Source organism: Eubalaena glacialis, chromosome X (genome assembly GCF_028564815.1).
Source record: "Eubalaena glacialis isolate mEubGla1 chromosome X, mEubGla1.1.hap2.+ XY, whole genome shotgun sequence".
NCBI lineage: Eukaryota > Metazoa > Chordata > Mammalia > Artiodactyla > Balaenidae > Eubalaena > Eubalaena glacialis.
The window spans coordinates 109,805,924-109,877,477 of NC_083736.1; the positions used below are offsets into that span (position 1 = coordinate 109,805,924).

Here is a 71,554-nt window from a genome sequence, read left to right on the forward strand (position 1 = left end):
GTGTCTCCTTCCCATCCTCCCTATCCCACCCCTCTAGTTGGTCACAAAGCACCGAGCTGATCTCCCTGTGCTATGCAGCTGCTTCCCACTAGCTAGCTATTTTACGTTTGGTAGTGTATATATGTCCATGCCACTCTCTCACTTCGTCCCAGCTTAACCTTCCCTCTCCCTGTGTCCTCAAGTCCCTTCTCTACGTCTGCGTCTTTATTCCTGTCCTGCCCCTAGATTCATCAGAACCATTTTTTTTAAAGATTCCATATATATGTGTTAGCATACGGTATTTGTTTTTCCCGTTCTGACTTACTTCACTCAGTATGACAGACTCTAGGTCCATCCACCTCACTACAAATAAGTCAATTTGTTTCTTTTTATGGCTGAGTAATATTCCATTGTATATATGTGCCACATCTTCTTAATCCATTCATTTGTCGATGGACACTTAGGTTGCTTCCATGTCCTGGCTATTGTAAATAGAGGTGCAATGAACATTGTGGTACATGACTCTTTTTGAATTATGGTTTTCTCAGGTCAACTAATTTTTAATTATATATACATGTATTTATTTATTTATCTATTTATTTATTTAAATTCCATGTCATTGTTACTGGATATATCTTCTGCAAAGTGCCAAAAATTGTTTTGGGGGTGGTACACAGCAATACTAGTTATTGACCGTCCCCCTCCCCTTTTTTCTAGAGTGATGTCTGCTCTGTTCCAGTAAGTTTATATCTTCATTGTCACTAGTTCATTTGGTGTGAAGAAAGTTCTCATATCAATGCTCATGATTCTTTACCAACAAAATTAAATGTTTCGTGTTTTCATGCAAATGAGCTTTAAGAAATGGTAAACTTTTCTTTTCCTTTGTTTTATTTTTTCACAACAGCATCTGTTGACTTCATTTGGCACTCTGTTTAACATTCCGCCTCTGGAGATTGTAAGGGTAGGCAGGTGAGGGGAAGTGGCAAGGGGAAGAAGAAAGAGGAGAGGGTAAGAAAGGTGTTTCATAGTTTATCCAGATGAGGCATCCCAATCAAAATAAGAATAGAAAAATAATAGAGGTAATAATTGCCAGTGTTTATAAATGCTGATTTAGTCACTGGCTGCAGGGAATAGCTGTTGAATATGTTCTTAAAGATAAGTTAAAATTTAGGAAGACTACATATTTTGGACTCAGTGTTGCACGCACCAAGCTTTTCTGACATTCAAAACATTCATTTACAGGTGAAGTAACTTTTATGTGTTCATGATAAGATTTTTCTTAAAGTTTTAAGACAGTTAAAAATTAACTCTTCCCCCTAAATGTCTTTCTTATTTTCCAATCATATTTTAAAGAGCAGAAAGACAATGTTGGGTTCTTAATCACAAACAACCCCTAGGTTGGGGGAGCATGAAATTGTCCCTTGAGAAAAATTGCTGAACCCCATGCAGTGCAAGTTTTTCTTTCATAGAGTCAGGTGGCAGAGTCCGTATGGTACAACCAAGTCTTTCTATGTAAGGATTCTGTTCCCCTTTCAGTCACTGGCTCATTGCAGCAGCATCCTCTTGGAAGCCAATCTTGTTCACTTAGAATCACTCTTTGAAACGCTTCACAATCTCAAAGAGAATCAGTTTTGTTTTTTCTTTAAAAGAGAATCAGCCAGTTTTTTTTAAAAAAAGTAAACTCTGTATTGAAATGTAAGTTACATACAGAAATGTGCCCAAATCGTGAGTTTGTAGTTTGATATATTTTTACAAAGTGAACACACCTGTATAACCAGAAAACAGAGCAAGGAGCAGAGCATCACCTGAACTCCACAAAGCTTCCTCTGTCACTTCTGTCCCTGTCCCCGAAAGGGCAACCACTATGTGGACTTCTAACACCAGGGATTAATTTTGTCTGTTTTTGAACTTTATATAAATGGGATAATATAGTATAAAAACTTTCGTTTCCAGCTTCCTTCAAGTAATATTCTGTTTGTAAGACTCAACCAAGAACAACAGAATTTTGAGGCTAAGTTACATGAGCGGTGATGTCTGGTCTATAATTGTTTTTTTGGGGTGTTTTTTGCCTGATTTTGACAAGTATTTATGAAAAGCCAAAACCAAAACTCTCAGCCTTTATTGGTGGAAGTTTAGCAAACTAGTGCAGATAATCTTGAATGGAATACTTGGAGGAAGTAGAAACCACCACGTCAAATTACTTCAGAAACATTCAAAAGGCCAGGTCCAAGAGAATAACGGAAAGCACTCACACAATTTCAAGTTTGACACAGTGTATTCCTAGTCATGGCAATACAGTGACTCCCTGATTTAAAAACTTTGCAAAATTCTTCTGAGCTTCTTAAATTCCCTGCAACTTAGAGACACTATATAAATATTCACAGGATTTTCCAAAGCAAAAATTGCTGCTTTTCTTGGCTCCCGACAAGCAAACCAGCAAGAGACTCTACTGGAACAAGATGCAAAGCACAATCATATTGAATTTGAACATCAGTTTTAAAACCGATTCTTTATAATTTCTGGAGCTAGTAATCAGAGAGGCAGCATATTAATGAGACTATGCCAGATAGTTTAGCTCTTCCACTTGGAATTTGCTTCTGCTTTTAAAAATAAAAATAACCTGTAATACAAAAAAAAAATTAACTCTTAACTCTTCTTGAGGAGAAAATCCAAAATTGGAACTAAGAAAATTAATTTTAGTCTTTAAAAATAGCTTAGTGGTGATGCACGTATCTAAGATTCAAAGGAAGAGATTAATGTTCAAATCTGTAGATCAATTTAAAACTTGCTTGTCTCTTCTCAGGGGAAGGTCATGAGATTTGACATGTGGTCCAAAAACCAGCCTGTAAGAATAATTTATATAAAAACCAAAAAGTTGTGCCAAACTTTGGGTAAAACTCCAATAAACTAGTTAATGATGCTGTAGCTGAAATTCTGAATGATGAAGTGCTTTTGTCTTTCTTTCCTAATCTCCCATCCTCCCCCTCCCTTTCTCTTACAGGCATGGAGAGTAGAAAACTGATTTCTGCTACAGACATTCAATACTCTGGCAGTCTGCTGAACTCCTTGAATGAGCAACGCGGCCATGGACTCTTCTGTGATGTTACCGTTATTGTGGAAGACCGAAAATTCCGAGCCCACAGGAACATCCTTTCAGCTTCTAGTACTTACTTCCATCAGCTCTTCTCAGTTGCTGGGCAAGTTGTTGAACTGAGCTTTATAAGAGCAGAGATCTTTGCAGAAATTCTCAATTATATCTATAGTTCTAAAATTGTTCGTGTTAGATCAGATTTACTTGATGAGTTAATTAAATCAGGGCAGTTATTAGGAGTTAAATTTATAGCAGAGCTTGGTGTCCCGTTGTCACAGGTTAAAAGCATCTCAGGTACAGCTCAGGATGGTAATGCAGAAACCTTACCTCCTGGTTCTAGTGACAAGAACCTTGAAATACAAAAATCAAAAGATGAAGCCCAAGAAAATGGGGCCACTATAATGCCAATTATAACAGAGTCTTTTTCCTTATCTGCTGAAGATTATGAGATGAAAAAGATCATTGTTACCGATTCAGATGATGACGACGATGACGTCATTTTCTGCTCTGAGATTCTGCCTGCAAAGGAGACTTTGCCGAGTACCAATACAGTGGCAGAGGTCCAGCCTAACCCAGGCTCTGTTGCTATTTCAGATGTTGCACCTTGTGCGAGCAATAGCTCTCCCCCTTTAACAAATATCACACCTACTCAGAAACTTCCTACTTCTGTGAATCAGGCAACTCTGAACCAAACACAAGGAAGTGAAAAATTGTTGGTATCTTCGGCCCCAACACATCTGACTCCCAACATCATTTTGTTAAATCAGGCATCACTTACTACACCACCAAATGTCAGTTCTTCACTTCCAAATCATATGTCTCCTTCAATCAATGTACTTGTGCAGAATCAGCAGCCACCAAACAGTGCTGTTTTAACAGGAAACAAGGCCAATGAAGAGGAGGAGGAGGAAATTATAGATGATGATGATGACACTATTAGCTCCAGTCCAGACTCGGCGGTCAGTAATACATCTTTGGTCCCACAGGCTGAGATCCCCCCAAATACCGCTTTTGATGGATCGTTGATACAGAAGATGCAGATTCCTACACTTCTGCAAGAGCCACTTTCTAATTCTTTAAAAATTTCAGATATAATTACTAGAAACACTAATGATCCAGGTTTAGGATCAAAACATCTAATGGAGGGTCAGAAGATTATTACTTTAGATACAGCTACTGAAATTGAAGGCTTGTCGACGGGTTGCAAGGTTTATGCAAATATTGGTGAAGATACTTATGATATAGTGATCCCTGTCAAAGATGACCCTGACGAAGGGGAGGCCAGACTTGAGAATGAGATACCAAAAACATCTAGCAGTGAGACGGCAAATAAACGTATGAAGGTAAAACATGATGATCACTATGAGTTAATTGTAGATGGAAGGGTCTATTATATCTGTATTGTATGCAAAAGGTCATATGTCTGTCTGACAAGCTTGCGGAGACATTTTAACATTCATTCTTGGGAGAAGAAGTATCCTTGCCGTTACTGTGAGAAGGTATTTCCTCTTGCAGAATATCGCACAAAGCATGAAATTCATCACACAGGGGAGAGAAGGTATCAGTGTTTGGCCTGTGGCAAGTCTTTCATCAACTATCAGTTTATGTCTTCACACATAAAGTCAGTTCATAGTCAAGATCCTTCTGGAGACTCAAAGCTTTATCGTTTACATCCATGCAGGTCTTTACAGATCAGACAATATGCATACCTTTCTGATAAGTCAGGCACCATGCCTGTCATGAAGGATGATGGTATTGGGTATAAGGTTGATGCTGGGAAAGAACCTCCAGTAGGGACCACATCTACTCCTCAGAACAAGCCAATGACCTGGGAAGATATTTTTATTCAGCAGGAAAATGATTCAATTTTTAAACAGAATGTAACAGATGGCAGTACTGAGTTTGAATTTATAATACCAGAATCTTATTGAACTCCTTTGAAATATCAGAAAGTTTTGGTTTGGATTAAGGGTCAGGGCTTTCAGAAGACCTGTAAAACAAAGGTGAAGACAAGTTGATTTGATCTGCCATGTCATCTGAAGGTAGTCTAGTTGGATTATTTGTTGATAATTTTTTAGAAGCAAATTATTCTGAAAGTTTGAATAGAGATTGAGAAGTTTTTCCCCCCAAGTATCCATTTTTATAGTTAGCTTTCAGCACATTTAAAAGAGGCAAAAAGAAAAAAAAAGCTTGGAGAGATAGTTTCCTGAATAGAATTTGAAGCAGTCTGAATGTTCTTTGAAAATAACTGGAGTTATTAGCATACCCTAGTATATCTTGCAACTTTCCCCTTCCGTGTTAGCACTTTACTGATTAATTCTCAATTTTCTTATTATTGAGACTATAAATGTGTCGTGTCTTGTATATGGCATAAAAAGTAAACAAGAACTTCTAAAGTTGTCCTGGAAATTTTCAGAATAAGTCTCTGCTTGGTTGTGTATTCTGCTAACCCAAATGGATAGCAACCTCCTGCCCCTCGTGAAAATGGCCGTGCAGACAAATCTCTCGTTTGAAGAATGAAGTAGTTTTAGCTAATTAGAATTAAACCTTGCTTTTATTGCCATAGTCTGGAAAAGACCTGTGGCTGGACTACTGTATATACCTTTGCAATGTGGTTTCCGTGGGCAAAAATACTAAAGGAAAACAAATCTCTGTAGTGCAGACAGGAAGAGGTGAAATGTTCTATCGCATTTGTTTTGAATTCTGCACTCTTATATGATAGCGACAGAGAATGGAAATAAATGGAGATTTCCTTTTTGCTTGTTATGGTTAAAAATATTCCCATGACATTTTTCAAATTTTGAATCTGAAAGCCACCAAATTAATCTTTATGTATAAATCTTTATAAATGACAAATTTCATAAATGAGACGCCTATATATTTTGGGCGGGAGGCTACTGGCATATATTTTTAAATGTTCATATTACTTAGAATCTCTAATAGGAAGTTTTTATTTGACATAGTTGAATCAGTGATCTAGTATTTTCCTTTCAGCAAGACCTTTTAGGTTTTTACTCCTTCTAAAATAAGTTCCATTCCATCTGCAAATTGCTGCAGTATTATAGCAATCAGAAGGTATACGTGGAAGTTAAATAGGCTTGTTGATTCCCATTTATCTTGAGAACAATAAATACCACCTTTCTCCCTTTTAAAATGACACATATTTAAACACTTAGAAAATAAAGTCAAAACTTATTGAAGTGCTAGTACTAAAAGGGAAGCAGGTTGGAACAAATATATAGCCTAGCATTTATAACAGGATTGACTTGTCGAACTTCTGTAAATGACTTTTTGCAAAGGAAAAGAATTAATAGATACTGAAAATGATTGTTGTGCATAGTTATTAGTCATTTGTAACCTTGCTTAAGTATTTCTTAATTCAACATAGATATTTTCTTTCTCCCTAACCACGTATTTTTGAAAATAGTCTATTTCTTGACTTTGAACTTAAAGCTTTAATCATAATTTCTCATGTATACGTCATTCTTCTGACAGTAATCTAGATTTGAAGATAATGGTTTCATTGTTTCTTAAGATGGTAGCTGAGGGTATCAGGCATCAGTATTTGCAGTAATATGAGAAGAAAGAAAAATAATATACTCCTTTGCTTTACCAAGGATTAGAATGATGTGCATCTTTCTGTTTTCTGTTCTGTGAGTTGAGACCTTAAGACCATTTTGTAAACTAATCCTTGGAAATTTTTAAATTACCTTACAACTTAAGAGTCTGATCTCTGGAATTGCAGTATCTGTTTCCTTTCTGTGTAGGTACTGATAACATTACTCTTTGACTATAGGGTACACTCTGAAATATTTTCAGTGGAAATTTGTTTGTTTCATTAATGCTGTTTTACCAGTTAGACATAATTCTTCTACAAGTGTGAATGATACTGATACCAGCAGAGCTTCCAGTCCTTTCAGACTTAACTGCTAGGTAAATTAGTTTGTCATAATAAAACTTGGTGGTTTCTACAAGGCCATTATGACAAACCAGGAGTTAATTCTATAATGGAAAACTATCCATTCTTAATTATCTGGATATAATTATTTGCTGCTGCTGTGCTCTATGTAAATTCTGAGGGTGAAATTTCAACTTTGCCTACTGAAGGTATCTTCTAGAGTTTTTTGGGAGGAGGAAAACTGGAAAAATCACTTTAAATTGTATTTTTGCCAGAAGACTTTTACTTGCATGTATGTCAGGGTCTTCTGTTTTTCTACAGGTCTCTATATCCAAAGTTCAGAATTCATGCGGAATACTCCTTTGGGATTAAAACCGTTCACCCCCAGTATTTATGGGGTTGGCAATCTGTGGCAAGAGGCTGTTCCAAGCTTGTCATGGGGTGTTCCTATTTTATACTTAGTTTTCTGGCAGTTGAACTTCCTTTTTTTCCTTTCAAGTTGGCTTCAAATTTGCTCCTGTGCTAAATTACCTATAAATATTCTGGATAGGAACTTTGAAATAGCAATTTGTTAAAAGAGATGACAGAAAATGAAAGTGCTCAAACTAAGCAAAGATTTTTAAATGTTGTAGCAATCTTGCAAGATTCACTTTAGAATAAATCTTAAATGATTATCATTTTGGTGGTAATGATCCTCCCCCCACACAACCACTATGAGGAATTGATGCTGGGTTTTTCCCGTTGTACCAAAAAGATAAAACAAATGGTAAAAATGATGAAGGTATTTTGTATTGTCAAGGCGTGCATATTCTAAAGAATTAAATACTAATTCAGCAGCACTGGCTTTCTCATCTCTGTCAATCATATGAAACCTTGTTCATTTCCATCCAATACTGTAATGTTCATACTTGTTCACTCTTCTCTGTCATGACTTTAAGTTCTACTTTTCATTAACCGTTACCTGATATTAGTTCGTAGAGCTTCTTATGGCAAAAATAAAATGTTTTAATTCTGATTTTTGAGTGCATTTTTTACAAGATGATCTTTCAGAAATTATATATCTTATGTTCTGTTGTTTTTCAGTTTTTGTAGCAGGAGACTGGAACTGTATTTCTGATGACAGCATGACAGAATTTCCCATTAGGTTTTTTTTTTTTTTTTAACTTTGGGTTTATTTATTTATTTTATTTTTGGCTGTGTTGGGTCTTCGTTTCTGTGCGAGGGCTTTCTCTAGTTGCGGCAAGTGGGGGCCACTCTTCATTGCGGTGCGCGGGCCTCTCATGTTGCGGAGCACAGGCTCCAGACGCGCAGGCTCAGCAATTGTGGCTCACGGGCCTAGTTGCTCCGCGGCATGTGGGATCCTCCCAGACCAGGGCTCGAACCCGTGTCCCCTGCACTGGCAGGCAGATTCTCAACCACTGCGCCACCAGGGAAGCCCCCATTAGGTTTTATATGTTGGTTAATCACATGCCCATTGTATCTTGAACCATAATAGTCAAAAGTGAGTCAGCTGCTGTCAGTTGCTTTAGAGTGTTTGTGATACTTCTGTTGATTCCATGAAGACACATGTAAGTTGATAAGGAGGAGGATAGTTTTATTAATTTGAAACATCACAAAAGCAGTCTGGGTTTCCAACATGGCAGTGATACAGATTTTAAGCAACATCCAGTTATACAGGTTCTGGATTAATATTTTAATGTTTCATGCCCAGTTCAATACTTTAAAGCAGAATTAGGAATAAAGCGGTAAATATTACAAAATGCAGTCAAGGTATATTTTGGAAATACAAATTCCTTCATTACAGCAAATGTTTTTGCAAAAGAGTAAAGCAGCAAATATTAACTTTTCTAAGGTAACATGCACTTTTTATAGTTCAATGTGATAAAAAAACAAGCTGCTCAAATTAAGTGTTACAAAATCTATACTGTTTGTTTCAAGTTATTTTGTAAAGTAAGAAAAATACATAGAAATGAGTCATAGAATCTTAACACTTTAAGAAATGTGATAAATGTAGGCTATACTATGTAATGGTGCCTTTAAAAAAATTAAATACCCATACACGTTCACTAAAGCAAAATGTAAAGTGTAAACAGCAAGAAATTTCATTCAGTATTACAAGTTGATATTTGTATAGTAAGTCAATTGGTTATTAGTCCCTTTTTGAAATCCAATAGAATTTTAATATGCTCAGAACTGTAGAAAATAATAGTAACTTTATATAACGCAAAAGGATTATAGTTGTTCAGATTTGAAATCCGGATGAGACATCAGTCGTGATGCCGAAAGTTAAACTGAATGTTTTGCAAACATTTACTGTGAACAATGAGCACACTGGTTGTACCTTGGTAACTCTTGATGGCTGGGTGTCTACAAGGTAGATGGGAGCACCAGCATTTGCCTGCTACCTCTAATCCATGAAGTTGGGAGGTAGCGAAATTGGCTGGAAATTTTTCCTGTATGTGTTCTGTGTTTGCAGAACTGTCTAATTAGGTACCCTCCTGTAGCCCTGTATTTTTATGTTGTACAAGTGTAGGATTATCAATCTTCCTTTAAATCAATCGATTCTCAGGTTAACATAAGATCACGATGAAAGTGTTCATTCTGAAGTGAAGGCATGGTGCCGAAGTGTTAAATTCATCAGATTGAGGTTTAAAGCTGTGTATAATTAAAAGAACTGTACAAATACCTACCACAATGTGCCAGATGGATTTTAAATCTACGATAACACTTAAGAATTTGTCAAGTTGGCTACATTTGAGGTATTGCAGACAAAGCGGCATTGTAACACTTTCATAATCTTGAACGCTGTCATGACTGGTCTCAACAGAAAAAAGGACCAATAAGAGCAGTGGCGTTAAAATACAGATGATTCTTTTGGGGTGGGGTGCAGGATACGTGCGGTTTGCTGGGATTGAAGCACAATATTTGAAGATAAACAGTCACAAAGATTAGTAACAATCTTAACACGACCCAAGAACCTAATCTAGCATTTTTGAACTCAATTTTAACCATAAGATTTGTATCTCCTGCAGCAAATGCAACATGTAGTAGAACCGCTGTCTCCTAAGTTACCCGATGCATAACTGAGATCCACTTAAAACATCTCACATGTTGTTCTGTGTATTTCAGTGCTTCTTGAACAATCAATCCTGTTCCCCACTACTCAAAGGACTATTGCACTTTTCCCTTTGGGAGGTACCAATCACAGAAGCTGAGCTGAATGATCACAATAGCCATTTTTACAATACAGAGAAGAAAGGAGTAAGAGACATGGGCAGCTTTTTTCAGCATCCAGACACAAGCAAACAAAATCTTAGAACTCTCTGCATTGGAACTACCGTGTAGCCCCATCATCTGGGAAATTTTCCTTAGGGACTGACTTTAGTGGTAGGGAAAGACAGGGCCTATAAGCCAGGCGCTTCAACCAAGGTGCTAGGGTGGCGATCTGCCAACGGCCGGAGGACAACACTCCATTTACACAAAGTGAAGCAGATGGCAACCACACTTCTGCTGCACACAGAGGCGGGGCCATAGGGTAACGCAGGTCCAAACAAGACAAGCTGCTTGCTGGGATGGCTCTCCAGCCTTGCGTTGCCCTTCTTGGAAGTGCTGGGCTCAGTCTAGCCACCCCTGCTCTGCACTGATAACAAATAAGCTTCTTCCCTATCTTTCCTTAGCCTGGCAGGCCATTGCAAAACTTTATGCATAAGAATCACACTTTAAAGTTTGTACCCTACACACTTCCACTAAAGCAGAAATACAAAAGCCACAATAATCTTAATAGCCAGCAGACATTCCTCTTTAGGGGCTGTAAGGGGGTGGCTTTTCAAAAGGCGGATAGTAGGGTGGAGAGTATCGGGGTGGAGCACTGGAGGACCACATGTAGCTGGGCGAAGGAGAGGCAGACTGGGGCTCGTCAGAAAGTCCAGAGGGAGGGGAGGATGGAAAGACACTGGAATGCTGTGTAATCAAAATAGAACATCAGTTTAGGCAGTGAGGTTGCGATTCTCCAATGTCAGTCATTATTTTAAAATGAATACGGACCCAGTGTGTTTCTGTTTGGAACAACCAAGAGTTCCTAAACCTCGCAGGGTTAATGAGGGGCATGAAACTGAGCTGGTCCCACCTTCTCTCAGTCACTCAGGCTGCAGAGCTCATGCAGAGAGGCCTTGGAATCCTCCCCCACCCCTCCCTTTGGACCCCCTCATTCAGTCAGTTACCGAACCCTGTTGCTCCTACTTCTGTGTCGTCTCTGGAATCCATCACTGCCTTTACCACGTTTATAACTCAAGCCTCCAACAACTACCCCCTGAGCCATGGCAACAGCATCCCAACTAGTCTTCAAAAAGGTAGTTTGGGCCTTAAGGATATTTGAGGTTAAGCCATTAATACCTGGGAAAGTCTTTGCTACAAAAATATATCATCACAGAGCCCATCTCACAGACCAAAACAAAACAAAACAAAAAAACTAAGGTCAGAGAGGTTAAATGGCTTTCTTGGATCTGGGGTCTTCTAACTCAAAGTCCAACAATTTCTATTTCATCTTAACTGTGGCCCACCACCTCAAAGTGCAGGCTATGTTGGAGGGCAAAGAGGAACAAAGGCGTGGAGGTGAGAATCACAAAGATAAGAGTGAGGAGCAATCTACCAAGTCGCAGGGACACTTTGTGTTGTCTAACTTGTAGTCTTTGGGAAGGGAGCGAGATATGGGTTAAAAAAAAATACCCAGTGAATTGGCGTGTTTGTTAGGAGTCATCTGCCACTTCTCTTTCCCTGGCCCGTGTATACCCTCGACCCTAATGATTTTGCTGCTCAAGGAGAGTTGGCCTGTTTTGTTCACTGCTCTCTCTCCCAGAACTCAGAACAGTGCTTGGCAAGTAGGAGGTACTCTAACTTCAGGAGCATAGAAGATGAACTTGGCATGTTTTTTTAAAAAATAAAATCTATTTTCAAAGACTACGGTCACATCTTGTGGGTACTGTTGCCTTGCTCCAGTGGTGGAGCATGGCTGAGGCCTGAAGGCTGGAGGGGTCTATAGGGATGGCAAGAGGCAGGAGGCCAGTTTTAGGCTCTCAGGAAGAGCAAACGTAAGCGAACGAACAGGGTTGCAGAACTGCAATTTTCTGTTGTGCCTTAGCTCTAGGAGGAACTGCTATATTAAAAAAAAAAAAAAAAGACCCACTTACATCAAAAAATTTCTCAAGAGTTCAAGTGCTGTCTGGGGAGGTCAATGCCTTTTCTTTGTTCTGCTGGCCGGAGTCTAAGTAGATCATGTCATTTTCAGGCCTAAAGCAATCTAGAGTCAGCCTTGCCATGAGGTATCTGGAGCCTGAGACCAGTTGGCTGATTCTCCTTATCACCAGTCCTGACCTCTGCACTCCTTAGAAAGGGTTGTCCTGGTTTCTAGGTCTTGCTTGAGACACTGAAATCTCCATCTCCCACCACATAATGTCAGGACTGAGAAGAGGCCGTAGCGGCCAACATCCCCTCCTTCCCCATCACATCCATCCTTTCGATCTGAGAGAAGGAATGACAGGGTCATAGAAAGCCTTTAAAGACAAAAGAACTTGAGGCAGTGGACTCGAGACAAGCCAGATTCCTTTCAAAAATCTCAAAATTTCTCCTCCCTCCAGGAGGAGATATGCTTTCTAAGACACTGGAATCGTGATTTCCTAGTTTTCCACTCCGCACTGCACAACTCTCTCCTCTCTCTCCCTCCTCTTCTGTTGCTTTCCTCAACTAAGAACGCTGTCCTCTTAAACCAGAGAGGAGAGCAAAAACCCACCAGGGACAAGATCTCTGTGGCCGGGGATGCGCCACTCTGCCCTTCTAAATCCTGTTCCAGGATAGTGAGAGCCAGGAGGCCAGTTCTCTGTGGCCCAGCCACAGAAGGGAGGGGCAAGTTTCTGACGGTGGAGCTAAAGGCCGTTCCGTCCTGAGAGGCAGTAAAAGGCTGCCGTGGGCAGCAGCTGCCGTGGGTGGCAGTTGTACACTTTGATAATAAGAGGGGGTGGTACAACGGCCTTGGGTTTTCACTTCTCAGTTTCATGTTTGGGAAAGTATTAAGGGGGAAGGGGGTGGGATGCTTCTCACTTCCCTTTGAGGATGCTGGGAGTCTTAGGGATAAACTCGAAGGGCTCCTGGCAGAGCTAGGGAGCTAACTGGCTGCAGTCCACACGCACCCCTGGGATTTGTTGCGGGTGGGGCGGGGTGGGGGGCGCCCACCGTACCAGTGCGTAGTTTCCTAGCAACAGGCAGGCACCTTGGGAAAGATCTGGCTTTGTTGCAGCTGGGGAGCTGGCCCGGTGCATTTTGGTTCCTGCCTAAGAGTCGACTGGACTAGGGACAGGCAGCTCAGAAGAACAGAGCTTTGAATCCTTTCGCACCACAAAGCATGAAAAGCATGAAAAGCATCTAAATAGCCTACTGCTGGGCCTCGTCAGCTCGAGCGTCCCGAGCTGCTGCTTAGAGGCTGGGGTGGCCTAGGGCGGTGGAGCTACAGAGGCGGGAGCGGGCTCTCTCCCGCCTCAGCCTGCCCCTCCCTGCCCCATGCAGACCCACACTCCGCAAGACCCTTGTGCGTTTCTGTCACGTGTGCTTCTCTCTTCAGAAGCACTGGGAGGCAGTGACTCCAAAAAGAGCCCCGGAACTGGCCGGGTGATAAAGGGTACCAGCAAAAGATGCTGTGTCCCAAGGGTGAAATCCAGGGTCTCTTGGTTCTTTGCATTCCCCCTCTGTTTCTGACCCAGAAAGCAAAGCCAGGGGAGACGGAGAGAAGAGTGGAGAAAAGGAAGAGGAAGAAAAAGGGAGGGATCAGAAACAAGAGAAAGGAGGAGAGGCAAGGAGAACCTCAGCAGGAGAGGGGGAAATAAAAAGTTGAGTGGCGGCAGCAGCGGCAGCCTCCTAAGGCTCTCAGCAACCTGCGCCATCTACCGCCTCCCCCCGGACTAGCGCGACCCTCTCATTCAAGGGGCCCGATTTATAATGGGTCCTGTTCAGTGGCTACGACGAAACCTAGAGTACCTTCACGTGATTTAATAAAGAGCATAAACAGAGGTGCTCGCATTTTGCAGAGGCTTTTGTTTTAAGCTAAACTTGGCGATTCACCAAATGGCTAGAGTGAAATAGGGGGTCTGGCCCAGTAGGCCAGACTGGGGATTATGGCTGGAAGCCTTAAGGGATTTACCCCAAAGCTACACTGGGTTGAATTTCCCAGCAGAAGTAGAAACGGATGCTTTATACCCTACAGGATATGGACTGCTTGGCCATGGGGAAATGAGCGCAAGGTGCAAGAGAAGTGAGCGCTGGGGAGGTGAGCAAGGAGGCACCAGCAGTCTTGGCTTCTAATCTTGGACGCCTTGGAGTCCAACATTTGCAAGAGTCACAACATCCTCAGGGCCAGCTGACCAGACCCACGTCCTCGCTCCCGTCTGACCACAAGAAATGTTTCCCAAGCTTCCTGACTGGACAGCTACCCAATAAGAGCATGACTTTGAGGGGTGAAAACAAAACTCTATAAATCTCCTCTTCCTTCTATCAGCCTTGGGATAAAAAGGAAAGAGAAGTCTTCAAAGGCAAAGTGACATAAATAGTCCTATTTGGAAACGACCAGAATGGGGAAGTCATTCAGGAGAAAGTCTAGAAAGGTCAGTTTTCCTGCTATGATTTGGGCCCTTTTACAATCTGAGATGAGACTAAGGGAGCTCTGGCTTTTGTTTTTTTTTTGGTAGGTCTGTGCTTCTGGTGGTTTTATTGTCAGAGGTGGTGTGCGTTTTGCTGACTGCTTTCTATTTATCTGGGAACATAGCAGATGTTCCTTCATCCTCTTGGCTTTCTTGGGGAAAGACTGGTATTTCCTCCTATGAAACAATAAGGGAATGGAACTTGGTGAACAAAAGAAAGCTCCACGCAAATACTAAAGTGAAATACTTTGTAAGTTCTAGAAGGAAACAAATCACTTAAAAACATACACCTTAAAACCCATAAATTTATAAAGTCTCCAAAAAGGAAATACAAAAGACGGCTTGAACCTACAGAAAGAACCAGGAGAGGTATAAGAAGTGTCCCAGTAGTCCTTGGAGTGGGGAGCAATTTAATAACATAATAAGAGAAAGTAAAGGGAATCCCCTGGCGGTCCAGTGGTTAGGACTCTGCGCTTTCACTGCCAAGGGTGCGGGTTCAATCCCTGGTCAGGGAACTAAGATTCCACAAGCCGCGTGGCACAGCCAAATGGAAAAAAGAGAGAGAGAGAGTAAAGAGACCCTTTCCGAGTCATGATTAGGAAGCCCATAATTTAAACCAGTAGAATGTGTAAATATCCTAAAATTAACTGGGGAAAAGATCAATGCTATACTCAGACTTACAGCTTCTCCAAAGAATCCCTCAAGCCAATCTCTGGCATCAGACAGACCTGAATACATATTCTTGTCCTCCACTTACCAGCTCTGTGACTGTGGAGAGGTTACTTACTTCCTCCATGACTCAGTCATCTCAACTTAAAAATGGCAATGACGAGAGTATTTCCCTCAAACGACAAAAATGAGATGATATCTGTAAAGCACTTAGCACAATGCTTGGTACATAGTAGGTGCTCATTGAATAGGAGCTGTCATTAAAAAGCAGAGGCTTCCACAAATCCCTGAAGTGCCTGCTTTGAGCCCACGGTGTAGGTTTGTGTTAGGTGGCTAGATTTGGATCCCTTCTCTGAGTTAGGTACCCTGTGTCTGGGTTTCCATAGCACTCTGGGTAATAGTCTACTTACTGTTTTGTCCCCACTGCTGTCCCCTGACCAGTCCCCTTCAGGTCCCTAGACTGGTCTCTTAATGCAGGGCCTATGTCTCATTCAATCTCTACATCCATAGCTCCTGGCCCAGTTCCTGGCACATGGGAACACAGAGTCAACATTGACTGAACTGAAACCAACAGCCTGGGCCACCACTGGCATTGGCAATCTTGTTTTCATGCCTGGGGTAGTGTTTGAATGAGGAATGATGGACAGAGAGATGGCTCCATCCCCTAAACAGGGGCTTCCTATCTTATAGTTTGCAGCAGCCATCACCAAGGAGGTTATTGTTACTACTTCAGGGGTTCGTTATAAAGTGAAAAGTCCTAAAATCAATATAGTCAATATAATTTACTTCGATATAAAAAAAATGGAAGCAGCCTCTTGGGAGCCATGCATGGCCCCTCTGTCCCAGGATGACTTTTTATTATGGGCGTCCCCAAAGAATGGTGACCCTCCTGTGCTAGGTTCAACATCCCTGCATTCTTTTAAAGGATTCCTTTGCCTCTGTCACTACTGCAATTATCTATGCCCTTTTAGAACATATTTGTGTTTTCCAGTCTATATTACCTATTTGGGGAGCAAGTTCCCTGAGTTGTCTACCTGTGAACACAGTAGGCTTTAAAACAAGTTCTAACATCTTTTCCCAAGCTTTAATGGATGCCTCCTTGTGCTGGTGCTGTATTTTATGACAGCAAACAAATCCATCTTCACACTATAGATACGTATTCCTATTGCCATATAGAGTCCTAGACCTCCCCGTACAGTATGTAAACCAAACCAAAGTACACTTTATTCAACTAAATAGGGGGGTTTTCAGTTTCAATTATTTTGTTAATCTGAAGTGGAAATTAGGTTGCCCAAGGGCTCTGTTTTTCTAAACTGGCTGGTTAATTGGAACCACCCCCAAACAGTCATGCTTTTATGTCCCCTTGGAGCATTCAGGGCTCTTGGTCAATAGAAGTAAATTCATTATGAGCTTCCCTCCTTTCAAAGGCATTTCCTTGGTCCCCAAACTTTGAATTAACCAGATTCGAGTGTAGTAATCCCATCCTTCTGTGGTCCAGGGTTTAGGGTCACTGTAAATGCCTAAAAGACTGTTCCGTTTGTTTTCCTGAAGTGTCTAGTTCAGTGCTCTGCATACAATGAATTCCTTTCAATTAAGTGCCTTTTGGGTTCTGTTCTTCTGTGCTTAGTCTTAGCTCAAAAGGAAAATGGGAAAGGGCAAATTTGGTAACACTTATTTCTGACCCATGTGATAACAAGGCAAAAAAGGGGAGGAGGGTGTATAAAAAATATTTTCTCTGTAGAGTCCCAGTTAGGAAGTCTGGAGGAAAAGAAGGGACTTCTTTCTCATTACAGATTTGATTCAAACCCTGTGTGGCTCAGAATGCCCTTGTGCTAAGGAGCAGGACTAGGCAGCCCTCTCCCGGTGGCAGAGAAATGGAAAAGGCCCCTGTTGGACAGGGGTCCGTGGTGACATACTCATGAGTACCTCGGTGTAGGTCAAGGCAACTTGGGACACCTGGATCCTATCTCCTCTCCCCTTTTCTTCCCTCATTCTGTTTCTTCTCCTCTTGTGTCTTTCCCACCCTCCCCATCTCTCCCATCATTGCCTGCCTATGCAGTCCTTAAGCTAGTCACTGGTACCCACAGGCTGCTAAAGGCCCTCAGGTATAGAGAGCCTGGCTACGTCATATATATTAGGAAGCGTCCATCATTAGGGAGAGAACGAGACAGCATGAGCGAGAGCAAGGGTAATGGAGAGTTCTTTTTCTCTCAAAACATACCTGAAAGTCATAAGCAGAATAAGGTGGCAGGTGAGGAGGGCTATGGTAGTAGGTATTATAGGATGCCACTTGAGGACGAGCGTAGTAAGAAACAGTCGGATGGGCATTTTCAACAGAACAGTTCAGTGCTGGGAGAGTTGGGTTCTGCAGAAAAACATAAATTAGAAACAACATAAACGTTCATCACTAGGAGAATGGTTAAATAAACCATGGTACATTCGTACTACAGAATACTATGGAGCTATTGATAAACAATGATGTGCACCTATATTTAGTGACAGGGAAGTTGTCCAGGATATATTGTTAAATTAAAAAAACAAAAACAAGCCATTGGCAAAACTATGGAGACAATAAAAAGATTAGTGGTTGCTAGGGGTTGCGGTTGGGGAGAGGGATGAATAGGCAGAGCCCAGAGTATTTTTAGGACAGTGAAAATACTGTTTGCCACCATAATGATGGATACATGTCATTATACATTTGTCCAAACCCATAGAATTACAACAGCAAGAGTGAACCCTGGGGCTTCCCTGGTGGCGTAGTGGTTAAGAATCCGCCTGTCAATGCAGGGGACACGGGTTCGAGCCCTGGTCCGGGAAGATCCTGCATGCCGCGGAGCAACTAAGCCCATGCGCCACAGCTACTGAGCCTGTGCTCTAGAGCCCGCGTGCCACAAGTACTGAAGCCCATGCGCCACAACTACTGAAGCCCGCGCGCCTAGAGCCCGTGCTCCACAGCAAGAGAAGCCACCGCAATGAGAAGCCCGCGCACTGCAATGAAGAGTAGCCCCCGCTCGCCACAACTAGAGAAAGCCCGCGCGCAGCAACGAAGACCCAACGCAGCCAAAAATAAATAAATAAATAAATTTATAAAAAAAAAAAGAGTGGGGCTTCCCTGGTGGCGCAGTGGTTGAGAATCTGCCTGCCAGTGCAGGGGACGCGGGTTCGAGCCCTGGTCTGGGAGGATCCCACATGCCGTGGAGCACACAATTACTAGGCCCGTGAGCCACAATTACTGAGCCTGCGCGTCTGGAGCCTGTGCTCCGCAACAAGAGAGGCCGCGATAGTGAGAGGCCCGCGCACCGCGATGAAGAGTGGCCCCCACTTGCCGCAACTAGAGAAAGCCCTCGCACAGAAACGAAGACCCAGCACAGCCATAAATAAATAAATAATTAAAAAAAAAAAAGTGAACCCTAAGGTAGACTATGAACTTTGGGTGATTCTGATGTGGTGATATAGCTTCATCCTTGGTAACAAATGCACCCCTCTGGTGGGGGCTGTGGGTAACGGGGGAGGCCGTGCACGTGTGGGGAAGGGGTACGTGGGAAATCTATCTTCCTCTCAATTTTGCTGTGAACCTAAAACTGCTCTAAAAAAATAAAATCTTTTTAAAAAGCCACCATGTTACATTAATGTAGCATAATCCCAGTTTATGTAAAAAATAAAGACTCAAACAATTATACACATATGTGTGTTTGTCAATGAAATTAATCTGGAAAGATTCACAACAGACTGTTAACTATGGTTATCTCTGGGGAGGGCAGCGGTACTAGGAAGTAAATGGGGACTCCTCACTTTCAATTATATAGCCAAGGTTTTCACAACTAATATGTATTACTTGTGTCATTTCCCCGCAACTTATTATTTTGAAAAATTCAAACCTATAAAAAAGTTGAAATCATTTGTATGATTTTCAAAAGCAAAAAAGAAAAAGAAGAAATTGAGACCCCAAATACAAAATGTCAAACGGACAAGGCTATTGCTATTGCTGTGACAGAAATGTGATCGATCACAAAGGGTTTGTAAAAGTTGTAAGGATTCTTGCAGATTCCACCCTCACTTTTTGGGAAAACGAAGCAATGCAGAAAGAATTTAATACCATTTTTATAACATGGTGACGTGTGTAGCCCTTCAAGGGTTAAAGCTAATCTTATCCAGGATGGGGTTGCAGATTTCAACAAGGCCAAAACACTGCTCAAGGAAGCCACCACCGCTCATTAGTTCCCAAGCAGGACTGTGCTCTGTACCTTATGAGTGCCACATGGGTCAAGGTGTGGGTAAATGTTCTTTCCATCATCCATGTCATTGACACCCCCTCCATTCATGTGGATAATCAACAGCTGTCTGTAAAATCAATGTGTCTTGTTTCTGGTACGTATCTACTTGGCATTAACGGAGAGCAGAAGCTTCCTCTCAAGTGATGAAAATGTGTGGGCAGGCTTTGGCAATGTCACAGGCAACCATGGTGGGATGTTGGCAGAGGAAACTCCCTTATAGCAAGTTTCAACACAGTCTGTTGCTCTCTTCCTTGGAGTGGGTTACTGTTTACATCTCTAGGAGGTTTGAAGAGCTACAAGCCTCAGTCATTATGATGCTGCTCACAGACAACCAGAGAAATGTTTCTCAGCCTCTCTCTTGTGTGGGAGAGAACTTAGATCTTGACCATTCCAAGGGCTGGCTCGCGTTACAGAAGAGTGCTCAGAAATGCCCTTACCTCTCCACAAGGATTCCAAAAAGAAATGTCATCCCTGAGGAAGTCCCAGAAACCATGTTCCGTTGGCCTTGTGTCAGTTAAAAACACACCCTCCAGCTCTTGCAAAACGAAACCAGTTCTTCTATGCAAATAAACTAAGCCTAACCATAGAGAAGCAATCATGCAATGTAAACTCTATCTAGAAAAGGTTTTGTGTGTGCAGCGAGGCTGGGGGTCCAGGACAATCTTTGAAAGGAAGTTGACTATTATAGAGAAAGAAACACAGGAGGAAGATTAAATAAGCACAAGAAAGCCACAGAAGAGAAGTGTAGAGGACGTAGAGAAAATGGACAGGGCACCAAGAGAGGTTGAGGGAGTGAAGGGGGGTGAAGTCAGGAGTCAGGCAGGGGAGAAGCAAAAGGGATGGCCCCAAATAATGGTCTGCTTATGATTGTTGTTTTTTTTTAAATATTTATTTATTTTGGCTGCTCCTGGTCTTAGTTGCGGCATGCAGGATCCTTTGTTGTGGCATGCGGGATCTTTACTTGTGGCAAGTGGGCTTCTTAGTTGCAGCATGCATGTGGGATCTAGTTCCCTGACCAGGGATCGAACCCGGGCTCCCTGTATTGGGAGCATGGAGTCTTACCCACTAGACCACCAGGGAAGTCCCATGGTCGGTTATGTTTTAAATCAGTAATTCTGATTTTCCAATAAATCTGGGCTCCATCTCTACTTGTGTGTGCATATAGGAGTGTGTGTATTTCTGTACCAATAATTCTGGGGCTTAAGTTATGAGACCCCCATTTTTGACCAGTTGCATTCTGAGCTCCAGTGAAACAAACAGTTACTAGGTAGCACGGGAAATGGTCAAAGCCGTCTCTCCTGGACAACACTGAGTCTCTTCTGAGACAACAATTGCGGACTTTGGAAAGAAGGCCGCTTTGACTTCTCCCCACTTTACTCTAAACCAGAGACACCAAGTAGGAGAAAATGGCAAGATATCATCACCTTTTAAAGATTCACCTCAAATTCTTATATCTTTGGGCAGCAAACACTTTGGTCATCAAACATTTGTTCAACACCCTTTTCACCAAGCCCCTCTGGTCAGGGAAAGAAGACGTCTTTTTTCCTTTCGGGTTCCCACAACTCTGGAAACGATGCTCCGAGCTGATCTCTTTGAAGGCTGCCAGCTCACAGCTATTGGCTCCTGGCCTCACTCCTCAGGAATGCCTTTCATCAGCCAGCACCCCTGGGCCTCCCTGCAGCCCCCAAGGCATCCTACTCAAGGCGGAGGCATGCCAAGAGTCACCAAGCACATCTGGACCCGGGCCGAGGATTTTATGTAGGCCTACCTGGTTGATGCTCCAGGATTTTCCACACCATGTGCCTCATTTTAATAAAGTGATGGAAACAATGGTTCCTCCTTGGTGCCCCCGTCTTATAACCCCCCTTGTTCTCTCCCGTCACGAATCAGATCTTCTGCCCCTGCTCTTTGCCTTCATCTTTCGTTTTCCCCACTGGCCCTTGATTGGGTTCCCAGGCCCGGCATTTGATGACGCTCAGGTCTTCCCTCGCCCTCCTCCTTTCCTCTCAGAGAAGCTCCCAACAGTTGGAAACAACTTGCTTTTAATTTTTTTAATGAAAGCAACTAAACAAAGGAGGTCATGTCTGTTAAAACACTTGTAGAACCAGAAAGGGCCAGCCGAATGCTCGATAGGGGCAGCTGGGATGAAGCAAAAGGAGCAAAGGCTCTGGCATCTAACACACCTGGGCTCCACTCCCAGCTCTGCTATTTAGCCCTGGGCAGGTAACTTGACCTCTGTTGGCCTGTTTCCTCATCTGTTAATGGGGGGAGTAATATTTACTTCACGAGGTACTAGTGGTGGTGAGAAGCGGAGAAAGAAATTGTACAAAAGCCCTTTACGGAGAGTAAAGGGGCCATTACTGGCACCTCTCAGGACAGACTGTCAACAAGCCCCTACTCCCCTAGAGATCAAGGTCACAGTGAAATTAACAGTGCAGACTGTACACCTGAAACTAATATGCTATTGTAAGTCAACTATACTTCAACAATTAAAAAGAGTTCAGAAATAAACCTAAACATCAATGGTCAACTGAGTTTTGACAAGGGTCCTTGCAGGAGCCCCACAGAGCCTACCAAGTGGCCGCCAGCCACTCCATTTGTACATCAGGGCGCTCGGCTGTCCATGTCCGAGAGCTCGAGGGATAATTCAGAGAAGCCTTAACACTCATCCTGATGTCCCATCTCAACTCGCCAGCCCCAACCAGAAGCTTCTCTTCCAGCCAGAGCGGCTCAGATTCTACACAAGGCCTCTGCTTTCACCTGCCCCCTGGGGAAAGTCTCCAAGAACAAAGGGCATTCTTTTCTCCAAAGAAGCTCCAACCCAGAAACAGCTTTTCTGAAGCTTTCTCACCCCAATGCTCCGTCAGGCCCGAACTTACAGGACAGCCTTCTCCCTCCAAGGGGCCCCCCTACCTTGATGCTTCCCCCGAGCTTGGGCTTTCCCGAGCGGGAGGAGGGGCCCGGGAATGAGAAATGCGTGTATGAGAGAGGGAGGGGAAAAAAGAGAAGGACAGTCGGGCTGGGCAGCAGGGTCACCAGCAGGAACACTCAATACTTCCAGTTAGCCCGGTTCTACTGGGGACTTGTTGCCCAAAACTGCAGAGTTTTTTCTCTTCCCTGGTCCTACCGCACCTTTCACTTTCCATTACTCATCCTTTTGACGGTCCAGGGCCAAACTACAGGCTGCCTTTCAGCTTCCTGTTCCTCAGTGACTCCCCAAATGGGACAGCAACAGCCAAAGGCCTAGGGGTTATCTGCCTCATTTCTGGGGTCAAAGGAAAACCCTTTTTAGGCACACAATAATTCCCTAGACATGGGTGGGACATTTCTTTAAAGCAGCCATACTCAACCATGGCCACAGTTGGAGTCACCTGGGGGGCTTTTAAAAAAGTATTGATGCCTGGGCTTCAATTTAGACCAATCAAATTGGCATCTCTGGAGGAGCAGTCCGGGCAGCCGGATTTTTTAGAGCACCTCAGGTGATTCCATTCTAATCTGAAGCCAGGTTGAGAACCATAGCTCTAAAGCTATTATTATCTCCATAATTAGAGATCAAGGTTTATTACATAAGCAAATAAATGCTTTGAAATGCTTTAAAAGCAAAAGAAGGAAGGACCCCACTATTATGGAGCACCTACTGGGCGCTGAGCCCTGGGGTGCCTTTGCAGACATACACACGAACATGGAAAAGAGTTGAAAGGGAGCACAGGGGACGCAGGGAGACTGAGAGTGAGGTTAAGGTTGAGGACAAGACCTGACCAGCAGTTTAGCCTAGGGCTAGGCCTTCACATGCAGAAAGAGTCCTGAGGCTCTTTCTGGAGAAACTCCAGGAGGAAATTCCTGGGGAGGGGGAGACGAGCAGTACTCTTACCTGTAGCTAAAAACGTCTTTGCTTCCAGCTCTCCCAAAGTCTGTTAATGGAAATACCACCCAAAAAGGTTTCTACTAAAAGTGTGTGTGTGTGGAGGGAGTGGGGGGCGGTAATTAAAGGCTATGTTTACATAGCTAGCATGAACCCCACCCGCCCCCAGAATGTGCCTCAAAAACACAGGCAACTCATGTTAACAAGAAATGTCTGCAGGCTGATGGCATCACCTGGCTCCTTCGACTTGAGATGTTTGAAACCAGCTACATTTTTTTTTTTTTGGCCCCACTGCATGGCATGTGGGACCTTAGTTCCCCGACCAGGGATCGAACCCGCGCCCCCTGCAGTGGAAACACGGAGTCCTAACCACTGGACCGCCAGGGAAGTCCCAAAGGCAGCTACATTCTTGAACCAATGGTTTCTGTTCCTCCCTTCAAAGCGTGGGTCCCCATTGCCCCCAACCGCCTAGCCTCGCCCCAGCCCTGACAGGAGGAGGGGCCTCTGTGGGATGGGAAGTCACTTCCTTCCTTACCATGTCCTTAAAGCCCCCCAGGACAGCGGCAGTGATGATGCCCAGGAAGAGGCCGACGATGTTGAGGATGGTGGCGGACCAGAGCAGGTGGTAGAGGTGGATGATATCCTGGCAGCTGCTGACGTCAATGTACTCATAGTAGCCACCGGTGATCTCCACCCGGCTGGACGGGGAGAAGCACATCCAGTCAGTCTCCAGGGGGCAGGCTGTCCCTCTAGGGCTTTGGCTACCATGCGGCTCAGTGAAAAGACAGGTGGGCAGGTGGGGAGCTATCGTAAGGGACATCGTAGCCAACAGTGCACTTGGGGAGCAAGATACGATAATCAATCAAAGTGTGATTACCGTTTATCCCCCAAAACCCTCCTACCTGCCAGAGAAACACTTGTTACCATCAGCTAACGCTAATCCTAGATGGCAATTATTGACACCTGCTATGTGCCCAGCACGGGGCTAAGCATTTTACAGACGTGAATTCGTTACATCTGTGCTAATATGGCGGCTTCTAGTCAACAGGTGACTATTAAAATTAAGTAAAAAATTCAGTTCTTCAGTCTCACCAGGCACATGTTAAGTGCTCAGCAGCCACACTTTTAAGGGCCACACTAGTGGCTGGTTACTGTACTGGACAGAGCAGATTACAGCATTTCCATCATCGCAGAAAGTTCTATTAGGCTGTGCTGCAAATCCTTACAATATTGTATGAGGTAAGTACTACCACCATTCCCGTTTCACAGATGAAGAAACTGAAGCACAGAGAGGTTAGGAATTTCCTCAAGTCGTAAGTGGTAGAGCTGGGATCTGAATTCAGGCTTCGAAGATTTCAGTGTTTCCTCTCTCAAAACAAAACGAAACACCAACAAACGAAAAACAACATCCCAATAAAGTACTAAAGCTGAGTTCCTGCACAAAATCTGAATATCACCTCCTCAGAGAGGCCTTCCCTGACCACTCTGTCCAAAGACATCCCCACCCCTACCCAGCCTGGTCACTCTCTAGCCCACTACTTGCCATGAACTGAATTGTGTTCCCTTCCAAAATTCATATATTGAAGCCCTAACTCCCAAGGTGACTGCATTTGGAGAAGGGCTCTTAGGAGGTAATTAAGGTTAGATGAGATCATAAGGGTGGGGCCCTAATCTGATAGGATTGGTGGCTTTACAAAAAGAGGAAGAGAGAACTCTCTGCATGCATGCACACACTGAGGAAAGACCACGTGAGGACACAACAAGAAGGTGGCCATCAGCAAGCCAGAAAGAGAGCCCTCACCAGAACCTGACAATGCTGGTGCCTGATCTCAGACTTCCAGCCTCCAGAATTATGAGAAAATAAAGATTTGTTGTTTAAGCCAACCAGTCTATGGTATTTTGTTATGGCAGCCCAAGCTAATTTCCCTTCCCTAAATCCTCTGCAGCACTTACTCCTTACTAATGTGTGTGCTTCATTACTGTCTGTCTCCCTAAGTTGAATGTGAGCTCCATGAGGTTAGGGACTTGGTTTGTTTTGTTCACTGCTGTGCTGGACACATAGTTGGTGCTACATGAATACTGGTTAAATTAATTAAATGGAAGCTCCTGTCTTCCTAGATGTTGCAAACTAGTTTACAACTTGGCCACTGGAATCAATAATGAATCTTAAACACTGTGATTCTTACAATTAAACTTAGAACCAACCCCCCTGGCATCAGGATAGTTATGTGTGACTCCCCTGCTACAAGAATACAGAAAATGAAAAAGAAAAAAAAATTAAATGTTAACCTCCAAAATGAATCAGGGAGAGATTATTCACAGAAGACTTTTAAACTTTACAGATGAATTATCTTAGAATTCTTTAAAACCAGTGCTTCTTTAAGGAATTGAAATCAGTGTGGTTACAGGACAGCCTGCGTCAAAATCTGTTTGTGTGTCTATGTGCCTGCCTGTGTCAGTGTGTTATTTGTGTGTGCCTGTGGGAGTCTCTGTGTGTCTGTGTGTGTGTGCATGCATCTTTGAGAAAGAGATGGTTAAACATGCAGATTCTGAGGCCCAGCCACAGTCCTACTAAATCTGGCAGAATCTCTTGGGGTGAGGCTCTGGAATCTGTGTTAACGAGCTCATTGATATTTGAGACCCGCTGTTTTCAATAGTAAGCTTTCATAGTGGAATTTTAACAGTGTGTCAATTCATCAGAATTTGAGCTGGATTTCAGGTTTTTCAGGAACATAGCTGGACAACACCTGGAAGCATACATTGAGTGTCTCCTATTAGCTGGCATGGTACTCGAGCCTGGGGATGGGGCAGGGAGGATACACAGATTACTTACTGCTCAAAAAGGCACCGCTGTACAAAGACTCTCCCCTGAAAAAGGCAGGCCTGTGTATAAGGGCGAGTGTGGGGTTGTAGGGGTGCAGGGGAGGCTTGAGAATCAGCTTCTGACTTCTCCCCAGGTATCTTTGCTAATGTCCTAAAACACCGAGGGTGGGCTGGTAGCACATACAGATGGGTGGTACAGCAGAGCAGACTCTGGAATCAGACTGCATTTGAACCCTGGCTCTGTCATTTATTTGCTGTCTGACCTTGAGCAACTTTCTTAACTTCTCTGAGCCCGGGGGATTTCATGAGCAAATGCACCAAAGCAGTACTCTAGCACATTGTAAGGGGCCCCCCCAAAACATGTAGCTGTGTTTTTTCCCTTTTAAGAGCCAGCCTCTGGCAAAATGATTCAAACCTTTGAATCGTGTTCTTAAAGGCAGTGACACTTAAAAAGCACAGACCACAACATGGGGCTAGGTTAGTAGTTCATTTAAAAGTATTCACTAATTGTAGAGAATGTATGTTTGGTTTCAGTTTGAGCAGGTTCAGCAGCTACTAAAATGTTTTTTTACTGAACCATGAAGCAAAAGAACATTAATACTAGATCTGGTTCAGGGTTTAGCGAATTAATGTGGTTTGTTTCTGTTTGAGATTCACGATTCCATTTGGTTCAGTCTCTGGGCAGAGCTTCGTCTGATATTCCATCTTTTGGATTCTCACTGCTCACACCCTCAAGCCTCCGTGACTGCAGGGTCCTCCTGCCAGACCCCATCACTGCCTGGTTCAGCTTCCTAACACATTTGTAAAACTAAGTCATTCATTTACTCAAAACCCTTCCCTGGCTACCCATTACCTTCAGGAAAAAGTATCCCAATTCCTCAGTCTGCCATAATCCAACTCCAAAGTGGAATCCACATTCCAGCCAGGCTGGAATCCTCAGAAGCACCAAACTGGCCATGCTGGGTACTTATTCCAGACCTTTGCTCAGATTTCTGCCCCCGCGTGGGAGGTACTGCCTTCTGTTCTCTGCCTGTCCTGATCTCTCCCGCTGTGCAAAGCTTCAACACACACTCCTCATTCTTCAAGGACTCCAGCGCCCATTCATTAGCTTTGTACCTGGACTCCCACAGCCTCAGTCTGTTCTTCTTAGTTTGGCACGTTGCATATGTCAATAATTCAGCTATTCATTTCATCTGATATTTACTGAGAGCCTACCCAGTGCTGAGTACCGTGCCGGGTGCTAAAGCTACAACCAAGGCCAAGGTGGACACGATGGCTCCGTCTAAATTCTAACCTCTGGAGGGCAAGGTCATCTCTTACACTTCTTTTGTGTCTCCCTCACTGCCTCCTAGCTGGGTGGTAGAAACGTTATGGGTCATCAATAGATACTTGGTGAATGAGTAACTGAGTTCAAAGACGGATCATTGCATTGATCATAAGATTGATTACCCAGTGCGGGCTTTTACCCCCTTGCTCCCAACTTGCTGGGTGTGCCTGGAGAAATAGATAACCTCTCTGTGTTTCAGTCCGCATTCGACAGAGTAGGAGGCAACAGATCTTGGATACAGCCAAAGGGCACCCTTCTGCTCTTCGATAAGGGCCTGGAACTATTCACCAACTCTTGGTGGGCAGCCTCTGTGCATCTTTCTCTCACTGCGTGTATTCTGTGTATCGGTCTAAACCCCCCTCCCCATAATCTCCCTGGTAAATTGGGTTCCTTAAGGGCAAAATGTTATTTTAAGGATATCTATTCTTCTAGAACAGTCCCTGGCACACAGTAGGAGCTCAATAAAAGCTTGGCAAAGGGAGGAATGGATGAAAGTGAGCTATCATCTTTCATTTTATTCATCACCAGCTGCAGCAGTTCACAAACCACCCCCATTTCCTTTCGCTTCCTTTAGGTTACACACCGAAAACCAGTGATATTGACTTGACCTCTCCAAAGCTGAGTGAAGGCTGAAAGGCAGCTGCTGCAGAGCTGCGTCCTAGAGAAACCACCTTCCTGCACAGGGTGAAATGGAATCATCTATGTTTGGTATTAAAACCTCGCTGCCCCTGACGTCAAAGAAGGTCTGTGGCTTCGAGGGGACAGCAGAAACTCTGTTTCCGTAGCGCTGTACAAATGACTGCCTGATGTTTTTGTTCCCACTTTTTTTTTTCTTGGCCTCCTTTCCAGGAAATGGACTAGAGGAGCTGGCAATTGATTAAAAATAGGCTTCGTGTGAGGAAAAAAAATACGCATTCGGCAAAATTAAAGTCTCCGAGCCTCAGAATGCTTGCAGCTAGCTATATTTAGGCCTGGAGATTAGGTCTCCTTCGAGCTGGCTGGAGAAAGTCTCGGGTCAAGGAAACTCTTTTCCTTCTATTGTAGGATCATCACCTCTTAAGTCTCGCGGCCTTGCTTTCTGACCGCATGGGACTGTTTCCTGATGAAAAGCTCAGTAAGTGCTTTTCTAGTGGCTTTGCCCTTGGAATCTCAACGCTACAGACCTGGGCAAGGCCTCGATCGCCGCCTGAGGCTGGTCCCCAGGCATCAGGTAGGTGAACAGCGTTTCCAGCTCAAAGGTCGTTAGGGGCAGTGTCCCCATGAACCCTCTTAGTTGTCTGGTCCAATAGTTTATTTTCCTGGGGAAAAGGGTGTTCCTCTTTTTGATCCTTTTCAACACATGTCACTCCCTTGTCATCAGGTCTTTCATTCAAGCCCGGTCCTGTGCCGGGGCCTGAGGATACAGATAAGATGAAGTTGTGTTCGCTGCCTTTAGGGAGCCCAGAGTTTAGCAGAGCTCCTCATAGAATTCCTTTAGGGCCTTGAAGACAATCCTGGCATGACTTGCTTTAAGAAAGTCAGTTATTATGAAGTTCAGATTGACAGGAAGATAAATTGGGCCTGAGTCTCCACTTAAAAAAAAATTCACCTAAGGGCTCAGCTAAATGGAATTTAAAGTAGGATTTAGTTTATTCAGACCTTTTTCAGAAACATACCTAATTGTGGAGAGAAAGGTGTGCCCATAAGGAATCACTTCTCAGCCCTCTCAGCGGGCCTCCTCTCTCCTCCTGGGATCTCAGAACGGAAAGGGAAAGGAGAGGGGAGAGGAGAGCTGGCCAGAGGACAGGGTGTCAAAAGGAGGGAGGGGGTAAAAACAGAGGGGAGGACTGAGCAGGGGGAGGGGGATGGACACGGGGAGGCAAGAGGAAAGATAGCAAACTAACCCCAATTGCCCTAGGACCTATTTTACATTCCTTTGATCATTTTTGGAAGGATGGGCTCAGGGAGTACAATTATAGCCAGCTCTCCATCACCGCTAAGGAGGGAAGTCCTTTACAAGTGTTAGTTATTATTACAACATGAATAATTGAATCTCCCAGATAATCCCCAAACCTCATTTGAGTCTTTAAGTTTCTCTTCCTCCACCGCCAAACCTTTTAATGAAATGAGACCGAAATGAGACCAGTGCTAGCAAAGAAAGTAAAAGGGCTGGCGTGAGTTCCCCATCTCCTCCCCCCGCCCCACTGCCTCTGGTCTGTCAGGTCTTTAATCCTCAAACCGGAGAAACTGGCCCCCCAAAACCATGAGTAGGGAGTGTGAGTGAGGAGGGGTGCACCCAGCTGACCCCTCTGGACCTAGCTCCATCCGGGCCCCTTCTGCCAACTCCTCCCTCCCTTCCGCCCTCCCCCTCCCCAGCAACCCTGCACTGAGAGCTGAAAGAAAATACGTGCATGGCAGGCACTGGCTGACAGACCCCGCGTACAGGGCCATTCACTTATGCTCTGCATCACCTGCTCACGCATTCCTGTCTATTCCACCTTCTAAATTGCTCTTAAAAGTACTCCTTGCTTTCCACCATCCCCAAACCAACTTAATCTAGGCTCTGTTCCCTTTGGCCTGGACTCTTGCCGTGGCCCCCTAGTAGCCTCCAGTCTCTAACCACTCAAATCCATCTTCCACGCTATACCCTTCAATGGCTCCCAGTTGCTCACAGGGTCAAGTCCAGAGGCATTCCTATGGCCAGTGAGCCCTCCGTGATCTGATCTGTGACCAGCGCTCTGCCCTCACCTCCCCCACAACTTCTGGGAAGACCCTGCCCACCTCCACCCCACTTGGGTTTGTTTCCTAACTCCCTCCTTATCCTTTAAGTCTCAGCTCCCACATCCCCTCCTCCTTGACACGCCCCCCCTCTTTGCCCCCAGCGACTCTGACTTCCAGTCATTTGCATAGAGAGGGTCTCCGGTACATCCCCAGGTCTGCACCGCACTTCTCACACTAGACTGTAATCAATGGCTCACAGGTCGGTCATCCCTGCTAGTCTGCGAGTTTCTCCGCAAGACTCTCTGTATTCCTGGCACCTAAATATGTCTTGAAAGAGAATAAATGATGTTTTAACAATTGAAGGGCAGAGCGCCAGAGTGGTTGTAGCAGAACTAGCACCAAAATCTAAGTTCTGTGAGGGCAAGGAATTTTGTTTTGTTTGCTGCTGAATCTCTAGCGTCTGGAACAGAGTCAGGCTATTTGTTGAATGTTGTTGAACTTGGACTTAGACACAACTGAGTGTGAACCCAACCTCTACCATTTTCGAACTCTGTGTCACCTTGAACTACCTGTCTGTTTCCTCTGAGCCTCAGTCTTATCATCTGTAAAATGGGGATAATAATTCTACATACATCATAGGTAAGAATTGAATGAGATCAGATACTTGACAGCACCTAGCATGATGCCTGGCACAGAGAAGGCAGGTAATGCATGTCAGCTGAAATCCTTTGAAGACCAATGTCTTCTACTTCTCTGATCCCTACCGTGCGCCCTTCCCCCACCCTAGCCCTGCTCGTGCCCACTGTGGTCAAACCATCAGGGGCTCGGCACTCACTTGCCGCAGTTGTAGAGGTCACAGCAGAAGCAGGTGTTGCCCCGGATGCGAGGTGTGCAGAATCCACGGCTGAGGTGAGGGCAGTTCACCTGGGGACACACCACAGTGAGGAGGTTAGCTGGCACTGGATGGGAGGCGGGACCCTCTGGGATTGGCACTGTGAGTTAGTGACTGATGGAGACGGTAAGGATGGCTGTGAAATGAACACACCAATGCACGGGCAGGATGGGGCTGGGCAGGTGGCTGGCTGAACTCGTGTGTGAGGCAAGTCACTGGGGAGCTGGGCTCACGTGCAGCCTCAGCCACAGCCCTCAGGGCCCCATCCCTGAAGGGTGGAGATGGAGAGGAGGAAGGACGGATGGAAGGACGGACAGAAGAACAAATGGATGGTAGGAAATGAGGATACAAGAGGCGGGAAATCAGGGTATGGGGAAAAGGGGACCAGATGGGAAGGAAGACAGAGGGGCCATCACATGCACTCTGAAGTACAATAGTACCTCTCGAGCTGCCTGGGTAAGGTTCCTCATAACCCTCGCGGAAGGAGAATTTTTGGTTGAGGAACTTATGACCTTACATAGGAAAAATAGGGTTAGGGGGACCAGGGTTACAAGTGAACCTATGGAAGTCATTATTAACATTTTTACAGTCACCAAGTTAACACAAGAATGCGAACACGATGAAATCCAGAGAAAAGCAATGACATTTTACACATCTCGAGTTTGCAAAAAAGATGTAAAAATTAACTTCCATTTATCGTCTCTTATTTGTGAGAAATCTTCCAGGCTCTCCCCCGCCCCATATGGATGCAATGAAGTGCTTGTAAATTTGTTTCACTGTGTTATAGAGAATATTGGTGGTAAACACGCACTTTTTTCTATATTGGGTCCTTCATCCAAAAGCTCATGCCTTTCTGATAAGCTGTTGGCACACACATCTTTCTACTCCTTTCTAACCCGAGAATAGTTAGAAAAATGGTAAACTAGTGACTGGGTAAGGAAAATGGGGCAAGTGGATGGCACTGTTCACACCGTATGTTAAGGAAAACAGCTTCCCCTGAAGTTATGCAATGCAGTCACCATTTTATATCCACTTGCCACCTTTTTCTTTTTTTTCTTTTTTTTTTTTAAGGCCTGGTTCTTTTTTTTGAAGTTTTTTAAAAATTAATTAATTTATTTATTTATTTTTGGCTGTGTTGGGTCTTCGTTTCTGTGCGAGGGCTTTCTCTAGTTGCGGCGAGCGGGGGCCACTCTTCATCGCGGTGCGTGGGCCTCTCACTATTGCGGCCTCTCTTGTTGCGGAGCACAGGCTCCAGACGCACAGGCTCAGTAGCTGTGGCTCACAGGCCTAGTTGCTCCACGGCATGTGGGATATTCCCAGACCAGGGCTCGAACCCGTGTCCCCTGCATTGGCAGGCAGATTCTCAACCACTGCGCCACCAGGGAAGCCCGCCACTTTTTTCTAACAGTCACAAGTTTACCATTTTTCTAACTATTCTCTGGGGGGGGGGCATTGACTTTCAATCTGAAGTTAATAGAGAACCAAATGGTCGAGGTTGCTAGAAGCACATGGCAGAGTTTTATATTAAAGGGCTCTCTGGATTGGAGAGAGGTGATTGTGAGCTGAAATGAAAGCTCTCCAAAAATGACCTGGAACCGAGCTTCACCTCACCGCCCACTGCCTCTGCTTCTGTGTGAGGCAACAAGGAACCCAAGGAGAGCCGTGCGGGGCAGCGGGGCAGGAGAGACACACCCTCACGTGTCCACTCAAGCATCATCAGACTGGCCTCCGGGCGTGTCATGACAGGGGCCAGGCCACCAGCCCAGGCCTCCCCAGAGCCTCAAAGTGGACCAGGCTTCTCAGTGACCCTCGTTTGACTTCCTGACCCCTCCCACGTGTGGGACTCAGACTCTGCCTCCCCGGTCCAGGCCTGCTGCCTTGGTGGGGCTCCCACTTTTCTTCCAGCTGGACATCAAGTCCAGGCAGCTGAACCATCATCCACAGACATGGGGGAGAGACCTACCCTGTGGCCTCTGTACTCTTCATCTGTCCCTCTCGGGATCAAAGCCACACACTGAGAGGCTGCCTGCTGGGGTCAGAGGGGCAGCCTGTGGCCACAGAACAAAGTAAATCTGATTAGGCCTCATGAGGCTCTAACCTATGACCGTGGCCCCATTAGCACTGTGCTCTGACCCACTGAACAAATCAACTAAACATACCTTATAGCAAGCTGTAGGCCCGGGAAAAAGAGTAAAAGAAAGGGGGTTCCAGGCAGAACAGGAGACTTTCCCCAAAGGTAAGACGTGCAGCCTCCTTCTGGCTCTTACCTCCTCAGCTTCCTTCTGGGATGTCTTGGGCACATAGTGGCACCGGTTAGCATAGAGTGGTTTCAGATCCTGGAAACGGAAACACCAAACCAAATGGGTTTTGGCTTTGGAAAATAGGGCAGCAAGTGCTCTGACTGGTAATAAAAGATTTGAATACACACACACACACACACACACACACACATACACACACACACACCCCAGAGCAGGTAGTGGGTTGGGTTGATTTCTGAAAGCTGCCCATCTAGGGAGCCTGAGAATGTGAGGATGAGATAAAAATGTTCTGGGCTTCCCTGGTGGCGCAGCGGTTGAGAGTCTGCCTGCCAATGCAGGGGACACGGGTTCGAGCCCTGGTCTGGGAAGATCCCACATGCCGCGGGGCGACTGGGCCCGTGAGCCACAACTACTGAGCCTGTGCGTCTGGAGCCTGTGCTCCGCAACAAGAGAGGCCGCGATAGTGAGAGGCCCGCGCACCGCGATGAAGAGTGGACCCCGCTTGCCACAACTAGGGAAAGCCCTCGCACAGAAACGAAGACCCAACACAGCCAAAAATAAATAAATAAATTTATAAAAAAAAGAAAAGATTGGCAGGTTAATACACATTTAAAAAAAAAATGTTCTAATAACTGCTTTCTATTGGGCCACTTGGTTAATGAGAAATTAGGAAATTGACTGAGAAGTGGGTTTCTTGAAATTTCCACTCTGGTCTTCTTTTATTTCTAGTCTTTGTCTCTTTGCAAAGAGTCCCCAGGGAACAAAAGTCAAAACTCCAAGTTATTGCAACATCACACTCCCAGTCGGAGGGAGGCCAGCTCCAACAACGAGGATCCATCATCACCTGGGGACAGGACCAGGGCTGGCTGACGCGTACACCCTGCTGTCATTGCCACAGCTTTTTCAGAAGGAAGAGCTCAGGAAGCGAGCCCCAGTGGGGTGGGTAGCCATGGAGCCTGCTGGAGATTTTAACTCAACTGAACTATGAGCCATTTTCACTCAACTACACAGATTAAAGACAGTGAACTCCAAAAATACCACTGAAGCCCAGGAAACTAACATGGGGCTCAAGGACAGTTGACTCACCCTGCTGGCTTGGGCAGCTTCCTGGTGAGGGAGCTCTCAGACACAGGGGCTGGGGTAGAACAGACAGATGCAATCCAGTGCTACCTGGAAACTGTCAGTCAGGGGATGCTGCCCACTTTCTGGGGGACACTAAACATCCCCTGACTGGTAGGGGGCTTCGACCAAAAGCAGGTTAGCACAGGACAAGCAGTTTATGCAAACTGACCTTTGGAACTTGGCCAAAAGCACCTTGGCAGAGGGAGTTTATCTATTGCCCCTCCTTCCCCCTAAACCCACTTCTCTCGCCGTTTTCAATAATCCTGGTGGCTGCTTTTCCCCACATATGTGGTTGAGCATCTCCTGTACCTGACACCCAAAGTGCCTCCTGCCTCCCTGCCTGCTGCCCCTTCCATCAGCTGCTTCTACATGAACGTCCTGACTGCTCCGTGCTCTGAAAGTACACTGCCCTGTGGGCTCAGCCTGGAGTCAGGCTGGAAAGGAATGAGGGTTCTTATGGTCACTGCCGGCAGGGTTTATTTTCCGAGTCTGGGCAGTGGCAGAAGTCATCATCATCCTGCCGAAGGGGAGGCTTGATGTGCTGGTCGTAGCCCTCCTGACCTCCTGGTTCTGCAAAGAGCATTCAGCCACCAACTGCCTAAATGGAGACAGACGTGTGTGGGTGATGGTCGCCCATATGCTGCCTCTGGCTGCTCTTGTGCACTGAGGCCCCAGGGGAGGAACAAGCCCATGTGACTGGGAGGTAAGAAAAGGCCACTTAGCCGAGGCAGCCTTTTACATCCGAAGGGCTAGCAGCTCCGGAGTGGAGGGCTGGCCACGAGACTGCTTTCTACTGAGTGTCAGTGTGCTCTGGGCGAGGCCGTCTCAGGGCGCGTTCACACCCATTATTTCATACCATCCTCATGTTAACCCTGAGAGGCAACTAAGTTACTACCACATCCACGTGGAAGAGGAGAGACTGTGGCACCAGGAGGGAAAGGGATTTTCCCAGCTAGTTAATTGCTATATTCGGGGAGGGGAAAGGAAGGAAACTGGAGACAAGAGAGAGAAGGAATGAGACACATTTAGAGGGGGGTCAGGAGGTAGGTCTTAAGGGGAAGCGCATATGCCCCCAAGCCAAAGGACAGGGCACCAGGAGGTTAAAGGGCCCCAACAACAGGAAAGGCTGGCTCTAACCCACCCGAGCGGTGCTGGGGTCCAAATGTGCCTTTCATTTAAACTGGCCAACAGACATCACCATAGATTAATAAAGCCTTCTCCCTCAAAACTGTCTGGGTACCAGTGAGGGCTGGCAGATGTCTTAGGACAGGTACAGTGTAGGCAGAAAGGTGTTCTCAAAGACTCAGCCAGCCTTACCCCAACCTCCCGAATCAAATGCTCTACTGCAAGCCACTAACGGCAGGAGGTACAGACGGCCTAGACTCAGAAGCTGGAAGAAACTTCCAATAAATATAATTTGGATTTTTCTCCCATTGCCTTTGGCTGAGGCCAGTGATCAAAACCTTGAGGAGTTTAGGAGTCAGGGAAATGCAAATCAAAACCACAATGAGAAACCACTTCATACCTACTAGGATGGCTAGAATTAAAAAGTCGGATAATAACGGGAGTTGGCAAGGATGTGGAGAGACTGGCACACTCAGATACTTCCACTGCGAATGTAAAACGGTACAGTCACTTTGGGAAATGGGCAGTTCATCAAAAGGTTAGACGTAGTTACCATATGACCCAGTACTTCCAATCATAGGTATATACTCAAAGGAAATGAAAACATATGTCCACATAGAAACTTGAACACAAATGTTTATAGCAGCATTACTGATAACAGCCAAGAGGTGGAAACAACCCAAATGTCCATCAACTTGTGAATGGATAACCAAAATGTGGTATATCAATACAATGGAATATTATTAGACCATAAAAAGAAAGGAAGCAATGATACATGCTACAATATGGATAAATCTGGAAAACATACTAAGTAAAAAAAGTCAGGTTGCAAAAGACTACATATGATATGATGCCATTAACAGGAAATGTTAATTAATATAGGGAAATCTATAGAGAAAGTAGATTAGTGGTTGCCTAGGACTTGGGGGAACAGGGGGAATAGGGAAGTGATAGCTAAAGGGTATGGGGCTGTTTGGGGGATGTGAATGTACTAAAAGCCACTGAATTATATGCTTCAGATGGGTAAATTATATGGGACGTGAACTATATCTCAATAAAGATGTTTTAAAAAAAAACATTAGGAGTGGGAGGAGGAGGGAAAAGGAGGAAGCCATTTTAGCTCATGATGCCATGAAAATCTACTGCAGGCTTCTTGGCCACTAGGCCTATGTTGCCATGGAGACTGCCTCAGAGTGAAGAGTGCTTGTCAAATGGGGATAATAACACCTGCCCTACATATCTCACAGGATTGCTGTGGGTCTCAAATGAGATAATAGATGTTAAGGCACATTGAAACACTAAATTCACTACACAAAAACAAGGAATTATTGTTATTAAGATGGCGCCTGTTGAAACAAAATAGCACACATACTATGATTGTCTACAAGCATGCTACAAAAATAGGTATATACTCAGAGGGTAATATGCAAAAATTGCATATGCAATAGAATTGCTATGTTAGGGTGGTAGGAGAGTGGATGTTACAAGTTCCTGTTGTGTCACTTGCCTTTTCAAAAAGAAAAAGATGAAGAAAAAGATGGCTCTCTCAGCTAAACTCAAAAGGGATGAGTCTGATATGGGGGCCGACGTATTCCTGACCCCAAAAGAAAACTGGGCAAAAAGCTTCTCTCTTCCATCCCATACTTTTCCCCCTGCCCACTAATTATCTCCTGACATGCCAGCACTGACCATAGGAATTCCACTAATCTTGGCAAATGAGGGACTGACTCTTATGTCTAGGAGAAGAGTCCAAGAGCAAGTTGGGATTGAAATAATAATGTTGCAAATCATCCTTTCCCAGATCCATCCATACCCAGGACACTCCCTCAGGGTGACCTGCACTATTAGCCAGCGACTGAAATGGAATAAAATATGATTGATCCACACGATATTCTGATAATACAATTTTTCTCTAATTCAATTGTTTTAGAAAACATATAATTCCAACTAGTTCATAGGATGTTTTCATTTTCAATGTTGGTTCACTTGGGGGAAAAAATGAGTCTCTGAGGTTTTTGTGGCAGCTCAGTAAGCTGCTTGGCTTGCTTGGATTTGGGTTTGTGGGCCAGATCAGGGCTATACTATGACCTCCCTGGGACTTTTGCCTTTTGCCTTTTGTGGACAGCTTCCTCCATTAAAAATTGTTGAAAATGGTATTTCATTTATTTTGATTATATCTTATGACTGCATTGGTATAAAGACAAATTTCTATTATGTGTGAAAACTTTTTTCTTGGCCTAAAAGTTCATCATTTTTCCTCTGATTTGAAAAGAAATGATCATATTTTTCTGGGACCCTGAAAGTCCATGGGTCACAGGCACTGTTGTCTACTGAGCCCAATGGAGAAGGTGGCCCTAGGCCAGATATCTGGAATCATAAGAGATGGAAAGCGCCGACCGAGGGGTGAGGGCTCCTGCAGGGAGCCCTGTGGGAAGGACCCGAATCCCAGGCTTCTCCAAGAAGGAGCACAGGTTTGGGTTTCAGGAGTAAAGTAGCCTTACTCGAGGCACAGCTTCTCCAGAACAGGAAGCATTTGGCGCCTCAACTCCAGGACTGGGCTCGGTTTGGAGACCTCCAGCTCTGGGGCTTTCTCCGGATCCCAATCACATCACTCCTCTCCAGCCATGAAGACAGCGAAGTTCAGGTATCCTAGAAAAGGTGTCTGTCCTCATGGGCTGCTCTTGTCACTGTTGGGGGTGGGGGAGGTCAGCTACTGCCACCTCCAAGGCTCTCAGGAAGTCATGTGGCTTCCTGCGGCTCTCTCCCTACCTCCTCACTCCCAACACCAATTCCAAGCCAGTCCCCTGGCCCTTGTCTCTGACTTTTCCAAATCTCACCCCCATGTCAACAAAGGCTTAGCTCCAACCCCTCCACCACTGGGAAGCCTGCTCTGATCCAAGGTAGACCACTTGGGCACTTAGAGTTTATATGCCCAGCTTAGACCAATTTCTCTAGATGCCCGTGTGTGTCCAGGGATGTCCTCATTTTGACATCACCTCCTTGAGGCCGGTGATGTCACCTCCCTCTCCTGTACCCCTCACAGCCCTTAGCACACACCCGGCACACACACACTCGATGAAGCCTTGTTGTATTGCCCATTTACTTTAACCCAGGACTAAAAATACTCACAATGTGTCTGGCAGCGAAGACCCCATCGACTATGGCACAACAAAAGGCTGCAATCACACCAAAGCTGATAAAGACGATGGAAGCCACCAGCTGTGGGAGTAGGGGTGGGGGACAAAGCAAAAGTGTCTGTTAGCCTTCCACTCTCGCTGCTTCTGGAGACAAGGCGATCCCCAAGAGACCGCCAGCCAAAGCAGAACTCTGGCCTGCCACCCCGTGTGAAGTGTGAATGCCCTTTTCAGTCACGCAGCATGAGTGGGAGCAGGGGGAGGGGGACGCAGAGAAGGGGCCATTGAAGCACTTCTTACATTTTCAGGGCAAGCTAAGAAATTCACTCCATGAGTCTATGAGCGCCCAAGGAAGAGGAGGCTGAGGAATTAGACTGCATGGCTCTTCCATTCTCAGACTCAGAAAAATGTTAGACCTTTGACATCATGAAGTCCCACCCCCTATTTTATTTATTGTGGAATTGGAGGCTCAGAGAGGGGAAGTGGTGTGTCCAAGGTCACTATCCAGTCTATGGAAGAGCCTGTGCCCACCAACTCCTAGTCCAGTGTTCTTCCCAAGCCCTCATGGTGGGCAATGATGAAGAAGGGATGATTCTGAGGCCCTGCACAACCCTACATGGCCCTGCACCACTGAAGAAAGAGAACACTCAACTTATTATGGCTTAGGTGTCAAAGACATTTTACAAGGGTTGAAGTCTCTGAAATTGATCAACTCTGTGTGGTACGTACGAAAAAATTCAAGTAAGAGAAATGTTTGCTGGAACCAGACTGCCCTCTTCTCTGATCGTGTTAGATAACAGAAATTTTCCTAATAATTTGTCTTCTATTACAAGGGCGATACTACAACCCAACGTGGGGGTAGGTGTTTCAAGGCGTAACCAGGGGCAGGGATAGGTACTGCCTAAGCCCACCATCTGCCCGTGTTGACCCTCAAAACACCCTCTTTGAGGTGTTTGGGGGGTAAAGTAGAGAAATAGCATGGCATTAAGCTGCTCCCCAGGGAGAAGGAGGAAATCAAAGTCAAGGCCACCCTAAGGTCCTCCCATCTCACAGGCTAGAAGGTAATACTGATCTCCTTTGGGAGTTGTTCAGAAACCTCGCCCCATAAATCTCACTTCACAGCACTACAGAGAGTTGGTAAATAATGGATGAAAGATGTCATGAAATTGGCATTATCAGCTATGCTATGATCAGCTCTACAATTAGAACTCCCCTGTCATTTTGAATAATTTAAACCCAAAGTGCAAACACAACTGGCAGCGGAGAGCCCAGGTGAAATGGAAGAAGAGAACTATTAGAACCCCCCTGAGGGCGATTCCCTACATTGCTGGGGGGAGAACACATGGTTAGAGTTCCCTGTCCCTGGAGCTATTACGTTATCTGATTAAACTTGCTGTTAAATAGACCCTAGCATCAGTCTAGATGCCACAGTGACTTGTACGGGGAAGCCTAATCAGTCCACCATCTGACCACTCACCAGGCATCTTGATTTACAAGCCCATAAAACTGCAATATGCTTGCAATTCGGTCTGTACCGTCTTCTCTTGCCCTCTAGGAAGCCTTCTCAGGCTGAAGCAGGAAAATACAACAGCCTGCCCTTGCGGGCCCCCATTCGGACATAGAACTTTGTGAGTTTTACCTCCTGTTATATGCGTACCCTTCCTCTCAACCTTACACATACTTAGCTTTGAACTATGTATGGGTAATGGGAATACTTGAGGTTGGCTTTGTAATTTCATTTCGTCTTCTTGTGCCCTAAATATATTTGTTCTGTTAATTAAAGTCCCCTAGATTGGAATCTCCTAAAAGGCAGGAACCCTCTGCGAAAACTCCTCTCCAAGATTATGCATCAGAGAGGAAGGTGTGAGGGTCGCCAGTGAGCCAGGGCTGCAGCAGCAGGAATCAAAGAAGCAAAGGCATCCGATGCGAGGACAATTGGCCTGACTGGATAGGCTGGCGCACTCCTTTGCGAATGAGGAGAAAAGCAAAAGGCAAGATCCAGATTATTCCATCCCTGTGACTTAAGGAGACTAGCTGGGCCACTGAGGGAACATCAGGCAGGGTGAGAACAAGTCCCATACCACAGGGTCACTTTAAAACAAGTTCCCCGGAGGCTTAGGAGAAAAGTAAAGTAGCTGTTTCTTTTGTGGCACAATTTGGGCAACCTTAAGAAATGTGTCACTTATCCACAGAAATGTTGAGCTTTTTCAGATGAAGAATTTGATTCTATAGCGATGAAAACTTACCATCTGCCGTTTGTTCTCCACGAGGTTTGATCCGATGATTCCAAGGAACGATCCAAAGCCGAGCTGCAAAGCAACATGGCACAGATAGCACGTGGGAAGATGGTTAGCCTGACCGCACGGTCGTTCCACCCGATAACAGAAAATACCCGGGGTACAGATGCTAAACCCGTGCAGCTGTTACTCACACAAATACAGTATGAGTAAGAAAAGTATTTCTCCCACCATTCGCCAATTTTTCCTCGTAGATATGAATCACACCTAAAAAGAAACTCGTGTGCCCAGAAGCTAAAAGTAAAAGTCAACCATAGCTTTTCAGAGCCTGCTTATATCAATTTCAATATCCATTACCTAGCATGTGACTGGTGAGTCAGTAAGAGACGGATAATGGTGAAAAGCACGCATGATATTCTGATCTTTATCTTTTCTTTGAAAAGAGACCTTCTATCCTGATGCACGAATTACAAAATAAAGGTTTGAAATAGCGATTTTTGATGCATCAGGCACACTAATCAAACCCAGGAAGTACTTTAGAAATCAGCAAGCACCTTAACCTAGACTTAAAAAAAAAAGAAAAGAACTATTTTTTTTGAAAGCCTGTATTTGTGGTTGACCCACTGCAATTTACGTTAGCATTTATTCACCTCTTCTTCCACCTCTGCTTCATTTATGGACAGAAAGCATTCATTAAAGGGTGAATAGAAATGGCAGTGTAAAACCCTGAAAAACAATTTCCCTGTCTAAGCGGCTGGGATGATGGCTCGGGGTAGCAGATTCCACTTTGCTCTCAGTTCTGCCATTAGTGGGTTGAGTCTGCCATTTGCAGCTGAAAATGATCACTAACCGATGGCTGCTGTCAGGGGTGGAAGTGGAAGAAGTAAAAAGTGGTGGGAATGGACCAATAAATCTTAACACAAGTCCAGCAATGTAGTTACATTTCTCTTGAGCCTCACTAAGGATCTGGCTTTCCATCTGCCGCCTTACCTTGGCTCACAGGGACATCTCTTTCAGTCTGAGGCCCCCAAGCCTTACACCAAGTCTTGGAAATCTAATGGACCCAAGGGCTGGGCAGGAGCCTGGTGGGGCAGTGTAGGGGGACTGGGTGCCTGCCTCAGAAACCCAAGCATGAAAGAGAATGAATGGAAGGAGTGAATACAAATTTCCAAGGACTCATTCTTCAGGGCCACTCAGCCAGCAACCCCTCTCGAGAAATAGAAGCTGAAGAGCATGAAGGTGTAACCCATGCCGTCCCAGACGCTACTGGGAACATCCTCACTCAGCGGTTAAACTATGCCTGTCTCCCGCCTGGTCTTATTTGAAATGTAATTAAAATGTGTTCTGATGAAGTATAGTGATTAAAACCTGGTCATCAGACTAGCCTGGCTTCTAACCCCAGCTCTTCCACTCATGGCTGTGTGACTTGAACAAACTGACTGACCTCTCTAAACCTCAGTTTCCTTATCTGGAAAATGGGGACCATAGTAGTAGCTGTCTTATAGGATTTTTGTAAGGATTAGCCAGGATAATACAGTCAAAGAACTTTGCACAGGGCCTGGCACACAGTAAGTACTCAGTAAATACGAGTTCTTGTTCTAGTGATGATTATTACTATTTTTAAAGACACTTAACTTTGGGGCAGCTCTAACCTGATTTGAGCTGGCAAATCCTATCGTTATTTGCTCTATTTCATAAGAGTTTCATATTCTGTCTTATCTCCCTTCCCAATATGTTGCACAGCTTTTATTTTTCAGGAAGAATTCCATGAATAGCCTGTGCTTATGACACTCTGGGCCATTTGTGGAGACTGAAAAAAAGTCAGAGGGCAGTTTCTTACATGGAAAATAAGTCCTTTCACTGAGCAGTTCATCTGTTTCCACAGATATTCACTGAATGTTCTTCTGAGCCTCAACAGCAGTCTTTGCCTTAAGACGGGAAGCAAAGACACTCGCTCTTCCTGACACTCTCAAATAACTCTCTGATGGCAGTGACCAGAAGAGGTGGCCTGAAGCCTCATGGAATTGGCTGGAAAGACAAGGTGCCCTGGGACTGGAAATCCCAGGCCAACCAGTTACTTCATCCAGTTCCCTCCCCTTTCCTTCCATTCCATTTCTATGCCACGCCAACTCATTCCATTTTCTAACACTCACTGAGTACTTTGGGGAGATAAATAAGATGACATGGCCCCTACCCTGCAGGAGTGCATAGTCTAGTGAGGGAGAGACAGACTGTGACTTAAGGACCACAGGCGAGGTAGAAACAAAGTGCTGAAGGAGCAGAGAATAATTCATTTTGTATTATATCCTTGGCTCTGCTACTTATAAACTGTGTGACCTTGGGCTAGTTCTTTAGCCACTCTGTGCTTCGGTTTCCTCATCTATTAAATGGGAATCATAATGGTCCTGACCACACAGGACTGCTGTGAGGATTCAATGAGATAAGGTATGTACGTAGCGTGACCTGCATAAGGTAGGCTGCTAAATACATACACATGGTCGTTCTCAGATCTCACAGAGGGGATAAATGGGGTCAAAGACAGGTAGAGTTCACCAGGTGGGGAACTAATATCAACTGAGTCCTCGCTGGAAGAATTCATTCATCTGGATGACAGGTTTATGAACTAAGTCACCAGTATCACTAAAACTACCTTACATTTGAAAAGCATTTGAATTTAAAGAAGCGCTTGCCCTCTACCTTGGTCACAGTCATGTTAGGGAGTTCGGTGGAGCTCATATCATTCCCATTTGATAGATAGCAAAACGGAGGCCTAGAGAATTGTATGGACTCGTCCCCTCTTACAGCAAGTTCACGGCAAGGCCAGGACGAGCCCTCAGATCCCCTAACAGCTGGTGTTCTTCCAGCCACACTTTGCTGTATTTGTGGCCAGTGTTAGCAGAATAGTGACCTTCACCGCTGCCCCCCAGGGAAGAAGTTCCCTGTAAGGATGGAGTGAGAAGTCCTATTTGAGGAAGAGCTGAGGGGGTGAAAGTAAAGAAGGAAAAATCAACAGAATTTCCTGAAAATGGGCAGCTGCTTCTAATCAACTGTTTGCTCTCCTGAGGCCTCAGAAAGGTAAGCTCTGTGGTCCTTGCTCGAGAACTGCCCGGAATCATGGAATGTTCAGACCTTTGGAACTCCATCTTGACTCCCCATTACCTGAACAAATAACCAGTTTGCTTTGTTTTGGCTGCCCTCCACTTGTAGAAGAAAAAAAGGCAAATCATTAGAACTCAGATTCAAGAGCTCTTTTTAGGCTGCACCCTATAATTTATGCCTATTCCCATCCACTGGGACTGAGGTGCAAATGGATTAATCATTCAACAAGTATTAATTGGACATCTACTCTGTGCAGGCACTGTGCTAGACCTGCGATCTGGAGGCCAGGAAGCGGGGTGGGGTATGATACCAAGACCAACGAGACTCAGCCTCGAGGAGCTGTAACTAGATAATGGGTCCACAATCCCTTTCTGTAATCCTGAAATCAACAAAGCTCTTAAAACCAAAAGGGTTTTTGGTAACTAACTTGGTGGCAAAACCTGACCTTGAACTGACGTGAGGTTATTTTATAATGTTTATCCACTTAGTGTAAAAATTCACAGTTTATTGTAGAAAGATGAAGGTGCTTGATTATGGGGTATATCTCAAGACCCCACTGGGATGTTAGATAATATATGATATATGCACTCTATTATCTTTCTGAAATTTAAAACAAAACAAAACAGTCTAAATTTGCAAACACATGTGACCCAAGGGTTCAGATAAGGGATTGTGGACCTGTATAAACAAAGCTAAATGAGAATATAGCCCAACATCCCACAAAGCAGAATGTGACTATTTCCCAAGAACTATGAGTGGAAGGAAATCTACGGTAGGGAGTTCAAAGATGGTAGACACCACTGTGGATCCCAGTAGCTGAGAAATGTCCCAGCTGTGTCTTTAAGTTGGAATAGGACAGAGCATTTGGATAAACAGAGAGAGAGAGCACAGGGAGGCCGTTCCAGCCCAAGTCATGTTCAGGGGACTGTGAATTGACAATTTTGGTAAAAGAAAGGTGTGGGAGACCAGGCCAAGGCATCTTCAGAGACCTTTGAATGACAATGCTAAGGAGGCAACAGGAAGCCAATGAAGGTTAGTCTTATCTAGCAAATCAAGACTCAAGTGTCATCTCTGAAATGTACTTACTAAGCTAGGAACTTTATCTTAGAATGATCTTATATTTTAGAAACATTTTCAACAAGAGGTAGAAAAAATTTCTGCCTAATTCACAATAAACCACAAAATCCCACTATCCAGACCTCCTTCTAGTTCCTGAACATTCAAGTTAGTCAAAACTTTGCTGGATTTATCAAGAGTCTTCACGTGTGAAGCTGAAGCCACGCTGGCCTAGAGAAGGTTTCTGGCCTATTGACTGTTTTGAATGACCCCTGTTGTCTCTGCCTCCTACTACCCCATGGCAACTCTGATATAATTTTCAACTAACTGGACCCCCCCCTTCCCCCGCCTGGGAGAGGGGACAGAAGCTCCTGGTTTCTTTCCTGAAAGAAAACCCAGGCTGCTGTGGGCCCTAGCAGTATAACAGCTGGGGGAGAAGGTTCTAGAGTGAAAGGCTTTCAGCACTGATCAGGTGGCCAACTCCATCTTGTGGGTTGCATGGGAAACACATGCAGAGGCCTCGTTCTCCTGGATGTAAGGTTAGAGAGCTATAGAGAACGAGCTGGCTCTCTCTCCTGCCTTTTCCATCTTCATACAACTGAGGCTCTTGGCTTTTTTTAGGCCTCCAGAGTAGAAAGCTCACTGGAACTCTTCTGGAACGGACTATGTCTTGAACATTCGAGGACAGTAAAAATCCTAAGCCAGTTTGTCTTTCTGTGTTGGTTTTAATTTTTAAAAAATTTTACATTTTAGCCTGTACAGATGAGCACATCTTTAAAGATGCCTGTTGCATACATGTCTTAGGATGATGATACCACATTCTAGCTCAGGTAGAGTAGCTAACACCCTATCATAATACACCTCACTGTACAAGGGCATCTCGTTTGGTAAAATAAAGATGGCTCAGAAAAGTTTTGCATGACTTAGAGTTATGCAAACACGATTATATTTTTCAATGCCTGAGATCTCAATATTTAAATGAATTGTATGGTAAGTAGTCTTTAAGTCGTCTTTAAATCTAGTAACTGCTCCCTAATTTCTGGTTTTATTGCAAGCGTACTTTGTTTATTGTGTTTTAGTTCTCCAGGTGGTTGCCGACCCACCTGAATTAGACTCCCCTGGGGTGTTTATTAAAATACACACCAAGGTGGGGAAACCACTGGCTTAGAGTTTATATAATACCTCTCTAATAACCAAACTATTCAATTAGTGAAAGCATCCCAGTCCCGGATAAATCTGGATTCTCAGGCACTTATTGTTTCAGAGGTATGAGTTGTTTATTGTATTTGTTATAACATGATCTGACCTATCAACTCAAATGGATTTTTCTGCTCTTCAATCTGCAGTCTTCCCCCCTTCACTTCCTAGAATTAAAACCCATTTTAAAGAAACAATCTACAGGAACTATAAAAGCCAAAAAATTAAGGTTAAACCATAGGGCACACTGCTAGGGCTGGCTCTCCTATTAACATTTCCATATTAGCTCTTAGCCAGACGCACACGCACAGACACACGCCCCCACTGCTTCAACTTCCAGTGCTAGCTGAACGTCAGGTACTCCAGTAACAACAATCACACGCCCTCCTTCCTTTGTTAACGTATTCCAACCCAGCCACCCACAGGCAGCTATTCTACAGAGAAGGTTCAGAGGCACCGTTCATGAATAGTAGTTGCTACTCTTAAGTGACATGGAAAATACCTTCCTCTCACCCAGGGAGAGTCTGAATCTTGGCTTGAGCATTTGCTCATCAGTCAGAAACCTTTTGCTAAATGCAGCTACCTGAAGCCCACGAAGTCACGCAGACCCTATAAATTGCTTTCCCAAGCCACCAAAATGCAATCTTACCCCCCCTTCCTCTGTCCCCCGCCCCTCTTGTGTTTAAAAATAAAAGCCAAGTCTGCTGATGACTGGTTTTCTTGCCTCACCACAGGAAGTGGACCGGGTGAGTTCTCACATCACATGCTTAGCAGAGGGCACCAGACGGTGTCTGTGGGACACCTGCCCTCGGCTCGGCTCAAGAGCTGCGAAGGAACTTCCCGGGAAGGGCGGGCGGCCTTCAGCAGCTGGGCCCCCGTGTCAGGCCCCGGCTCCTGCTAGGGCTATTGAGAAGGCAGACTGCGGAATCGGTGACCTAGGCAACAGGCGTCAGGCTTGGTCACTCACGGCGCCGGTTTGTCAAAGGCATCCATCTTTAATCCCTTCCCCTTCCTTTGCTTCTCTTTCCAACACCCCCCACTCCAAAAAAAGAGTAAAAAAGAAAAGAAACAAAACAACAGCAACAAAGCCGTCTGCCCTCCCTGATAACCTAAAATGTAAACAACAAAAACAAAAACCCATCCTAACCTTCCTTCCCGCTCTCTAGCAGTTACAACTGGTAAGTCATTTAGTTGATATTCAAAATACGATCCAACCTCTAGAGTTAGGTTTTAGGGTTCAATAACAGTGTGTGTAGATCCAAATGAGGTTTTTGTTTGGTTTTCTTTTTCTTTTCTTTTTTCCTCAATTATATTGGCAAATAAAATGGTATATATTTCATTTCATTTCATATACGTGATGATTTGATATAAAATGAGGTTTTGTATGCAAAGAGTTCAGCGTTTTCCAGAGTGGATTGCATGCAGCCCGGGGATGGGTAAAACAATCCACTGAAGTATGGAAAGAAACTATTTGAACTCTTGTTTCCTATTTTTTGTTTATCTAAAAGAATAAGAAAGAAATTACGCGTTACAGATATTCAATGAACAGACTGTCACTGGCGCCCTCCCTCGGTGTGAATGTCAGGTGACAAGGCGAGAGCTATCGTTCTGGAGGAGGGCAGGCTCCAAGCAGCAAAGGGTTGGTGGTGGGGCAGTTTACGTGTGCCCGGATAGTCTTATCTAGTCTTCACTAAACTAGTCCCAAGAAAATGGACAAGGAGTTTGGAAACACTCCTGTTGATAAACCATGAGTTGAAGATGACCCTAATAACGTAGCACAGCAAGAAAATGACAGAGCTGACCCTTGGAACTCTCAGGGTGAGCTCTTTGTCAGCCACACTGTGAGATCACATTAAAAAAACAATGATGGGGCTTCCCTGGTGGCGCAGTGGTTGAGAATCTGCCTGCCAATGCAGGGGACACGGGTTCGAGCCCTGGTCTGGGAAGATCCCACATGCCGTGGAGCAACTAGGCCCGTGAGCCACAACTACTGAGCCTGCGCGGCTGGAGCCTGTGCTCCGCAACAAGAGAGGCCGCAATAGTGAGAGGCCCGCGCACCATAATGAAGAGTGGCCCCCGCTCGCCGCAACTAGAGAAAGCCCTCGCACAGAAACGAAGACCCAACACAGCTATAAATAAATAAATAAATAAATTTATTAAAAAAAACACACACACACACACACAATGATGGGCTTCCCTGGTGGCGCAGTGGTTGAGAACCTGCCTGCCAATGCAGGGGACACGGGTTCGAGCCCTGGTCTGGGAAGATCCCACGTGCCGCGGAGCAACTGGGCCCGTGAGCCACAACTACTGAGCCTGCGCGTCTGGAGCCTGTGCTCCGCAACAAGAGAGGCCACGATAGTGAGAGGCCCGCGCACCGCGATGAAGAGTGGCCCCTGCTTGCCACAACTAGAGAAAACCCTCGCACAGAAACGAAGACCCAACACAGCCATTAATTAATTAATTAATTATTTTAAAAAAACAAACAATGATGCCCATGACAATCTGTTCATATCTGAGAAGAAAGCCCAAAATATTCAAAATTATCTAGTAAGCTATTTGAAATAACGACTTACAGCCACTATCTTTAGTGAGATTTCATGTGAAGTGCATATCACTCCCTGAAATTTTAGTTAGTGTTAGTATGAAGATATTAAAAATTAAAGTGTATTTCATTTTAATCTAATTTTTGAACTTCCATTTTTGTATGTTTTATGAATATGCATATAATTTGTAAATGAATAAATACACATATTTGAGGAGTAAACATTCCACATATTTTTCCTGAGAGGAGGGCAGGATGACTTTGGAGATCAGTGCTGTGCGTCACAGACTGTCAAGCTGCAAGGGTCCTCAGATTTCAGGTAAGGTCAGGTGACCCCTATTATATATATAGGAAAGCAGATGCCCAGAGAGGAAAGGACCTCAGCCTAAGGTTAACACTGCTAATTAGTAACATGTCCTAGACCAGAAAACTGAGGTCCTAAAGAGTGAGATGACTTGCTCAGGATCACACTGCTAGTTAGGGATGGAGCTGGGATTCTTCTGAGTCTTAGTCCAGTGCTCTTCGAAACCAGCCCAGAGCTGTTTCTCTATATAAAGGTAGAGATATATAAAGGAGGAAAACTGAGCAAACACGGAAACTCAAACAGAATTGAAAACCATCAGAGTAGAACCAAATGTCTGTAGGCAGCAAGCTACTGAGACCTACCTATGCCTTTGATACTCACAATAACTCCCGGGTAATAACCTCCAACAGTCACATTCTGGGTCCTGGTGGTTGCGGCGAGGCCCACCGTGAGAATCAACACGGACACAATAAGTAAAGTCACGGTGACATAGATGGAGTTTCGTTTCCTCCGATTAAAGGCTCCTGAAAGCACACAGAGAAACTGAAATTGCTCATTTCGGCTGGAGAAGGGATGGACTTACAGAAAAAAATCACTAGGAAGGTTTTTCTTTCCTACTTCAACTGGTAACTGGGGTTATCTCTGGGGAGTGGGATTATGGGGAAGGGATGGAGCTTTAGATTTTTGCAGTCATCAGGTGTTACGTTTACAATAATGTATATACGTTTCCAGTTTGAAAATAAACAACAGAAGAAATTGTACCAGTTACATAAAAACAAAACTAAACACATTCGATAAAAGATGTATCATACCCACTTAGTGAAGTGTTTCTTTTTTAAGCCAAATTATAAGGTACATGATAGATGGAAAGTGTACTGTGGAGATATTAAATGAAAATATTTTAAGGCCAATATGCAACTAAGAAGGGTTTTTTCATAAGCTGGAGATAGGAAATTTCATTTTCAGTGTAAATATCAGAACCAACCCAGGTACTGGGATTTTTGTTTTTTCATTTATTTCTGACATTTGCCACCTCATGTATAAACTTTAAAAATGGTGTGTTGGCAAGATTTGCCACATAACAAATGCGTGTAATAAAGTAAGTGTTTGGAGGCCATTAGTCCACAAAGATATGTATCGGGGGAGGTAGATGGGGAGGATTATAACTTACACCGTTTAGGCTTATGTGAGGGTGACATAAATACAGATGATGAGAAACCCGTTCTCCTACTCAGTGCTTATCGGACATGATAGTGCAAACCAATATTTTTTTTCGAAAACAGGCTTATTAAGTCAGATAGAAAAATGGTATCTAGACTTGCTTTTGAATTTAATTTTTTTTTTCTAAGGAATGAAGCACTGCTCAACACTCTGCGTGCGTTTTTTCTGGAGGGGGTTCTCAACAGAAAATATCAGGGGTGAGTTACCACCTAGGAGTTCTCATAAAAATAAGCAACTGGGGGACTTGCTATGAGAGTCCAGTTCTCTAGTGGGGAGCCTTACGACAGGGTTGCCCACTCAGGTGGCTTGGCTGTCATTTATGGGCCTAAAGAGGCCACTTGGGACTGATCGCAGGACCCCGCCATTCTGGGAGGCCTCGCTGCAGCCTCAGGACGCAGCTGCCTTTGAAGCCGCCCAGACTGCACCACTGGGAGGGAGGGGAGAGGGGATGAAGGAAGGGGGAGGGAGGCGAGAAAACCAGGGAGACCCAGGAGGCCTGATGGTGCTGAGAGGGAGGCACTGTGGCTGGCTCTGCAGCCCCCAGCAGATACCCCCTCCTCGAGGGAAGAAGAGCATCAGGAGTGCCACCCTGGGTGAGCCCCACCATCCATCTCGTCTCTCCCAGTGCGGTCCCTGCCCAAGGCTCCAAGGGAGGTGGGAGGGGCTGGCGGTCTCTCCCCTGACGTCAGCCTCGAAAGTGAGGGCCGTGACTCATCAGGGTCATTTCTAATACGGTACTATTCCAAGACCATTTTACATCGAAATGTAGAAGTGGCTTGAGCGTTTGGAGGCACCCACAGACTAAAGCGCTATATCGCACCCTGGGAGGAGAGGTAAAGTGAGTTGGGAAACGAGGCTCCTCTCCTGGGGGGCCTGAGTCCAGCCTCCAGTGGGAAAAACAACGGGACCGCTGGAGACACCTGTGACATCAGGGCCCTTTGTGTGAGAGGGCTATTTGGGATGCAGATGGGGAGCTGACTGCTGGTAAACAGAGGAGCAGAGCGGGGAGACACAGACTGCGAAGGGTTGGCGGGGGAGGAGCAGGATTTATTTCTTCTGTTTATCTGAAGGTTAGTTACCCCTCCTCTAGATTTCGAGGGACCTTAAATGAGCCTCCAAACCAGGATCCCTAAGTCCATTTGATGATAGCCAGTTCTCAGTGAATCTGCCAGTTGGCTCCACAGAGGGGCTCTAACATAAACTTACCGACATCGCCCCCCATCCCTGTCTGCATTTCTACACCATCTTAGCCCTCCCCGACCCCAAACTGGCCAAAGAGAGTGAGGGAACATCTGGAAACAAGGGTATTTTTGTGGCACACAAAAGTGTCTCAACACCTCACAGGGAAAACATGTCACCTTAGAGACTAGATGTGGGGGAGTGTGTGTATACAGTCTTTCTAAATTCAGGGTATCACTCGCCTGCTCCTTCCCGGCCAACTGGTTTTTGATCTTATTCACAGCTCTTGGGTCTCCTTTGCAAATACCACTCTAACTCTTAAAAGAACAGGAGCCAGGTCAGAAAAGTGACTCAGCAAACCACATGGTGTCATTTGAAAAATCTATTTTTTTTTTCCTGCTTTGGAACCTGAATTGAAAATCCAGTCAGTTGAGAAACCCAGGCAGAGATCCTGCAGCTCCACAGGGGCCTTGCCTCCAGATAGGATTAGTTTGGGATAAAATTCCTAAGAAAACTCTCCCATCACTAGGTTGAATATCTATTCTCTGTCCCCTCACATCCTCCCCCAAGTCACCCCTTATTTTACACTCTAAGGACTAAAATTGTGTAAAATGAAATTACTTCTAGCTGCACTTGGGGAGTTGACCATTTTGAGGAACCCCAGGGTGAATCCCTTTGAAAAGTGAAGAATCACCCCTTCCATTTATCTTTAGTGTCAATTTGACTGAAAAGTCACATCTACTTAGAGCAAGATGCACCTGTCCTCTAAAGGTGTGGCCCAGGCTCCCAAAAAGCAGCTCTTTTAGCTGCTTTTGTCTATGTCTACTTAGGACATTTTCCTGGCTGTTGTTCTATTTAAGAAGGGAGAAGTAGAGTTCTGTTCTTATTAGGGTACAATTTGGGGCCTGCCTAGATGTTCCCGTAAACACAGGAACATCTTATTCCAATTTTGTTTAGTAAATCAACATATCAAAAAACCCTCGGACACCATGAGGTACTTCAATAAAGCAGCAGGTATGTGAAAACAGTGCCCATCACAGTGTCTGATACCTAGTGAGCAGTCAATACTTGTTGAATAAATAAGAGTCAACATCTCAGAATCACTTCCTTTCTAATCAAAAAGGCTGTAGGGGGGAACTGTGAGAATAAATATGGGCTACGCTCATGGAATTGGTTTTTTACAATAGGGTACACCCAAGGGCTCCCCAGATCTAAAAGCTTTCTGGCCAACTAGTGTCACAACCCCAATGGCTCTCACTAGCCTGTCTACCTGGCACCCAGTATCTTTCTGTTTAGACAACAACAACCAGCCCTGCAACCAACAGCAGTGGGAGAGTCTGAATCCCGTCACTGGCACTGCCTGCCCCCCTCCGCCCCCAGCAGCCTCCCTGCAGAACTACTGCAGCCCTCCCTCTCTGCAGTGCCCCTCCTCCACCCCAGATTCGTGACGACCAGGATGCTCTGCTCTAGAAGGGCCCAATTATTTGCTGTCTCCACCCTTCCCAATACAGCCAGCTTCTCCCTCCTCCGAGTCCCCTCCCTGGTCAGAGCCCCACCTGCACTGCGGTCTTTGAATCTGAGTCCCTCCCTTCTTCTGAAACCTTCTCAAAATTCACCTCCTCCACGAAGTTTTTCTTGATCAAGCTCACTCTAATCACTCATTATTTCATGTCCCTGAGTTCCTAGATACGTCACTCAGTAAGTATATTAATTATAACTGCTACAATTACAGTTGTAATTGTGGGTCTGGTCCACAACCCATATGATGTCCACCAGTTCCAGGATTATGTATCTGACAGGAACCAAGGTGTGGGTTGCCAGAAGGTAGGATGATTGTCTCTGCTCACTTGTTTTTCTACCTAGTACCTGTTCTTGATTCCACCCCTTGATTATAGGGTGTGTAATCTCTGTCAGAGTGCAGCAAGGATGGAGGCCCAGTATCCTGTCCTGTGCACTATGTTGTTGCTGACTGGCTAATTCTTCGGGCTGATCTTTGAACCGATTCGGATTTGCTTACCTGAGTCAGCTTTGCCATACAGGGAGGGTCCCAGAAGTCCCAGCCTTGAGCATCGGTGGAAACAGGTGGCTGCCCACACAAGAGCCTCAAGGCTCTGCCAGTCTCCCAAACATTTCCTTAAAGGTGCTGAAATCCCCCCTTTGGGCAATTCTTTGACCGGAGACATCCAAGGCCACCGGTGAATCACAAATATGTTATTTGCAAGGGAAGGAGAGCCCCGCTGTAGTAGAGGAGCCTTAGCGCCTGGGGGCGGTGTTGCCAAAAGGGAGATGGGGGTAGCTGGGAGGGGATGAAGGGGCGCCGGAGTCAAATTACCAGCCACGTGCCTGCTCCGCCCCAGCCAGCCAGCAAGCGTAGAGTGCAGGCACCTTGGTGCAGTGTGTGTCCGTGTGTTTTATATTTTATTGTTTTGGCTGCGGTCGTGTCCTGCCAGTAGAGGGAATCCCCTCAGAAATGCTGCCCTTGGAGGCTGAAACACTAACCCACCCACCTCTACTTCCCTTCCCCCCATGCAAGGGAAGGTGGCGTTGCCAGGGCTGAGTTAAGTGGGAGTAGCTCCTAAGTAGCCTAGACGCTGATTCAGGCCTGGGCTGTGCGGGACCAGCGCCAGGGAACTCCGGGGAGACTCCCCTGTCCAAACTCTGGAAACCCAGGGTTACCACTCGACTGGGGAATTTGCTAGTGCCCTCGGTCTGCGCACTTTACGAAGCGGGCTGCGTGGAGAGGGCTCGCGCGTCCATACGGGATCTGTGATTCTTTCCCCTCAGTGTCGAGTCTGGGCTGGGCGAAGCCCACTCATCTTCTTGTTGCGCAGATCTTTCGGGAAACGCATGATTGGCTGAGGGCCCCTGGGAGCCCAAGAAAGAACTCTCTTCATCTCGTTCCCCAACCCACAGAGCAGGGTGCCAAGGAGCAACGCTCTACGCCCGGGGTCCCTAACCTGCCCACTCCCGCACGGGCAGACGGGCGGGCGCGGGCGGCCGGGTTTGCAGGCGGTTGTGGCCCACTGCGGGGATGCGCGCGGCCGAAACCTCGTACTCTTCCACCCAGCCCTCCCTCGCGCACCGGCCTGGCGTCGGGGAGCCAGGGCTGCGTTGGCGCCACAGCTGGCCAAGGTGAGGAGTGCATTCTGTGTGCGTGTGCTTGTGCGCGTGTGTGCGCGCGTGTGTGTGTGCGCGCGTGTGTTGGGGAGAGAGAGCTGGGGGGGGGGCTGGTACTGCTGGGTTCTGGATTCGGACCCGAGTCCTTGGCCTCATTTGTACCACGTTGCAAATAACTACGCCCTTAAAAATAAAAAAAGAGCAAATTCTTATACTGAATATGCAAAACCACTGGAAATACGGATCTTTCCACCATCCAGGAGATAACACTTTCTGGGGCCCCTCCGGTGAACGAATTCTGTTGAGACGGGGTCTTTTGCAGGCAGTAGGGAGCTCACGTAGCGGGTTCAAACCCCTCCCCGCCCCCTCCCCTCGATGTTCCCGCAAATTCTTCGGAGAAGACCTGAGCGGACTGGATGGCAAGAATTCGGGACGGAGGGATTTTTGCAGAATGTAAAGTATGTTGGAAAGAGAGAGTTCGATTTGGTTAAAGTGTATCCGAGGCGAATTTTAAGGTTAGGTGGGATCATGGTTTGACAATCCCCTCCCGCTCTCCTGGGCTCCAAATTAATTTCTCCGCCCAGTGAAATCATAGTACTTGGGAAGGTGCCTAACCGCTGAGTGGGACTGGGGTTTTTGTTTGCTTGTAACTACCAAAAAGCAGCTTCCAGGGGCAGCCAAGTTGGTGCCTGGAGGCAGCTGTCCCCCACTTTTCATGAGGAAAGGTGTTGAACCAAATCAGGCTAGTGGGTTTCCCCCCTCCCCCTCCCTTCCACCCTGAGAGGAAAAGCGCGACTTCAGAAGACGCGCGGGCTCGCGCTCTCTTTCTTTCTCGCGCTCTCACTCGTCGTCCCCCCTCTTTTTTCACACTCACGCACAATTCCGGGCATTTGGAGCAAAATAGGAATCGAATTCAAGGAATGTTGATCCTGCCGCTGCAGACGGCAGGGCTGGGCTGTCTCGAGTGATTCCTCAGGAATTCCCCTCCTGCCAGCCCCCCCCCCATTCTTCTCCCCACCCCCCGCCGCCCATCCCCCAGGGTTGCGCAAACCCCCCATCAGCGAGGTGCAAGTCAGGCCTCCCCCCACCGCAGCTCTGAATTTCAGGGCAGCTTCGACAGAGTTGGGAGGGGGCGAGGACCGTGCTTCTTCTAATTCTCGTTAGTCGTGAGCTCTTAGAAGTGACGGGGACTTTGCAAAGAGGGAGCGTCTAATGGAAAGCGAAGGCGCAGGTTGCAGGGAAGTGTTTTGATCCCCAGACAGCTGGGATTTACCACCGGCTGCAAGACTGTCGGCACACGCACACAAACACGCACACACCCGCACTCCGGGGCAGGGATACTCCGACGCAAGCTGGGCGCTCGCATCTCCGCGCGTCGTCCCCGCCCCCGCCGGGCCGCTCCCTTGGGGCTCGGGTCCGGGACCCCGACGCTGGGGCGCGCGGACCCCCCTCCCTCGCCCCGCTTCCCGCTCCCTGGCTCTCGGGGCGGCCGGGGCGCTCGCAGTCCAGGGGGCAGCGCACTCACCCCTTGCCGCCGCCGCCCCTAGGCAGGGCGGCTAGACTTACCCATGGAATCCGGCAGGGACATGTCGCTGGACCGCTGCTGAGTCAGGGACTGATGCATGGTGAAAGCTGCCCTGTGGCCCCGGCCCCCGAAGCTGCTTCACGCGCCCCAGGCTCAGGGCGCCCCGCAGAGCATCCTACTCCGCGCTGCCGCTCCCCGTCCCTCCCGAGAGCTGAGAGAGACTGCCTCTGGTTGCGAGCTGCAGCCCAAGTGCCGCCTCCCCCTCCCTTCCCCTCTTCTCCCTCCCTCCTCTCCTGCCTCCCTCTGCTCCGGGAGGCAGCAGCATTGGCGGTCCGAGCAGCGACGTGCGCTTGCGCAAGACCCCCTCCTCCCTCCCCCTCGGCCCCCCCATCCTAGTTATCCACCTCCCAGCCTCCCAAGCCAGACAGGGAGCCGTTTTAGCCCCTTGGGGCCAGGACTGCGTAGAGAAAGAGGGGGAGGCTACAACCTGGGGCTGACCGGTCTCCTCTGTAGTTTGGAGCGAGGGTCTTGCGCAAGCACCCTGTTCTAGGATTTATAATTAGGGAGGGGGCAGAGTAAGAGGTTCAGAGCTGAGAACACACACACACACACACACACACACACACACACACACACACATTTGTGCAGGTTTGGTCTTAGTGCTTCCAGAATGACATAATGGAGCTGGAGATGATCCAGAGAAGGGCCACTCTATAATCAAGGGGATGGGGGAGGGTGGAGGGGGCTGCCATATGAAGATAGATTAAACAAATGCAGACTCTTTAGTCTAGAAAGATGAAGGCTGGGAAGGGATGTGACTAGAGTGTATAAAATTATGCAGAGATGGAGCAAGGGAACACAGCCTTATTCACCAGATCTGAGAATTCTAGAACCAATAGCCCCCTAAGAGCTAGAAGGAGATTCAGCTAAAGCAAATATGACTCTGCATCAGCACCCGAGTTTGTGCTTTTGTTCAAGGTGCTTTTATGTTAAGGATCTCATTTTCTCATCACAGCAGCCATGCAAGACAGGAAGAAGAGGTATCGATAACCCCATTTTACAGATGAAGAAATTGAGTCTCAGAGAAGGGATGAAAATTTCCTGTTCTCACTCAGCTAGTACGTGACAGAGGTGGGATTTGAACCTAGATCTGTTGGACTCCCAGCTCAGCGCTCTTCCTGCTACGGCAGCTAGTAGAGAAATGCTCTAGATTTTCTCTAGTAGAGAAATACTCTATCTAGTATATTGAAAACCTGAGGAATTCATTAGCCCCAAGAGGTGAAATAGGATGAAAACACAAGTAGCCTTGGAAAGAGTGAGAAAGTCATGGCTGACAGACCCACTGTGCATTGCTAAGGGAAACTGGGGATGTGGTAGGAATGTTCCTGATCTTGGAGAACAACCAAGTCCTTCCCCAACCCATCCTCCCAGACCCCATTAGGATATTGGGCTGGAATCACTACGTTGTTGGCCCAGAGGGTGGTTCTGACGTCCCCAAAAGGGCTGAACAGGATGAGGCCTCCTTGGAGTACCCCAAGATATCTGGCTGGTGGCCAAGGGAGGAGGAAGGTGAGGAAGGGGAGAGCAGTGGGCTCCAGCTCCTTCTGGAAACTCAACCCTGCGGGCCTGGCATTGCAGGGAATTCACCTGTTTGAAGGCACTCATTCTGCCCCAGTGAGAGGTCCCAGGTTCTGCTTGCCAGGTCTCCTTCCAACCACCTCCCCCTGATGACTGCTGCAACCCTCTCTCCATGTGCACCCTCAAAACATCCCCAAATAAAGTATAAAACACTCCTGAGAGTTGGTGGGATGAAGAAGAGTACTTGGTTCTTTCCAGCTCTGGCTTGCTAATCTACTGCGAGTCTTCGTTTCCCTATCCAGGAAATGGAACCGAGGGCCCCTGCCCTTTCCCATCTTCTGAAGGAAGAAAAGAAGCTTCCTGAAGGTTGAAAAGGAAGCCCTTTGTAAAGAACTCAGGGCACCCCAGGGGCCACGCTGAAGGCCATGTCAGGTATTATTAGCAGCTGTACACTATAGATGCAGTTTAGAAATCTGTGATACATGCCCTAGATAGAGACAAGATGCCCACTATTGTAGGGGTGTGTGTCTTAAGCATGTTTGGCATATGTATCAGTCTCCATAAACTCCACAAAGGCAGAGAGAAACCCCATATGTACACTCTTGCCATGTTTGTCTCCAGTTCTGTTTACTAGTCTCTTCCTTCCCCCACTCTAGATATCTCATATATTTAATGCGAAGAACTCCTGCAACCAGCACTGATTTCTCAGGAGTACTTCATAATTAACTGATTTTGTTTCTGTGAAAGTAGCCTTGAAGAGGTTTTTATACAGGCTGGAAAAGACAGCTTCACACCTTCTTCGGGGATTTGGGCCCCCCAATAGCAACCATACAGCTAGAGATCCCTAAAGAAGCCAGATAGAAACTTGTTACTATGCTCGTTTCGATGCGTATAATGAGGACTTTTCACTTTAGAGAGAAGCACGTTACGGGATAATTGACACAGAAGGCGTATGTAATCTGACCTTTATAATCAAAGCCGTAAACTGGGGAGGTGCCCTTAATGGAGGTGAGCCTTGCTTTATGCAACATCTGTATTCCTGAATCTGGCGTGAAAATGAAACACTATTTTAAAAAATACTAGAGGAGCTAGCTATTTCAAAGAACTGCATACTGTACATTTCCTTCATACTGTCTCTCGGGGTACCGTATGGGACTTGGAACACAGCAGGCTCTCAGTCAAGTTAAAAATGACTTTGAGACCAGTAGCAGTGACAATAGCAGCAGCTGCGGCAGCTCAGAGAGTAGTAGCAGTCTTCTCCCCAGAGATGCTGTGCTTGTTTGGTCAGAGGATCTGGGATAAGGGGAGGAACTAGAAGGGGAACTTGGGGAAAAAAACCCACAGCACATTTCAACTGAGCCTGGCACAGAGACCCCCTTTCCTCCAAAAGAAAGTTTATTTTAACTCTGAATGAGCTGGACAATTAAAAAGCAAGAGGCGAATTTTCATGGGCTCTATTCTGATTTTCTTCATGTCAGAACACTTGTGGGTTTTATACATAAATCAGCTCATAGTAAAATTTACCAATAGGCAAGCCACCTAGATGAAGAAACGGGTCTTTCATGCTAATGAAGGCTACTGTAAAACTGCTTTTCTGATAAAACTAGTTTCTGATAAAAAAGAAATTATTAAAATGGCTTAAAATGAATCCTTTTCATTGCAAGCTTAATCAAGCATACAATGTTGCCCTAGGTTGCAAACTGTTTTATAGCATGAGGAAACGTTTGCCAATGGGGCTGCAGCCTGCTTCTCTCCGTCTTCTTCAAACCAATGATGAGCGCGCTCCCCAGAAGCCTTCAGACCACTAGAAAAATGCCAGATGGCACTCTGCCTCTAATATGTTCGCCCTGGGAATAGTCATAGCACTCCATCACTCCCTTATTTTGATGATCAGTTTGACTGCTCAAAATACCGTAGTACCTTCCTGATTCCAAATATGGGCATGCAAACTAGAGGGATCATGTCTACATGTGTACCCAAACATACATGCATTCATGCATATTTGAAATAGTCGCTGCACAAGTATTCACAAATGCACAGACACGCATACACACACATACCTATTTACATCCTAACCATTCCCTCTCCACCGTGGTTACCACCACCTACCTCTCAGCTCCAGACTTGAGTTGACCAAGGATAGAAAGGAGCTTCAGAATAATGGAGAGCCTGAAAGAGTCCAAACATCCCTAATTGAGGCTGGAGTTGTGCCCACCGGGCTACCTTAGGTCAATGCCTAGTACCCAGTGCCTGCACCACAAAGAGCTGAATCAGAGGAGAGCCATGGTTGATGATGTTATTTTGCTCACGAAGCTTGACTAGTTCCCATCATCAGCTGGGCATTTTCTTTGAGTACCAGGAAAATCGCCACAACACCAGGAATAAAGCTGGTACTTGTCTTTACTTGTTATTGTTTTCTTCCTATTCTGTGACCTGCTTCAGTTACCAAACACTATATCATAAATAAGTGTTTTCCAATACCAATACAAAATTTTTGATAACATGATTTTAAACGGATGGAACATCATTTATTTATCATTCCCTGGTATGGGATATTTTAGAGGTTTCTAATTTTTCACCATTATAAATAACACAATGAACTAAATATTTGCATCCTTATTTCCATTGGATACGACGTTACCGTGGACTTGTTGGTTCAAACGTTTCAAATATATTTCCCAATTAAAACATTTTTATCAACATACAGTAAAGTGCACAGGCCTTAAGTGTACATATCGATGAGTTTCTACATAACTATACTCCTGTAACCACCACCCAGATCAAGATGTTGAACCTTTCCAACATCCCAGATGGCTCCCTTGAGCCCCCTTCCCAGCCAATAACCCTCCTAGAACGTAACCACTATTCTGATTTTTATCATCCGAATATATTTAAGGTTTTTAATAGATATTGCCAAATTGTCCTCCAAAATATTTGTAGCAAAGTACATTCCCACCATCAGCATGTGAAAGTAGCTGGGGCCTCGCACCCTCTAGGCTTTACCTTGCAAAAGAGATGTTTTAGCACTTAAGACACACCTGGTTACAGTCAGCGACCGGAAGGGCCAGTCAAGAAGCCAGCTTGGAGTTCAGCTGGGCACTAGGCATCCAGTGGGAACCACAGATCTAGGAGCCAGAGGTGGAGGGCAGGCCCAGAAGGCAGGCAACGACACACCACAGTCCACAAGTACCTTAGAAACTGCCAACTGCTCAGTTGTTTTCTTGTATTCATTACTGTTCTCCGTTGCACATACCCAAAGTCTTCTTTTTTATGCAGCTTTCAAAATTTCTATAGTGATCACTTAGTTACGCCTGGTACATAGTAGGGACTTAAATACTTGTTGAATATATGGCACTTTTTATCCATTGCTTTTTTCTGCTTACTGAAATAAAACATGACACTGTAAATATTCTCCAAACTGCAGAGATGCATGATGCAGCAAATTACCCTCTCCCCACAATTCTACTCCCCAGAGATAACAACAATTTACGGATTGGAGTGCATCTTTCCTGATTTTGTTCTCCATGTATACTTTTCCTTTTGTTTGTTTTGAGAGTTAAATATTCCTTTTAAAAAGTAAATTTTCTCAATAATAAAATAATATATTTTTTGTTAGGCATTGTAAGTTGCATTTAGTAACGTTCCAATATGCCACATCAAAGTTCATCTTCAATCAGTCAAACCCAACAGTAGTTCATCCTTGCACAATAAAACCCCCTTCAACTTATATTACAATACCTACTTAGCTCTTATGGGCAGGAAATGGAAATTACATCTCGCTTCTGATCACTAACGTGTGATGAAGAGTATCAAGAGAATTATATGAAAATGAATATAAAGAAATGATTGTGATTTCAAAGTACGTGGTTTGGAAACATTACCAAAAGCATAAAAAATGATACAGGTATACATACTTCTAGTAAGTTCTTGATAGGAAAGTTCTGAAGAACATACAACCTGTTTCTTCCTACAGAAAGAAGGTAGTTTCTTTTTAAAATCAGTGTTTTTTTCCCCACAGAATTTCACATTTTCCTAATTTGAAGGCATAAAACAGAGAACAATAATGCATGCAGCAATGAATACACTAGGGAAATCTTGATATTCAAAAAGGCTAGATTATGCTTTTTTGAATTTTAGAATAAATGTGACAGGTTAATAATCACAAAATGTTAAGGTTAGAGCGAGATCAGTGAGTAAACAAAATTAACATATTTTATACTGTAAACTCTTTATTGAAGGAAAAACTCCATACAGAAAAATTCACCATATGTACTGCTTTACAATCAGGAAAAAAGGGCAGGAGATGATGTTGAGTGGCCTCAAACCCACAGGAATGGGTTGGGGGATCATTTGGTGGGTTTCACCGTTTGGATGCCCTGGTTTACCTGCCAGAGATGGTGGTTGGTGGGGATCGTCGAATAGGATTCAGTGAAGCTGTAACTGCCTTGTTTCTTTCCTCTAATTAATTACAGAGCTCAGTACATCCTTTTCCTTTATCCCCATCAAATAACATTCATTAAACACCTAATTAGATGTGGCATTGTCGCGGGCAGGGGCGTGTATGTCCAACTGCTTTTTTCAGGTTTGACTGGAGAGGATTTCTGTGTTCAGTAGTTTCTGGGAAGCAATAGATTTGCTCCCAGTTCAAACTGCTCCACAGAGCCTTTAAAAATGTTTACACTCTGTGACCCAGTAATTCCACTTCTGGGAACCTGTACTAAGGAAAGAGAAATCTGGACTAAGATTTATGTGCAAGGATGACCATGGCAATGTTATTTATAATAAGGAGAAAAATTGGGGTAAAAAACCCCTGAAATGCCCAAATTTAGGGGAATGATTAATCAGATGATACCACAGCCATATGATGCACATAATATATAGCTATTAAAATTGGGTTTTCAAATGTTAAGGACATAGAAATATCCATAATAATGAGCGAATACATAGGTTAAGAACTGCATGTATAGTTTGATCCTGATTTTGTTTAAAATTGCATATACATGCACAGAAAAATGCCTAGAAGGAAAGTCATAAACATTCACTGTAGTTACCTCTGGGAGGTGGAAGTACAGGCGACTACCTTCTTCTTTATACTTTTCTGTACCTTTCAAATATATTCAATGAGAATGTATTATTATTCACATTAGCCCCCCCAAACCCTCCAAATTCTATTTTATAAACAAATTAAACAAACAGGTGAATGTTTCATAATTGTACTCTGTCCTCCCTGCGGTGTGTGCTTGGGGCCACTCAGGGCTCACTTACTCTGGTTCTTCTCTCTCTCTCTCTCTCACACACACACACACACAAGTACACACACACACACACACACAAACGCGCGGCTCTGCTTTCAGTCTTCCTTGCCTGAGCGCAAGTTTCAGGCAAGGTGTCACCTCACTAAAGGGAATCTGTACTTCTCTTTCATTGTGTGATTAAAGCTTGTTGATGCTGGCAGGTGGCAAGTACTTTTTCTGGTCCAGCTCTTTCTATGCCCCTGAAATTACACCGGTAGGGGGCTGTCTACTCTGTGAATTGCCTGAAAGGAACAGCTTTCTGGGAAACTGACCTGCCTGGGAAGATAAAAGGAACTCTGCCTGGGGTAGGGTGGGGTGGTTGGAATTTGAGGGAAAGATAGAATATAGAGAGGGATAAAATGAGCAGCTTTGTTTATTAGGATACCGTTAGTAAGGTTGTATTTTAGTGTCTTGCTGTTTAAAAGAAATACAGCACTGCAGTTCAGATGGTCCTGTAGGAAGTTCTGTTGAAGGTGAAATGCCCCTAACTCCATGCCTTCCTCTCAGCTCTGCTAGGAACCCAGATCCTGCTATAACGAGGAAGCAGTTGCTCAGTAAAGTCTGCCTTCCTTTAACAAACAGCCAACGTGAGATATGCACCTAAATTTCGAACAATACAGAAGTGTATAAATTAAAAAGTGAAATTCTTTCCCTCCCCAATCTCACTCTTCAGAGGTAACCTCTATTAAAAGGCTGGTGTGTATTTTCCTAGACTTTTCCACTTTTGCTATGCATATATAATAAGTATATGCATACACACACAGAGACCTACATACATAGGTAGTGAACAAAAATGGAACCAAACTATAAATATTATTCTGCAACTTACTTTTTAAAAAACCCAATGTTATTTCATGGGCATGTTTCCATATCAGTATATATAGGTTTACCTCATTTTTTTAGCAACTGCATAACATTCTGTCGTGGGAATGTTTCAGACTTATTTAGCCAACTCTGCATGGTTGGACATTTAATTTAGTTTCAGTTTTTCATAGTTACAAGCAATAGTGCAATAAACATCCCTGTACATATACCATGGAATCATCTTAAGGGGAAATCTTCTTTCCATCAGCTGTGCATTACCTAAGCATTAGCAATTAGTTTCCTGGGCTCTGGAGAACAGTTTTTAATGGCCATGCCAAATGTTCTGTAGCATCCCGAATGGTCCAAGGCATCCTTTCCAATTAAGTCGCAGCCTACTACACACTGCATTTTAAACGACATTATGCTTTAAGGACAGGGCACTGTCTTACATTACTGACACAGTGTTATAATGCTCTATCTTCATATTAATGCCCTGGACTTGAATGGGTACTGCCTGTAGAGGGTGGGGCGGCCAGAGACTGCTGGTACACATCAGCAGGGGCAGCCCAACCCAGGGGGACACAAATACGTGACCTTCCCTCCTCCACTTCCATCCAGCATCTCTCCACCACTTCTGGCAGGAAGATCCAACTAGAGATAAGGTACTTCATTTGCCACCTACTGGCTTGGGGGAAAGAAATAGGGGAGCACTAATAGTAACATCTGAAATGAGGGAGACCCGGCTGCTTTCCACCCCTCTCGCCTCTCCACCTCCCTCCCCTACACCCAGGTGCTCACTGTCTCCACTAACCTTCTGGCTGTTCGCAGGCCCTTTCTCTGGAAAGGGTCGCCCTACTTGGAGGTGACCTCAGCCATTGCCTGCACCACCATCAAAACACATCTCTTTTTAGAACTCTCAGTTGCCAGTATTCATCTGTGTTAGCATGACAGACAGCGCTTAAGGTTTGGCATCAGGAGACCATTTTCTACCCCTTGGACTTTGATCAAATCAGTTAATCTCTCTGAGCCTCCATTTTGACATCTGCAAGATGGGGATAGTAATAATATCTTCTTCACAGGGTTGATGTAGAGATGAAATGAGGTAGCATAGGGGAAGGTCCATTGAAAGCAAGGAATAGTGTTCTGTGATTGTAAGGTGCCGTTATTATTTATGGATTCTCTCTTCCAGATAAACCAGTTTGATTTTATTTTGTTTAAACAGGGGATTTCTGGAGACTACAGTGTCTTAACTGGGAGGAGTGCTTATTACAGTGAAAATGTCAGGCAGTGGAGCAGGCCAGTGGGGAAGCTATTTTGAGATGGGGAAACCCTTCCAGACCTTCAAATCCACGTATGTAGGGGGTTGCTGGCACCACCAAGATGTAAGGCTGACCAGAGTCCCCCAGGCAAAAATGTCAGAAAGGTCTTTGTTTCCCTTTTCTATCTCCGGGGGAGAGGAAGATCGGTTGGAAGGGGGCAAGAACAGCATAGATTTCTGTGGGCTGGCCTGAGGACCTACTCTCCCCGGGGAGATGTGTTCTAGCAACTGTTTGGTATATTTTTAAAGGTCAGAGAGGCTTTGGCTCTATAGGATGGAGTGGCTGTGACACCTGATTAATGTCTGTGCAGTACTTTCCAGAATGAAATTTAATCAGCAGAATGATTGCAGCAAGCAGCTGCCTGGAGGAAAATGATCCTGTTCTAATGGTGGCTTGTTTGATGTGTTGGCATTGTAGTGGGGCACGTACATTATTAGTCCAGCCCAGGGGGGCCCAACTAGGACACTGGATCAACTAGTAAGGAAATGCTGCAAACAGCAGCGGCCCTTCTGTGGCTCTGTGTAGGGTCGTCGCTGTCAGATTGTCAGCTCCTCCCACTCCAAGGACCTTTACTGTCCGCCACCTTCCTGCCCCCAGGGTCTTCCCTGTCAGCTCCGTTAACCCCCTCCTATCATTATTATCCATTCCCTGAGGCCCCTCAGATCCATCATTCTTAGTGCTTCCCCCACCAGCTTCCTCCAGCACACTCACACAGACACACAAGCATAAGTCCCTTCCCTCCCCACACAGGTGTTCTCAAGGCTTAAGTGAAATGAAAAATGGTCTCTCCTCACAAAATGACTGGAGTCCCTTGGTCTAATTAACCCTTCTTGGCCTATTTTCCCATCAGAAGCACAGAGGTTGTTATACGGACTCACAGAAATTCTGTAGTCAGTATTATACTCCTTAACAGGTAGGAAATGCAGCAGATACCTAGGTGACTGCCATGTCCTGCCACTCAAATGCCATGCTGTGCCTTACACCCGAGCTGACTGTGCTGGGCCTTCTTCACCAGGATCTGTGGTTTGAGATGATTTCCCAGTAGTAGAGCCAGGTTGAATGAGCTAGTCACACTTCCTTGCCGCTCTTTGTTTCCCCAGTTTGAAAAACTTCCACTTAACTCCTCCAGGGTGTACCCCAGAATCACCACAGGGACCTGACCCAGGATGAGGGAAGTATTTGGAATTATTAAGGCCCCAGTTTACAGTGGAAAGGGTAGCCTTTCAGGACTAAAAGGATCAAAGTGGATTGGGCTGTAAGAACCCTTTCTAAACGCAGAGGGCCGAGCAGGCTCTTTTCCTGGGCAGTTGGGAGTACTTCAAGACTCCCAGGCTCTGCCTGAGGCGCCGCCCCAGGGTCCTATGTATGAAATGAACCTGAAAGCCAGGAAAAACAAAGAACTGACCAGTGTTCCTGGCCACAGCAAGTTGTGCAGCCGTGTGGGAGGGGCTGGAGGCGGAATTGAACCAGAGAGAGTAGAGACTGTCTTTAAAGTTAGAAAACACCTTGAATAGTATAGGACAAACCATTATTGAGCACTTGCTATGTACCAGGTCCTAGAAATAAACAAGATTCAATAAATAAATAAAATCCTGCTCTCAAGGAGGTCACAGGTTTTTTTGTTTGTTTGTTTGGTTTTTGGTTTTTTTTTGGCCACATGGTGCAGCTTGCGGGATCTTAGTTCCCCCGCCAGGGATTGAACCCTGAACCCAGGCCCTTGGCAGTGAAAACATGGAGTCCTAACCACTGGACAGCCAGGGAATTCCCTCAAGGAGTTCACAGCTAAGTGGGGGGGGAGAGAGATTTGTAAAGAAAATAAACAAATAAAAATAGTAATTTCAACACAAAAAACTTAATGCAATGGTAAAGGAGATTTATCCTGGATTCTGACAGAGGACTGAGAAGGGAGGGGAGAAGTGGTGCCTGATTTAAGTATTAAAAGATTTACTCATTCACTCATTCATTCTCTAAGATGTAAGTCCCATGAGGTCAGGGGCTTGTTTTGCTCACTGTTGTAGGTCTAATGCCTAGAACAGTACCTGGAATATGGTAAGAACACAATATTCATTGAATAAATGAATACATGCCTACTCTGTGCTAAGTGCTATGTTAAGCACTTGGGATACATGGCGGAGGGGTGGTGAAAAGGGAAGAGTCAAGGAAGATTTCTAGGTTTTTGGCTTGAGCAGGATTGGTGTTAATTCTTCCGCGGTAGAATTTGGCAGTGAAGCTATCTGGTCCGGGCTTTTTGTGTATGTGTGTGTATGTGGGAATTTTTGATTGCTGATTCGATCATTTTACTTGTATTGGTCTATTCAGACTTTCTATTTCTCCTTGAATCAGTTTTGATAACTTGTGTCTTTCTAGAAATTTGTCCATTTCATCTATGTTATCTAATTTCTTGGCATACAATTGTTCATAGTATGCCTTTAAAAAAATTTCTCTAAGGTCAGTAGTAATGTCCCCAACTATAACTGCTGAATTGTCTATTTCTCCCTGTAATTCTGTCGGGTTTTCCTTCATGTATCTGGGGGAGGGGGTGTTTTTTGGTATGTATATATTTACAATTGTTATATCTTCCTGAATTAGTGACCCTATTATCATTATAAAATGTTCTCCCTTGTCTCTAGTAATAATTTTTGTCTTAAAGTTTATTTTGTTTGATATTAGTATATCAACTCTCTTTTGGTTACTGTTTTCATGATATGTCTTTTTTCATCCTTTTAATTTCAATTTAATTGTGTCTTTGAATTCAAAGCCTGTCTCTGGTAGACAGCATATAATTGGATCATGCTTTTTTATCCATTCTTCCAATCTCCTCTGCCTTTTGATTGTAGTGTTTAATCTATTTGAATTTAATGTAATTAGCAAAAAGGTAGGATTTATGTCTGCTATTTTGCTATTTGTTTTCTATATTTCATGTCTTTTTTGTTCATCAGTTCCTCCATTACTGCTTTCTTTTGGGTTAAGTGGATTATTTTCTAGCCTACCATTTTGATTACCTTGGGTTTTTTTAAAAATTAATTTATTGTTTATTTATTTATTTATTTATTTATTTTTGGCTGTGTTGGGTCTTTGTTGTTGCGCGCAGGCTTTCTCTAGTTGCGGCGAGCGGGGGTTACTCTTCGTTGCGGCGCGCGGGCTTCTCATTGTGGTGGCTTCTCTTGTTGCAGAGCACAGGCTCTAGGCGCGTGCAGGCTTCAGTAGTTGTGGCACATGGGCTTCAGTAGTTGTGGCTTGCGGGCTCTAGAGCGGAGGCTCAGTAGATGTGGCGCCCAGGCTTAGTTGCTCCACGGCATGTGGGATCTTCCCAGACCAGGGCTCGAACCCGTGTCCCCTGCATTGGCAGGCGGATTCTTAACCACTGTGCCACCAGGAAAGTCCCCCTTGTTTCTTTTATATTTTCAGTTATTTTCTTAGTGGCTTTTGGGGATTGCAATTAGTATATTAGTTTATAAAAACCAACTTAAGTTAATACCAAATTAATTTCAATATTATTTAAGAACTTTGCTCCAAGAATGCTCCATTCTCTCCCCACTCCTTTATGCTGTTATTGTCTTACAAATTACATCTTTATACATTGTATGTCATCAACACAGATTTGCCGTGATTACTTTACACAGTTGTCTTTTAAATCAGAAAGGTGGGGGGCGGGGGGGATACTTCCCTGGTGGTCCAGTGGCTAAGCCTCCGTGCTCCAAATGCAGGGGGTCGGGGTTCAATCCCTGGTCAGGGAACTAGATCCCACATGCCGCAACTAAGAGTTCACATGACGCAAGTAAAGACCCCGCGTGCCTCAACTAAGACCCGATGAAGCCAAATAAATAACTAAATAAATAAGTATTAAATCAGAAAGGGAGGAAAAGGAATGTGGTATATGGCCTAAAATTAATATTATGTGTTGCCTTGACATATGGTAAAATTGAGAGTGCCTCAAATGACCTAACTGCAAATTCCCCTCCCCATTCTCATTCCACAGATAAGGTCCTCTAGCCAAACAACCGTCTTCATTATGGAGACCAGGCATAGTTCCTGCTTATCCCTGAGTAGTGGGCTTCAGTTCCCTGCCAGCCCAGAGAATTATTTAAACAAACCAGTCACATCCTCCCACAGGAACCAGGGGTTACTCCATCCTCTTTTTTTTGGCCGTGCCATTCAGGATCTTAGTTCCCTGACCAGGGATTGAACCCGTGCCCTCTGCAGTGAAAGCACCGAGTCTTAACCACTGGACCGTCAGGGAATATCCCATCCTCTTGAAACTACAAAGCCTGCCTCCCACACCCCTGGTTGTTCACTCTGTTCCCAAGCACAAACCGCTTGTGGCTCTGTGTGACATGCAGTGTCCTCCTTCAGGCTGTAAATATATGTGACGAATAAACTGCTGTCTATTTCAACTGTCCAGTGTTGGGTGTTGTGTGTTTGGTCATCCCCATAACCCTAGAGCAGTATCCCTCCCTCAACAATGGAGTGAAGAGGAGGTGATCAACACAATTGGCGTCATGAACAGGATGGACCAACCATGACCAAGGACACTGGGTCAGCTTTAATTAACTTCACGGCTAATTAACTGGTTCCGTGATATGGTAAATACTGTCTGGGACAGAACTGCCAATTGCCAGTGGACTTGTGCTTTGGCTTGCAAGGCAATGTGTTGTCTTTGCTAGGTATTATCATCTATTCCTACTCTGAATGCTCTAATCCTCAAGATAAGAATGGTTGCTAATTGACTATATCCCATCATGGTATGCTGTTGGTTTGGGCCCGTGTTTGGCAGGTGGTCTCTGAGGCTCCTGCCTGTGAAGGCAGCACACACAGCATCTTGACCAGTTGGCACTTGAGTCACAGTTACCAGCAGTGAGGCTATAGCTCTGTGATCACAGTATCTAGCCTGGTTACTGTCACTAGCTGCTTGGGCAGCCATAACATACCTTGTTCATGATTGTGCACTGCCAGGATGGGCCCAGGGACACTTCTTTGTGAGGTTCGTGGAAAGGAAGGAGACCATCACCCTGGGGAGAATTAAGTTGACTATTGGTTGCCTAATAGTCATTGTTATTCAGGCAAGGGTAGCATTCTTGCTTCTCTCTATACTTCTGCTTCCCTTGCTACTGTTGTGTATGCTCTCCTGACCCCCAAAGGTATTGAGGTGCATATCCATGGTGGCCCATGGCCCAGGCACTGATGATAAAAAGAAAATGGGAAGGAGTATTTCATACTTAATTGCTGTCCCAATCCATAACCCCTAGCCAATGTGCCTGGGCTTTACCTAACACTGCTGCTTACCAGCACGCCAAAAGTCCTAATCTTGCAATCACGGGGCTTGATGAATCCCATCCAGCCCATAGACAAAATGATCTTACTGGATGTGGACTCAGCTCAGGGAAGATTGACTGGCATTCCCTGGAGGAGAAGGCAGCTGCCTATGAAGTGGGCCCCAGGGCCCTGAACCTTTCCCTGTAACCACCAAGAAGGTCCACATCACAGGTGACTGGGTAGAGACAGAAACTGAAAACAGCAGCTTTACATGGCTAGAAATCTAAATTGTTATGAGGGAATTTTTAGAAAAAGAAAAAAGAGGGGGAAAGGGAAGTCCCTGTGGGGGAAAGAGTGGGGCTGTAGCAGAATTGTAGACCCAATGATCTTCTGTTACACCACTCTGCTGCTTATGCCTCCATTGCAACAAAGAGCTCAATTCTCAGGGTTGCAGAAAAAAAATTAAATTGAAACAAAGGTCCACAATTTAACACAACTGGAAATACAAAATTTACTAAAATAATTTATACAGCAAAAAAGACAAAAGGGCAGTTTTACACCTTTACAACATAGGTTCTGAATTCACTTCAACACTTGCAGTTGAAATGCACCAATTGGCAAACGTTCATGGACTAATACTGGGGCTCAAATCACAGTTATACCTGGGGACCCATTAAATTTAAACAAGGTACCCTCTATAATCTTAAGGGAATTACTGACTGTAAAATATAGGACAAATAGGTATGCCTCACCTTAACCATCAGAATTATTATTTTGCCTAAATTCTCCATGGTCATAGCACCCATTATCCTAAAATATCCTGTAGTGGGCATGGACACTCTGACCCATGAGTAATAAATTAAATTTAAATAAAGTTTTGGCACTTACAAATTTCTTTGACTAAGTGAGGTGCCATGGATTCCCCAGTTAAAATAGTTAATATGACCTAATGTAACCTAAAATAGGGCCTTCAAGGATTAGAACTTA

At 45.1% G+C, this 71,554-nt stretch overlaps 2 protein-coding genes across 4 annotated transcripts in view; one reads left to right on the forward strand and one right to left on the reverse strand.

Moving 5' to 3' along the window:
- The window catches only part of ZBTB33 (zinc finger and BTB domain containing 33), a 7,903-nt gene extending 1,787 nt beyond the window's left edge, over positions 1-6,116 (forward strand). Inside the window, exon 2 of the mRNA XM_061178052.1 lies at positions 2,981-6,116. Coding sequence (XP_061034035.1) covers positions 2,983-5,001 — 2,019 coding nt within the window. The 5' untranslated portion in view covers positions 2,981-2,982 and the 3' untranslated portion in view covers positions 5,002-6,116. The remainder of the gene's footprint in view (positions 1-2,980) is intronic.
- Positions 6,117-9,752: 3,636 nt separating this feature from the next.
- On the reverse strand, positions 9,753-56,520 carry TMEM255A (transmembrane protein 255A). 3 transcript variants are annotated; one of them, XM_061178626.1, is made up of 10 exons: positions 56,361-56,520; positions 49,659-49,801; positions 41,086-41,148; positions 38,835-38,924; positions 33,465-33,533; positions 31,638-31,709; positions 31,141-31,229; positions 23,991-24,153; positions 17,541-17,684; positions 10,770-10,928 (listed from the first exon to the last, which is right to left on the reverse strand). In XM_061178626.1, exons 1-10 carry the CDS (start codon positions 56,416-56,418, stop codon positions 10,770-10,772), a joined length of 1,050 nt encoding a protein of 349 aa, XP_061034609.1. In that variant the 5' UTR covers positions 56,419-56,520. The 3 variants fall into 3 exon arrangements, with proteins under 3 accessions (XP_061034608.1, XP_061034609.1, XP_061034607.1); XM_061178625.1 differs by lacking the exons at positions 10,770-10,928; positions 31,638-31,709 and adding an exon at positions 9,753-9,873; XM_061178624.1 differs by lacking the exon at positions 31,638-31,709.
- Positions 56,521-71,554: the final 15,034 nt, after the last annotated feature.

Bases quoted from the DNA above. Each gene is read 5' to 3' on its own strand.
- TMEM255A (XM_061178626.1), bottom strand. From the start codon at position 56,418: ATGCATCAGTCCCTGACTCAGCAGCGGTCCAGCGACATGTCCCTGCCG. The intron at 49,802-56,360 runs GTAAGTCTAGCC...GTGTGCTTTCAG, and splicing joins GTCCCTGCCGGATTCCATGG to GAGCCTTTAATCGGAGGAAA. The intron at 10,929-17,540 runs GTATGTTTTGAG...TTGATTACACAG, and splicing joins ATTCTGCTTATGACTTTCAG to CATTCCAGTGTCTTTCCATC.